This window comes from Drosophila montana, unplaced genomic scaffold (assembly GCF_035044405.1).
Source record: "Drosophila montana isolate Dmon_TW-CO22-7 unplaced genomic scaffold, ASM3504440v1 contig_1624_1, whole genome shotgun sequence".
Classification (NCBI taxonomy): Eukaryota; Metazoa; Arthropoda; class Insecta; order Diptera; family Drosophilidae; genus Drosophila; species Drosophila montana.
In genome coordinates this window covers 5,382,118-5,454,206 of record NW_026996559.1, presented here as the reverse complement: position 1 = coordinate 5,454,206, position 72,089 = coordinate 5,382,118, and the positions used below count along the sequence as shown (strand labels likewise).

Below are 72,089 nucleotides of genomic sequence, written 5' to 3'. Positions count from 1 at the left end.
GGGCAAAGGTCGTGGGGCATGGCGCATGGGTGTTGCAGCCGAGCAGCTGCATAGTTGAGGGCGGTGTTTTGTCTGCATATAAATACCGCCTGTGGCCATAAAAGTGGAGACCAACCGACCAACGTGTAACAAGCCCGAAAAAAGTTGCCCGACTGCATCAGTGGAGCGAATGGCCAATCTCCCTCCACCCTTCCCCCCGCCACCCGACAGCCACACCCCGTGCAAAGTCCGCACTAAAAAATGGCTAACCGAATGTGTGTGGGCGCGGCTGTGGATGCTAGCTCTGGGCGTGGGCGTGGGTGTGAGTGTGGCCAACGAATGTAACTGTGACTGGGTACTTGGGTACTTGAGAGGTTGTCACATCAGAAACTGCAGCCCACCAGCAGGACCCTTCTTTTTTTTTTGTTTATTTGGCAAAGTAGAGTTGGTCAACAGAAATACACTATCTGAATGGATCTTCCAAAAGAGGCCGTACAATCATGTCCACATAATGTGTGACTTATTTAAATCATTTAAAATATTAAATGAAATTTAACTTTATTAATGAATCAATCAATCAAAGAACATTTAGTGATACAATTGAAATACCAAGTATTTATACTTTAAACATACAAATCTATGAATTTACAATAATAAAGATCAAAGACTTACGAAATAAATAAATATCTTCCAAGCCGAAACTTATGTTAAGAAAAAGTGACATGTACGATTCGAATATTATATTCAATCCTTGGAATTCATATTCGTTAATCAATTTGAAAAATATGGAAAAATAAAATGTAAGAAATGCAAGGTTTATTACCTAAATCGATTCTTACCTATTTGATGGTGCTCGCCGTATTTATAGGGTATTGCAAGCTAGCTATGCGCCGAATGCAAATATCCTGTTGCCCGTTTGATCTTTTTTCGTTTGCTTTTCCAACTTGTTGTGTGCTCGTCCTTTCTGGTGCTGCCCTCATCGCAGCATCGCATCGGAGCGCATCGCATTGGAGCGCAGCACAGCGCATCGTTGGTGTCCAGTGTCCTATCCTGTTGTTTAGTTACTTTGGTAGTTTCGTTATATTTATTGGCCCACATTGGGTGAAAAATGTTCAACGCTTTGGCAATTTAGTTGAGTACCGCTATATGCTGGCGGGCTGACTCTCTCGCATTGCCGCACGCTCCACCTCCGATATGGTTGACCCTGCGGAGCTTGCCGCTTGGCGCTGCAGGCTCATAAAATGCGAAAAAGCTAAAGCAGAACAATGAATGCCACTACCAGAATCAGCTCTACCTAGTAGATAGACAACAATCCGTGGCACTCCTGACTGCGCGGGGTAGTCGGGTGTGGCGAGCGGGATGGGGAAGAGCAAGAGCAAGGGGGAGTGGTATGGAAGCGCTTGGCAATTTACGAGTTGCCATTTTGCTGCTCAACTGGGCCGTGAAGTGGAAAACGAAAAATGAAGGATCACCGCCCACACACCCACACACTGAAGCGACGCCGGGCTCATCCGGTATGGGCACACATGGGTCGGCCCCTGAGCCATCGCATTTGACCTCCAGCTCACATGGCTCCAGCAGCCAGCGCACATCGACTAGCGCTTTATTTCATATTACATAATTGGGCGAGTAATGAGTCTAATTGAGTTTTTATGTTTTGGCCAAACGCAACTGCAGCTTACTTTGCTTGTTTCTTATACTCTGCACGTTTCGAAAGAGGGTATATTGGCTTTGTGCAATGTTCGCTCTACGAAACCCGAAAATTGGAGCGTATACTAGTCCACATCCACGTCCATTTTACGCCACGTAGGGCGTGAGCATAAACAGCGTATTGCTCAGTCGGTTGCACCCGACTGCATTGCCTCCCCTTCCCCCACACCTCTCTTTTCTGTTGGATGCTTTGTTCCATCCTCGTTGTCGCACGGGCTGGCTAAATGAGTTGGCATTTGTAGCCGCTGGTCATTTGGGCGACACGCCCCCACATACATACATAGTCGCCCATGTCTGGCCCATTTTCGTGTGAGACACTAACTCAATTAACGTCGCTGGCACCATGTGTTAATATCCTCAGTGCTTCCGTTCGCCCCCGATTCGGGCTCAAGCCGAACTCAGCCTAACGCACTTGTGTGTAATTGTGTATATGATTCGGAAACAGTGAAAGGCTTCGAAATGGGTTTGATTCTCGAATCAGTCGCAATTTCTTCTAATTGGAACATCGCGAAATGGAACGGTTCGCTTAGTTCCGACTTGTTTAAGAAACTAGGCTTGGGGCTTTCTTCGGCTTCCTATATGGACTTCACTATGGCTTGAGTTCGCCTCGGCTCGGCTATATTCAATTGCCAAGCGCTCTTCGAATTGCTCGGATTTGACATGCTTGATATGCTTGACATGCTTCGCCGCTAGGTGGCGCCACAGTTTGCGGGGCACGCGTTTGCCATAGATGCATTTAGCGCTCACCCGTCGCAGCCGTTCTCCCGCTGTTATGCCACGGGATCCTCGTCCTGTCCTTGAGGCACGGCTTTAGTGCTAATGCAACTGTCGAATGCACTGGGACCAACTGCTGTGCCGTGTCCTCGACCGCTAACTGCCAAAAAGTCAGAGAGTTGGCCAGGAACCGTGCACCTTCCGCACCTTTTGCCGAGCTGCGCGTGCACGGAAGCTGCCTCACCTTTTCCGCACCTCTCTCTCTCTATCTCTCTCTTTCTCTTTCTCCGCCCATCTTGCTCTCGCTCGCCTGCCCAGCATGCAGACTGCCGCCCGCTGAGCTGCGCACGCGAATCGCAATGAACGCCTTGGTCCGAAAGATAGCGGGGCAGCGAGAGAAAGTGAGCGAGCTAGCTCGAGAGAGAGATCAAGAGGGAGAGGGGCATATAAAACCGCTCACAACTTTCTACGAACACCGCGTGCGCCTGCCTGCAGCTTTACGATGCTCGCTTCATTGGAATGCGCTCCGTTTTGGGTGAGCGCTCGGGATGTTGCAGCTAGCATGCGGAACTGGGTGCACGACTCGCAGCTCCCTGTGGGCAGCACTCGCTGTGCCTCCGCTGCGCCAGTCGCGTGCTGTGCCCGCGACCAGAACCAAGGGACGAGCCATGCAAAATAAGGTATGGTAGGAACAGTAGTAGGAGCAGGCGCATGATGAGGAGGAGGAGGAGAAGAAGGCGCTACCAGCACACGCTTTTGCCTCACTTTTACATATGCATTAAACATTCACAATGCCCAAATGCCATTCGATCTATTGTCATAAGCTCACATTTAACAAGACCTCACGCTGTGCAATTGATTTACCAAAGCGACAATTTCGGGTTCCGATTTTGGCATGGGCCAGCGAATCCGCTTATTGTCAAAACTTGTCAAAATTTAACGAAAATACGATTGGGACTATTATTTATTATTTTATTTTAGCAGAAAATAGCTCGATGAGCAGATTCGGGTATTCACACATTTACTTCCATGTTGGAGGCTGTCTGTGGATCGGTTGACGGTTCAAACCAAGTCCTCGTCCTGGGGCTCGGTGCGCGAACCTGGTTTGCCACATCTGAAAACACAGTTTTGGACTTTGAAAATTTTCTTTTTTGTTTATTCTGGCAGTAACCGCGGCTTAAGGTTCGGTTCGTGTATTAAAATGCCGTTTTCAAACCGGGCTGCCAACTAGCCTCAATGCTTACTGATTTTTTTCCAATAGCAGCTATATAATTTATAGCCAAGGGGACAAATATTTCATACCTTACAAAAGCTCGACAGCTTGTTAATATATATAAATGCTTTATATGAACGAAAGTATCTTCATTAATGGAATATTATCTCAGAGGTGTACCCTAATTGAATAGATAAAATAAACAAAATAAATATAAAATAAAGTTTATATATATTTTGATTAATATTAGATTAAATCAACTACACTTCGCTCTATATGAATATATCTGCTTGGGTTCAAGTTTTTGTCTCTTGTCTAGGCGCTTATCAATCTGGTAGCCTAATGAAAGGGGGCAAAGTGTAGTTAAGAACAACAGCAACAACAACAACTACAACAATAGCATTAGCAAGAACTAGGAGCGTGGAAATACACTGTCCATCGTCTGCTCGAGCTGCATTGCAGCCCACACCCCGCACATCCACAAAGCCCCCCTTCGCACATATATACTTTCCTTTGGAGCTGCCTTTGGCAAGTACTTTGTCAGCCGTTCAATTATTTTCTTGTACTTTTTTGCTTTTTGAAGCAAATTTTGTTTGGATTTTTTCGCAGCAGCTACGGCAGCAGCAGCAGCAGCTTCTGTTTTCTGCAACATGCTGCAATTGTCCAACTACCCGGCCTCCCAGCGGCGGCTCCGCCCATATCTCTGCGAGACCACCTCCCCCGTCACACCCTAGACTATAGACATTTTTTTGCGGGTATCCGATATAGTTGGGTCAGTGCTTGTGGCCAGAATGGTTCTGGTTGCGGGTTTCACAGGAGCGAGTGGGGCGAACGTGCCTGTGTGTGAGTTTGCGAGTGTGTGTGAGTGCGTGTGTGTGTGAGTGCGTTATTGAGTGCAAATAGCAATTTCGCAACAATTCTGCCTAGCAGCATCTGGAAATTTGCTCGTTTTTCCTTTCAGCACTTTAGGACGAAAATTGAGGGTTGAGAGAGCTTCAGGCGGATGCTGAGCCCCCGGGCCCGGGCTTGGGCCTGGGCCTAGGCCCAATACTCCCACATCCCCTTCCCGCTTCCCCTCTCCGCGTTCGGCCGTTGCAGTGCAATTGACTTGGGCTGCTGTTGGTGCTATCTATTCATTTTGGCGATGGGGCCTGCACGGGGTTTCCCGGGCGCATTGTAACGGATTTCTGGTAACTGTTTTTGGTTGCCATTGCGTCGATTTTTGCTGCTTCAACTGCGCGCACACCCAACCACCCACCCATACACACACACACACCCACACATACGGGATGAACTGTCAAATCTTTTTGTGTGTCCGTGTCTCGATAGAGTCCACTGGGGTATGTTCGAACGGACGGGGGCTATGGGAGCTTAGACGGCATTCCTGCAGTCGATTTTATTGGATTACGGTTTAGATTGCATTGGAAAAAACTGCAACTGTAGAAGCAGGCGGCAGGCAGCAGGCAGGAGGCAGCAAGCGGCAGGCAGCAGGCACTGGGCATTCATGTTGTTTATATTGCTACTATTGTTACTGTTATTGTTGTTGTTGTTATTATTGTTTTTGTTGTTGTTCTATGCGTTGTTTAGAAAACATGCTGCATGCAAAAGGAATAAAAATCTTTGTCGTCCTGTTGAACCCCCCACCCCCTCCCCCTTTCCTTGCACATTTTGTTGTACTTAATTTTTTGCCATTCGACTGGGACGCAACAACAACAACTACAACAATGCAACACGACGGCGTGAACCAATTGAAATTTGTTTGCTTGTTTATTTGTTGCTGTTTTTGTTGTTGTTGTTGGTCATGTTGTTGTTTGATGTTCGATGCCATGCGCTTCCGTTGCGTTGTACGTGCAACGAGACGCGACAATGTCCTGTCAATTGCAGCAGGGGCTAAATGTGGCAGCAAAGGGTGCAGCAGGGTTGCAGCTGGGGCGGTGGGGGCGGGGGACGGCAAACACTGACTGTTAAGCTGCGATTCCAGAACACTACGATTCACCATGACTGTGCGCAGCTCAAAAAGTTGCCTTAAGCTTATATATAATACATAAAGTTAGCCCCTTTTTAGACATTGGGGGTACAGGGTATTAAAATGTAGCTTTATAAATCATTTGTTAAGTCTTCACCTGATTACGTTTGCTTTTCTAATGGGCTCAGTGCACGCATGAATATGTTTGAGCATAAACCTCATATTAATCGTACAATAAAAAGGGCAGAAGAAGCAGAACAGAGGCTGTTCGAAATGCGGCGTGAGTGTGTGTTTCTTGTATATATAAAAACTGGTTTCAGTCCACCTACTAAGTGCAGGGTATATCCTGAGAGAGCACACTCGATTTCCGATTTCTAGCCCAACCGATTTAAGCATGGAGCTGACATTTTCTTATAACTTTGAACCCAACCTTATCCCAAATCAGTTGCCCAAAATAACAACCGCACCGAAGCTCGAACCTCACCATCTATTGATTTTTAACATGAAGATATATACAACATATGCAATATGTTCACTTGAAGCGTCAATTATGAATAAACAATTGGAATGGAATACTTAAAATTAATATCAAACCAAAATTTCAAGCCCCAAGTTAGAGAGCTGGCTCAAAACCGAACAACTGGTAATTTCTCTTAACTCGCAGCCCGGGTTGTTGTTAGCATAAGTATGGCTTTTGAATTTGAACCTCTCTTCTTAAATAGCATGGACAACAAGAACCTTTTTCTAAGGCACAATACTTACATGCTTCCACTGGCTGGGGATTCGGAGCCGTATCCGCTTTTCCCACCTCTTTATTATTATTTTGCATGAATGTAAATTGTCAGGACTGCTGTCAAAGTTGTTGTTGTTGTTGTTGTTGTTGCAGTTGTTGTTATTGCTTATGCAATGCATTTTGCATGGCTCGTGTGCGTCAACGTGTGTGTGTGTGTGAGATTTTGGGTGGGTGTGTGTAGCTATGCACTCTTGTCACATGATTCGTTGAAAGCCGATTTTCAATTATTGGATTTTGTTTTTAGCGCGTTGCAGCAATTGTCTGAGGCCCATCGAGACCCACCGAGACAGACAGACGGCCAACCACCGCACCACTACTGGGCCGTCAGCTCCTTTGGAAGTTTATTTGATTGCCACCGCACTGCGTGTACGCGAGCCAGCGTTCCCAGCAGGCATGAGAAAGTGGGTGAAGTTGGGCCGGAGCAAGGGTTATGCAGATTAGATCCTGTATGCGTGTGTGTGCGAGTGTGTGTTCGTGTGTGTGTCCGACCGATGTTAATAATGGCGCTACATGCAGCGTACATGTTTGGCCGTTGTCAAAGGATTTTTTGCCGGACTGTGGCCCAATCTAAGCTAATTAAAATTTGGCCACGGCTCATCGGGCTTCGAGCGAAGAGCGCATAAAGAAAGCAAGGCGAAAGCCAAAGGTCAAAGGCCAAAGGCCAAATGCCATGAGCTAAATGAGCTGCAGCAGAATTTTAATTAAAATTTGCTAACAGCAGCGCCCCACCCCCAAGACCCCCACAGACAAATCCTAAGCCCCAACAGGATCAAAGGATCAAGCGCTATCGCTGATGCGGCAACGGCGACCACAAGCTGCAGCAGCACAAGGCTAAGCAGCAGCATGAAGACGTGGCAAGCCCTTTGCCACACGCACACACACACACACACACACGCTCGCTCGCACACACACACACACTCACACCCACTTTGACACACTAAGATAATCCCAATTTTAGACTAATTAAATTGTCAAATATTTAGCAAGGGCGGACTGAGGCAAGCGGAAAGCGGCACATGGGCGGCTTGTTATCAGTGGGCGTGGCAAGCAACCAAAACTGTTGAACGCTGCGACTAATTTGCAGCTAATTAAATGCTCGCCAGCTGCGCGGCTTGTTTGCAGGCACAGGCATTGGACGCTGCCGGTGCAGGTAGCCAGCCAGGATTCCACTTGGTGCATTGTGCAGCGGTCGCGCTTGGGTTTGGTCAGCCAACAATATGCTAACCGGGTCAGAGGTTTATGGCCCACTGCCATAGCACTAAGATCAATGTCAATTGCAAAATTGCCGCGGCGGCAGCAGCAGCAGCAGAAAGAGTTAAAAGGAGTGAGCGGCATGTGCGGCACTCATAAAATATCCTTTCTGGCCGCTGCTCCTGTTGTTGTTTATTTATGCACTGCTCGCATTGTGTGGCCAAAGCAAACGGTGATTGCATTGCCCTCTCGCTCTGCCGGCTTTATGGTCGCCTGCCCGTTGCGGCTCCTAACCAACGGGTCGGCGGCAACCCTTATTTCATCGGAAATTTTCGGCGCTGCTACCCACTGCCTGTGCAACGTTCGCAGTACCGTTCCTGCCACTGGCACAGCCACTGCCACTGCCCCTGCCCCTGCCGCTGCCCATCAATCCGTTAGTGCGCTTTTACAACTTGTCAGTCATTTGAACAAAACTAATTTGCATGTCATTTCTTTAGCACACTTGAAATTTTGAACATTTTGCACGAAACACAGCAAACCTGCTGCCAAATCGGGGTTTGGGGGGCAAAGTGGGTTGGGTTTGTTGGCCTGTCTGCAGTGGGTGGGCTTGGCAGCCATTTCAGCGGGCACTGCGAGCAGTGGATGCATTAGTAAACAAGTCTGCAAGCCTCTAATTGAACCAGGGAACGCCAAGCTTCGTTCAAAGCATTCCTTTTCCTCTAACTATTTGCTGCACATAAATATATGTAGTTTCTTGGAATGTTCAACTCGTATCTAACTGAAGGCCGAAGCTGTTGTTGCTAGTTTAATTTCCCCTTATCCTACTTGATGTTAAGTACTTATAAATAAGTATACAATAAATATTTTTATTAGCTGGCTCGAGGTCCGGACCTCGAAAGGTCGCCAAAATCAGCACTATGTAGATTTAAAGATAGATAGGCTTATAAATACATTGTTATATGTAGATACATAAATGCGTATAGAGATACACAGGTATACAAATATTTAGATAAATGAACATATATTGATATATATGGATATGGCATATCTATACATCGAAAAATTCATTTATTAATATATCTATATAAAATTTCATATAATTGGATTACCTATGAAACAAGAACTTCAAGTAAAAGTTTTAAGTAAACAGCTTACTTTGAGGATTACTAGGAAAATCTCCCAATGAAACAATTTCTCAATTTATGTTTTCCTGGACTCATATATTATATATTCTATACTAAACAGCTTCGTTCGAAGGTCTGAAAATCGATCGAACAAAATCAAATGGTTGCCTAAAAAGAAATTAAAAATATTCCTAGCTAGCTAGCTTTAAGGGCTCAGTTAGCGGGCTACCCTTCAATCAGTCAATCAATTCAGCAATAATAGAGTAATTATATATTTATATAAGCATTAGTGATATATATTAAAAAACTAAAGGCGTTGGAAGTGTTAAAAAATGTATACCGCAATCTATAAAATTTAAAAATATTTAAAGAAATTTTTACTGATTGACGACAGTTTCCAAACGCTCAGTATAAACTGAAAGGGCTTTGTGAAAGAATATATATACTCTTTAGGGTAAGCTGAAGCGTCCATATACCCTCTACCATTGAAAGGGGTACAGGGTATAAGAACTATAAGCTGAAGTTGAATGGAGAGATTTACGAATGTAAGTAAAAGTCAGACGAGTTTCTTGGAGCGCATACATTTTACTTGCTTCAATTGTGCGTCCAACGATAACACGTGCACTCGAAGGCAATTTTGGATTGGAAAAGGAATTGTTGATTAAAATGTGCAAACAAAATGAAACACGCCAACAATTAGCGAATTTTGTGCGAATAAGGAAGCCGAGATCAGAGAACTGAGCGTCAGCAACGCAGCTCATCCAACTCTTGCAGATCCAGTGCCCATCTCCTCCAGCATCCCCAAGAGCGGCTGCACGGTATGCAAGCTCTATATGACATCGCCGTCGGGCTCCGGGGGCGACGGTGACTGGGCATTGTGCTGGGCCAGTTTTCTCTCGTAGGCATCGATCTGGGCGGCAATAGTCGCCAGCTGCTGCTGTATGAAGTCGCACAGGCGCAGTATTTGTTGCACGCTGCGCTCGCGACGCTGCTCCAGTGTCTCCCGTCTTGGCGGCTGGATCACTCGCTGCGGCTGCGGCTGGGCCGCCTCCCCCTGCACGCCATCGCCGGCGCCGCGATGCTGCGGCGCCAACGGCGCCTCAAATATGATCTCTGCATCGCCGCCGCCCATGTGGGCCATGTGGTTAGCGGGCGCGACGGTGGGTATGCCCACAACATGATTATTATCGCCAATATTACCAACATCTCCAGCCTGGCCCTCATTGCCCATCGCCCCCCAGCCGCCCAGCTGTCTTCTGGCCCGCAGCATCGGCTGTCGCGCATACCGCTCCATATGGCTGCGCATCGGGGTTATCATCGTCATTGGCATCGTCATTGGCATCGGCATCGGCATCGGTGTCGGCATCGTCAACGGCAACATCATCGGCATCTCCATGCGTTCCATATAGTCAATAATGTTCTGTCTATGGCGGCGGCGTCGGTTGATCAAAATATTGCTGTGGTTGTTGTTATTGTTGTTGCTGTTGTTGTGGCTGTTGTTGTTGATGTTGTTGTTGTTGCTGTTGTTGTTGCTGTTGTTGTTGTTGTAAATGTTGTTGTTAGTGTTGCTGTTCGTGTTGTTGTCAGTGGTTCTGGTGGTAGATGTGTTGCTGTTGTGATTATTGTTGGTGTTGTAGTTGTTGTTGTTGTTGGTGGTGGTGGAAGTCGTATTGGTGGTGGTGTTGTTGTTGCTGTTGCTATTGTTGCTATTCGACGCCATTGCTATTTTGTGGGCGTTTTGAATTTTAAAACCGAAACGGAAAAGTTTTGCGAGCGCCAAGCGAATTTCTAAAAGTTTGAAGCGTGCTTGTAACCCGATCTGTATGCCGATGAAATATAACTGAAAAAATCTGACAAACATTGACACAACTAAGTCTCCCGCTGAATGCTAAGACCAGGCCTACTAAAAACCATTTGCGTTTCACATTTTCGAAGCCCCGCCAAAGAATGGTGCAGCGAAATCCACGTAGGCGCGACTTTAATTCACTTTAAATATATCCAATCAATCGAAAACAAAGTGAAAAGCCATACAAAAGGGAAATAAATATTGAAATATTGGAAAACTAAAACTGTTTACAGAAAAAGACAAGTTTTCGGTTCCTGAAAAATATTCAAAGCAAAGCAACCTCTTCTAAACGACAAGAATAAATACCCACACATCCTCACAATGTTTCCAGTTAAATTCATTATTGGCAATCAACATTTATATAACTTTCTGTCTTGATGACTAATTGGTGATCAGCGCAAAAGCTGACCTTTTTGTGGAGTCTTTTTTATTACTTTGTTCCAGCAGTTTTTGCAAAATTAATTAAAATATTTGGGGTTTATGTTCAGATTTCTGTAAATTTTCAGTTCTAAAGTAAGCCACATAAAAGTTATAAAATGTACTTTGATACAAGGCCTTCCCGACTGGAACACTTTTTATTATTTTCAGATATACATATGAGGCAAAATGTATAGAATTTTAAGGGCTCGTCAAACTCCTTCAGTAACACAATGCAACAGTCATATACATATATAGTCACCCAGCCCCCAAAAATTAAAAAAGAAAACCTTGCCTTCTAGCAATGTTTAAAAATCCCAATCGTTATTAACAATGAAATTTAATTCTGTTAAAGAGTGTTACGTTTCAGGAATCCAAATAAATCCTAGGCCTTTTAAAGATATATTTAATTGAATTTAACAAATACTTGATAAAGCTATTTTCATTGTTATTATCATCATAATGGCCGATTGAGTAGCGTAGACTAAGCTTCGGCACTCTGAACACGGGGAGTCTAGGTATCGAAGCCTTGAGAAGTCGGATGATGGAAATATGCATTTCATTTTAATATTAATATGTGATATAGTTAAAAAAATATCAATCTAACTTTTCTTTAATGACTTTCTACCACGACAATACCACCTCCATATGCTCGCCTGAGATTCGAACTAAACTGTGTATGGTCCTGAACAATTGAAACTACAAAACAGCCCTCAGATGCGAAAGGACACACACACACACACATGGGGTAACTGTTATGTTAAGCTTTACAATATTATGCACGCTTTTTTGGCAGGACACGCTCATAAAAATGGCAGCACAGGTAGACAGGACAGTGGCAAGGATACTGGAGACCCAAAAGCGGCCAACACAAATCATATTACAAAACTTTACACGCTTAAGAGCGCATGTAATTGGCTTTTGAAATGTACGCGCGGCAAAAGGTTAACACGTTTTTGGTAACCAGGAGCCAGGAGCCAGAAGCCAGGCGCAGAGTAGATGGAAGCCAGTGGCCAGTGGCCAGTTGCCAGTGGCCAGTGGCCGGGACAATGGGCGAAAGTCCGAGCCGAGCAACGCTTAGCCCCGATGTGCTAATAACAATAAGTGTCGTTTGTGCCAGTAAAATGTCGTCGTTGTGAGTGTGTTCACTTTTGAAATATGAGTAGACCAGGAGCAGAGCAGACCGAACGACCGACCGAAGGACTCAGGCAAGGACAACGGCTGCCAGGCTGCCTGGCTGCCTGGCCTGGCAACCCCTTGATGCCACTAGCTAATTTTCGCCGCCGCCGCCAACAACTTAAAGTGTGCTGTTGTTGTTGCTTTTTTTGCTGTTGGCGTTGGTTATATCCTTGAAACTTTTGGCGCTAGACATGTGCTCGTTTTAGCCGTGACGTATATTTAACATGCCACACCGCAACTCCAACTCCAACTCCAGCAAAAACACTGAACAATAGCACACACACCGACACACACACACACACACACAAGCAAACAATCACACCCCTCCAGCCGCGCTGCCCCCCGTCTGTGTATATTACGATTTTTGAGTGTTGGCATGTTTGCTGTCAGAAAATTGTCAGAATTTTATGGCCCCATTGGAACTACGTTTTGCTTGATTCCCATTATTACCCCCCACCCCCCCACATTACCTTTAATACATTTTTTTTTATTTTTTATAGTTGTTGTTGCTGTTGTTGTTTGCGTTTTAATATTGTTGCGCTAGAATTTTCAGCAGACTCGATGATTGGAAAAATTGACAGGCATCTAGCAAAAGCGATCACTATATAGCAGCCATATACTATACTATATATGTGCCATCTTGTTTGGCAACACAATTATGCAAGATTTGTTTTTGTTGCTATTGTTGAAGGTAACTCAACACTGACTGCACATTATAACATACTCAGAGTCGGGGAAAGTCAATAGAATATTCGTTAATAATCGAATGAAAGGAAATAAGTATGCGTGTTTTATGCGACAGTTCCAGACTATTAGATACCCTCGACCCATCTGCGATTTGTCGTAATATTTGTACTTTTTAATGCAGCAAATATACTATATACACATCCACACACAACAAACCTTGCTGCTGCTTTGCTCTGTTTCACAATTTAGAAAAGTTTTTATGACAAATTTTGCACGTTAAATTATTGCTAAATATATGCGAAATTAAGGGTATACTCCTCCAGGATAATCCCCTCTCACTTTCGGGCAAAAGGAGACATCATCTGATATTAGAATATATATATAATAAACTATCTCAAGCTGTTGCAGTCTTCAAAATATGCTTACAAAAAACGAAGGCGTGAAATAATTATCGATTTAAAGAAATTGGAGATTAACTTACAGCATTTGTAGTATAGAAAAAAGGAGATATATTAAGATATCACAGGATAATTATCGATACTTTGATCAACTTTGTGAAAGTAGGGTAAGCGGGAACCTTGCTGTCGCTGCTCTAAGAAGATAGATTCGATGCAACAGGACGAAGCTCCAGAATCAGGAATATATATATAAGTATATACTTTCTATGATGGCAAATGCTTCTCCTTCCAGTTACTTAAATTTGCACAACTCTCATATACATAACAAGCTTATGAAGGACATCGAATAGTATTTCTCTGACTGTAACTAACTATTGCGCAAACTATGTAATTATTCATTCATTACATTTCAATGGACTAGCAAACATCATGGTTGTTAAGCTTATTATGCTACTCTAGACTCGGAGTTATGTATCAAGTTGGGACTAATCATGTTCAGCTGATATCATTTTAAGTAACTTATATAATTATATGTATATAGGAGCTGAGATAGGTCAGCACTCAAAGGCAAAACCTAATCCAAAGCCAAAGCCTTGACATACATTCGGGCAATGGCCGCCAGAGGCAGAACTCGCGAGTCGCGCTGCCTCTTCCCATAGACCTTCCGTGCATTTGATGTTGGCACTCAGAGCACTCACAACGGGTTCCCGTTCAACGTTTTCCCTTGCCACTGCCCCTTTTTGTCGGTTTGGCTTATATTCGGCAACTGTTTTTGCATCTCCAGACTCGCAACTGAATCTGTGTGCGTGCGTGTGCCGCCATTGTTTGGTTATCTAATGCCCGCCAGGGGGCCGATCCCCGGAAAAGTACATAAGTCCAACATTCTGAGTCCTTGTTCGGCTCGACTGTCTGCATATGCCTGATAATGTTATTCCGCGTTGTAGCTAACCCACCTCCATACATGATCTCGTAAACGTTACCCCTGCCCACACCACACCCCACCCCTCTCCTTCCAGCCATCTATGGCATTGCTGTTTGAAGTGGTTGTACGATTTGGATTTTGATTTCAATGCCACTCAACTGGCCGTTGCCGTCCTGGGAAAATCGCCTTAAACAGTCCATTGCGGAAATGCGAAAAACGCGACCGAGTGCAACCCCGGGTCCGACTAGCAGGCGCAGAGGCAGAGGCAGAGACAGGGGCAGGGGCAGGCGCAGTGCTCGAATCACAGGGGGATGGTTGCTGAGAAGCTGAGTCGCATCAGTCGACCCATTGGCTATGCACGGGGTGGTTTTTCATTATCATTTGCCCTGCACATAAATTATTTATTGATAGCGATTTTCCAAAAAAGATAACAGTAGCAGCAGCAGCAGCAGGCAGCGAGGCCAGCTTCTATATACTTTGGTCGCGAATTCGCCAGGACGAGAACGCGGATACCAGGACACTGTCTCACTTGGAATGTGCTTCGCATAAGCACAAGCGAGCACATGTACCAGTCAGAATGTGTGTGTGTCAGTGTATGTGTGTCAGTGGCCACTCAATGCTTACCACTCGATATAGTTGTTGATATTGTTGTAACTCTTGTTGTTATTTTATCTGTTTGTGTGTGTGTGCGTGCACCCTAAATCGACACCCCGACATTTCGCCCAGGTCCGGATGTACATAAATATTTATAAGTTTGTGCTTTTGCCGCATTATGCGATACACTATATAAAAACCATATTAATATGCATTTGAGTTTTCAAGTAAATAGCCAAGGGACATACACATAAATGTATGCGTGAGCACATGTATGTACTTGTGTTTGTCGACAAAGAAACACCAACAAAATATTACAAATAAATTAAATATACGCAAATAAATATCTCTGCCTATTTGCACTTCAATGTGTATTTGCTTTATGCGCCTGACTTGAATAAAATTCTAGAACTCTGACTGACTGACTGACTGACTGACTGACTGACTGACTGACTGACTGACTGACTGACTGACTGACTGACTGACTGACTGACTGACTGACTGACTGACTGACTGACTGACTGACTGACTGACTGACTGACTGACTGACTGACTGACTGACTGACTGACTGACTGACTGACTGACTGACTGACTGACTGACTGACTGACTGACTGACTGACTGACTGACTGACTGACTGACTGACTGACTGACTGACTGACTGACTGACTGACTGACTGACTGACTGACTGACTGACTGACTGACTGACTGACTGACTGACTGACTGACTGACTGACTGACGTGACTGACTGACTGACTGACTGACTGACTGACTGACTGACTGACTGACTGACTGACTGACTGACTGACTGACTGACTGACTGACTGACTGACTGACTGACTGACTGACTGACTGACTGACTGACTGACTGACTGACTGACTGACTGACTGACTGACTGACTGACTGACTGACTGACTGACTGACTGACTGACTGACTGACTGACTGACTGACTGACTGACTGACTGACTGACTGACTGACTGACTGACTGACTGACTGACTGACTGACTGACTGACTGACTGACTGACTGACTGACTGACTGACTGACTGACTGACTGACTGACTGACTGACTGACTGACTGACTGACTGACTGACTGACTGACTGACTGACTGACTGACTGACTGACTGACTGACTGACTGACTGACTGACTGACTGACTGACCTGATCTGAACTAACTGAACTAACTGTGTCATCAAGTTAACTTCTGTGTTTTAGTGCCCGCTAAGACATGCTTTTTTATATTTCACCTGCAAGCGTGAAATATTCGTGGCAATGGCGACATGCTATTTTTATATTTATCATCCATTCGATTTTAAACTTATTTTAAAAGATATTTGTGGGAATTCGTTTTATACACATTTTACACTTTTCACTGAGGATAGAACATTGAGTTCAAAGGTTGCGTTGGCTGAAAATCTACTTTGCAGGTTACAGATGAAAATACGAATGGATTCGAGCTTCAACGTTTCGATTTCAGCAAGTTCAAAAAACAACTTAGTCCGGGCAAAGCCGATAATAGCAGACAGTGTGTTCTATAACAATGAATGCTTGTCTTTAAACTAAGATTTATGCTTATGACATATCATGATTCAGTCCCCATTAATGGGCTGCGTACAAGTTACTTCTGCTTGGTCAGATATATATAAGCTTTTTATATATTTGCTATTTGCCCGCCATCTAGTTTTACTTAAATTACAACATATTGTAGTCACATTTTTTCAATGATAGCTGTCAGGCTCAGTACTCGAATGTTGTTGGAATGTTTATTTTGACACTCGCACTTGGTCGAGATATTTTTAAAAAGCATTATGAGTTCAATTGTGAGACTATCTCGTCAAAAACCCAAAAATCGTATACAATATGCAAAAATAATAATAATGAAAAAATGATCAAGCATATGCTTTGTATAATCAAGTCTAATAATCAAGTAATATATAATATTATAATACATTTTTTTAAAATAATAATTATGTTTAATTCCTGCAACTTACTTTTTCCCACTTTAAGTTCGACTTTTAAGTTAAAAGTTTTTGATTAGTTTATTTATTTTTTTATTGAGTGTTAAAAAATGAGAACAAAAATGGAACAGCAAACAAAATAATCTGCAACCGTCTACGCGAAACCGCCAAACAACACCACTACATTAGTAGCTGGCCAGAAAAAAAAATATAAATAAATAAACAAAAAAAGACAATTGGACAACCGCGCCCGGAATTGCAGGCTGCTGCCAAATAATTGGACTATACTCCGATGCAATGCCCAATACACAATGTCTCTCTCTCTCTCTGTCTCTCTGCCTCGCCTTCACCCGCTCTCTTCTGCTCCTGCAGCTGCCCGCAAGAGCGGAAGTTAACTTGCGTGGCAGGCCGGAGCAGCCACACCGCCTACAACCCCCTCCATCTACCCACCGCCCGCAGAATAAACGCAATATGCCCCTAGCCCCCCCCCCCCCCCTTCCACCTACTGCTGCTTCTGTTGCTGGCGGTTCAACGCGTTCGGCTGTGGCTCAAATTTAATATTCACTTGCGCAAATAATCCATGCAGTCGGACAGGAGACGACGGACACACAGAGACAGACAGACAGACAGGCCGACGGACAGACAGACACGCAGACAGACAGGCTGGCAAACACAATGGTAAAATGGCGCTGCTAAGCTGACGTGAGAAGAGGAGCCCCGCACAGCCACGCCCCCTTGGCCACAGCTGCCAGCTATGCAAACTGCAACTGCAAGTGAAGTTTGTCTGTGGCTAGCCCCCGCCTGACTGTGACTGTGACATTGTGGATGTAACAGTGTGAGCCAGTGTGTGTGTGTGCGAGTGTGTGTGTGTGTGTGGGAGTTAGTGCATTTGTCAATCTCATATGCATTAACCCCTTAATTAATATAAGTAAATTTAACAAAAACCAAATACCATTAGAAAACTATAATAGAAAAACGTGTATCTATTCCATGCCGAAGATCAAATGCCCTTGCAGACATAAAGCAGTTATATTCTAAAGATAATATGTATACTATATTAAATCGATCTGAAACACATAGCGGTGTTTTTTGGTCAAGTGTGCCCCCTGGAAGATACCCTGCAGCTAATCTGCGATTCAATGTATACCATATGAGAATATATGTGCGTATACGACATTTTTTGGTATATCTCTTATTACTATTATTTTATTATTCATTTTAATGTTATTTAATGTAATTACTAATATTGAATTAATCGGTATACATAGATACGTATATGTATTTTATTTTAATCGATAACTCAAGCTTTGTTTTAATTATATTTTATTAATTTATTACAATATTTATAAATATTATTTTCATATTAATATTATTTATTAATATTATTATATTATTTTTAATTATTACATTTTTTAAAATAAAGCAATCGTTACCGTTAGAAATAATATATAATATTATAATAAATTCTCAAAATTGGAGGTAGTCTTCACGCGTTCATACAGAGGGACAGACTGACAGGTGGGCAAACAGGCTGTCGGACAGACGGACAAACGGACATTCCAATCTGCTGCTCATGCTGACCAAGAATATGTAAACTTTTTAGGGTCGAAAACGCTTCCTGCTGGAAACAAAACAAGTCAAATTAAGCAGTTAAATCGATTTGGTTCGAAAACGGATTGAATATATAATGCTCTGGGTCGCATATATTTAAATAGGTCCATCTTTTGTTAACTATTTTATGGACCAAGCGTGGAATAAGCACACTTTGTAGCTCAATTCAAACACACGAAAAACTTACATGCCACTTCACTGACACATTGCGCATACGCCATGTGTTCCGGCCCGTTGAACTTATTTACCGCACTTGGCAGGCAAAACACACAAGGTTGTTTCGTGCAATGCAAATGACACTCAAACGGGGCAAAGAACTTTCTTCCTCCGCAGTCTGTGGCAAGTGGCTCATCATCGTGCCACCGGGCGTGTTTGGCTAGCAATTAGCCAAATGTTGGATGCTTTGTGTGTTTGACCATAATTTGACTTGATTTTCCAGCTGAGTGACCAGAGACTCAAAGGCAGTCGGCAAGCCCAGCCACTGAACCACTCTTCTTCCCGCCGCCCCTTCATCTAGCTGCAGCTACTGCATTTTTGTTAAGACTCAGACCCCAAACAGAAGAAATCAAGAGAGTGGCTGCGGAAAAAATGAAACAACAAAAACAACAAAAAACAAATACATTTGCTTGTCTACCAAATTGCAACTGCACGCTGACTGATCCCGCTGCCCGCTGCCCACTGCCCGCTGCCCATGGTCCACAGCCCCCGACACCCCCCAATGCCTATCGTTATGTCGCGTCTGCTGCCCCAGCTCCAACCCTTATTGTTGTTGCTGTGGCTGTTTGTTGTTAGTGTTGCTTCATTTCACTCGTTTGTTTTGTGCCTTTTTCCACGACGCGCTCCTCGTACAACTGTCCAAGTGACAGCTGCCGCCGTGCTTGACAGGCAGCCGCGCCACGCCCCCTCCGCCAACAGCGTTCAATTCAAGCACCCCCCTTCCCCCCCAGATACCCTTCCGACCCATCAGCCAATGCGCAATCAGTTGCAACGCAATTTGATTTTGTCGCTTCATGGCTCGTAGCAGTTGCCATACGCCATGCAACTACACCCGCTAACCCACCCCCCTCCCCACCCGCCAAACCCCTTGCACCGCATCGTACCACCACCACATAGCCCCTTACTTCATTCTGTGGCAATAGCGTCCATCGCTTGGCCGCCATAAAGTGCACATGTCGCATCGTGTTCGCAGTGACATTCATTCGCCGTTACAGTGCTTTCTTTTTGGCTTACTTTACGGATAGCGGGGGGAAAGAAAGGGGAGGGGGGGGCTACCTCTCACGCCTTCACTAACCCGCACATTGCGCATACGAAGTGTGGGCCATAAAAAGTTTGCCCTGCAATCTCTGGCCATTGCGATTGTATTTCACCTCTGATCCGCCAACGCCTCCACTTCCACCTCCAACCCCAACCCCAGCCCCCGCCCCCCTTACTTGCCGGCCAACATTGCATTTTTTTGACAATTTATTTGACGGCTTCAAGTTGCCGACGTTGCTGCGGTTGCAAAAGTGCATTAGCCGCTGCCTGTCAGTCAACAGCAACAACAACAGCAACAACATGAACAACAACATCAACAGAAGCATTGTGTGAGGGGGTGGGAGTGGGGGTGGGGAAGAGGCTCGTGGTTGCCTGCATGCCTACATTTTGTTATAGATAAAAGCACACCTGCCTATCAAATGAAGTGCAGCTAATATGCCCACTTCATATCCTACACTTCACATGCGCAAATTAAATATTTAAGGATTTAAATTCTGATTGAACTTTACAATTTTGTATTTTGATGGATATTCATATTTAATTATAATAATATCATATAAATACCTGTTATTATTATTTTCTTTAACATTATGAATATTATCATTTTTGTTATTGACAATATTATTAAAATCAATTATAATTGGCTATGATTATAATATTATAATGCACTTTAAAAGCATGCCTAACCCAAGTTTCAATTAAGGACTGACTGCCGAGGTTTTGTGGTTTTCGGTTTTGTGGAGTAGCATCATTTTTCTTTGAACTAGCACAATTTTAACTTGAGCAAAATTTAACTATAAATATATATAAATTTAGATAACAAAATAAACAAATATATAAATATGTAATCTTATGAATATATAAATATACAGACAATTCAAATGAATTCAACTTCTATCGAAATATAAATTAATTTATAGATTGTGTTATCTTATTTTGAAACCTTTGCATCAAATTCGCTACACTGTGCAGTGCATCTTAAACTGTTGGGGATCAATGTTATGGAACGATCTTTACGGAAGATTCTCGGCAGCATTCCAAGAGGCGTGACACAAGTGCAAGTGGATTGCGTGATTTATATTTTCATAAATCCTGCAGAGCTGAGAACATTAGGCATATTATTTGTTACAGCTGCAGACACAGGCTTTGCAGAGCTTTCTGTGAACAATTTATACGTTTCTCATGATTCACGCCCCCCAAAAAAAAAAACGGGAAGAATAAAACCAACAATTCCAAATTGCTTAAAGGATGCGCTAAAAAATGCTGGACAAGGACTGCAATTTTATTTTACTATCCGAGCGTTAACGACAATGGCACTTGTTGTTGTTATTATTGTTGTTGTTGCTGTTGCTGGTTTTAGCACTCAATTGATTTTTGGCTGGCCTTGTTTTTGCTGCTGTGTGTTGCTGTTGTTGTTGTTTTTGCGGCATTATGGCTGGAAGCGGTCGGGGCGGGCGCCCCATGGTGCCCACGCTTTTGTTTTGTCGCCTGTTCGCCTGGGCTGCCTTTTTTGCCAGGCATCGCTAGCAATGCCGAAGCATTGCGGTCGCCATATTGCGTTTGCATGTACGCCCACAGTCAAACACACGCACACAAACACATACACACACAGAGCTACATTGACGTGGCCATATTGATGGCCATGTTTCATGCGCCGTTGTCAGCCAAATTTAATGCGCGCCGCAAATATGCAACAAGCCCACCCCCTCAGCCCTCAAGCTACGCCCAGACTTTCAGAGCCCTTCTCTGGTGCTGGGCTCCATTGTGCTGTGCATCGCATGGCAGACAATAAGCGCGACTTTTCATTTGGCCATTTAATAAAATGCAGCAGCAGAAAGCTTGGGGCCGGCGGCCCAGCCCGGGTCTGGCCAGGGGCTCTGAAATTGTTGTTGGATTTATGGCGGCATTACATGACATGATTAATGGCCATGGAGCGGGCCGCGGGTCGATTGGGCCAAGCGCTGCCAGCTTAACTGCCCATCAAAGCAGCTGCCACGCTTTGGACAAGATGAGGCGCCACAATCGCAGCCCAAAAGCTGCCCGGCAATTGAGATGCCAGCCATAAGGTAAAAGTAAGAGTTGAAAATCTGGAATTGGCGGCAGTCTGAGATGTGCTATACTATATGAGAGCCGGTGGAATCAATTATTGGATAATCCCAAACTTATCGCTATGGTTATCTTGAGAAAATGAGAGTCAGGGAGGGGAGAGAGTGAAAGGGTGAGCGAGCGATATGAATATAATAATAGAGAGAGATAAAGGAAGCAAGAGAGAGAGAGAGAGAGAAAGGAAGATAGAAAAAAAGATTCAGAAGGAGCGCGAGAGATAGAGATGAATAGAGAGAGAGACAGAGAGAAAGAGAGAGAGCGAGGAATAGGGAAAGAGATATATATATAGAGATAGAGATAGAGATAGAGATAGAGATAGAGATAGAGAAGTAGATAAATTTACAGATGGAGATAGAGAGAGAAAGAGAGAGAGCGACAGAGAGAAAGACAGATAGAGAGAGAAGAGCGGTAAAATGAGGATAAGTAGTTTGGCGAAAAAGGGAAATAAGTGACATTAAGAAATGGAGCGTGACAAAAAAATACGATACGAAATCAAAAAATCTACACTATCTTGAACCCCCCAAAAGGGGGGGGGGTTATTTGGGCACGTTTCGAAATATATTTGAAAATCAATCAGCACTTTTATATTTATTTATTAATCATTATTTTTTCATCGAATTTCCAATCTTCGACGCTCATTTTCAACTTATGAATTTTCACAAAGGTTAAAATGATTTCAAATTGAGTTCAAATAATCAAATGAGCTATAAAACAATTCTTCTCCTACGTGAGGAAAATCCAGTTAACCGAAAAATGAGTCAAAAAGAATCAGTCAAGAAAGAACGATGCAGCCAGGTACAACCGACTGCGCAATACTCTGTTCACGGTGCAAAAACAGCTCAGAACAGTCGAAAATAGTTTGTTTACTGTAAGACTGTAAATCCAGGCTCTAGCCCTAAAACTGAGCTCGGCCTCTAGTAAAGCTATGTCCAGCCCGGATATAGACGAACCGCATTGAGCCCAATTTTTCAATATACTTTTCGTTTAATCAACCATTTAAGAAAATATTAATTGGTTCAAAATAATATCTTTTAAGGAATGAACAAAGAATGTTGGCCCCAATTATTGGCATAATCGCAACATGGGGGTAGATGCCAATTTTTGGGCAGAAATCTAATTTATCTACGACTTGCAATATTTTCGGTACAACGGGCAATTGTAAATTAAATAATGAACTGTTTGATTGGAATTATGAAAATATATGACAAAGGTTGGAGCCAAAAGCGCAACTTAAGCAAGTGAAACAGCTGCGAACCGGGAACCGTGAACCGGACCCAAAGACAAGGAGTTGGCTCGTTATAGCTTTAGTAGCGAACATAAAGACGAGCATATGCCCATTTTTACTTTGAGAACAGAGTATACAGATTGTTCGCTCAGATCCATAGAACGAATTACAAAAAACTAAAACCAAAGGCAAAGTTCTCAGTTGGGCAATGCCAGAATTTGCGCTGCATGAGAGTGTTGCCTGTAATTCGAAAAGCTGCCATCCTTCATTCGAAGCAAATCGTAGCATATCTCGTATGCATATCAGAAAGCCACAACATTCAACTCACCAGCATTGCCTGCCAAAAATCTCCGCAAATATGACACCCAGGCGCACACGCACACACACACACGCGCACACACACAGAGACGCAGTCATATATGAACTGTGACAATCAGCAGCAGGTTCCAGGTGCAGCCCACTGACAAAATTCAGAACTCTGGCAAGCCAAACAGAAAGGCAAACCGTAACCGACTCCCGAAAAACCCAAACCCAAGCCCAAACCAATTCCCAATTACCTTGGTGCTCGACGTTGCCTCGCTTACGATTCGTTTATTCTGTTGATCCATTAAATTAAAAATGTAATGCTTCAACATTTAAACTGCCAACTCCGCCCCCTAATCCTGCTGCAGCAACGGGCCAGGTGGCATGTCACTAATAAGTGCAATCAGTGAGGGCGAAAGCTGACTTCAGCCAACAGCAGCAGCAACAGCAGCAGCAGCTCCCTTGCAGTTGGCCCAATCTCTGGTGACTGTTGCCTGGACTCCGTTCTCCGAGAATTTCGTTGCCTTTTGTTTTTTTTTTTGCAGTCGTCTCCTAATGAACTGAGCGCGCAACAAGCAGCCAAGTGATGGGGTTTGGCAGGAGCAGGAGCAGGGGCAGGCGCTGGGTCAGGAGCCATCAAGTGCCATCAACGTTGTCATGATTTCTGCTTGTTAACATGGCTACGGTGGCATGCCCAATACCAATACGCAGCCCCTGCTCCTTAAACCGAGCATATTCCCCACAGCCCAACCTGGCGCCACCCACCACCCACCACGCACCCAACCATCTGGGCAGCCATAGTCAGGCTCCATATTGGTTTTGCCATCTTGCGAATTGTGAATTCACAAAATTTAACTCTTAACGTAAAATGTTAGCTCGCTTTTTGGTTGCTATTGACTTTGAACGAGGGTTGTGTAGACCAACGAGGCGACAAGGCGACGAGGAGAGGAGGGGAGGAGGGGAGGAGCGGTCGAGGTGCCGTGGAGATGGGTAGAGAATCGTTACCCTAGCTATTTGGCAGTAGCCAGCTTCTGCCATAATTCGCCGACGACATGTCAACAGTGCGCATTGCTCCACATCCGAAATGACTGCATGAATTGGATGTTCTGTGGCAGCAGAGCACAGCGCGATGGGGACTGGGGGCTGGGGGTGTGGTCGTGTGGGCGGCAATGGGGCGGGATGGTTGGGGTGGAAAGCACACAGAGCTACGGAGCAGCGTGTTAGTTCATTTTGATTGCTAATTGGTTTGTTACACAATGGCGCAATGGGTTTTAACGAATTGGCCAAAAATTTATCGGCGAGCGAACAACTCTGAACTCTGTCGGTCACAGTTGGGAGCACAGCATCTGTCCACACGGCATTCCCACTTCGGTTAGATGCTATTCCCTAGTTTCTCTTTAGTAAACGAGAGCAACGAGCTGAAGTTGACAGCCAGCTAAATTAATAACACCTTAGTGCGTTTTCATGTTCAGCAGACCTCGCCAAGTTTATGCAACAGTTTGCACTAAAAGAAAATCTGAAAATTTTATAAAATGACGAGCAAATCGCAAACTAAGCAATCAACTGCAAGTATTATAACCAAAGTACAGACTATCTCTAAAGAAAATCTTTGTAATTTTTTTTGAGAACAAAAACAAAAGATAATTTCCACTTAAAATTGCGGCAATTATGTGAATTGATGAATTACGTTTCCAATGTTTCAATTAGATATAAAAAAAATAATTGAAATAATTGAAAAAATGTAGAGTTTTGAAATGAAGTCTTAGCCTTTGGCATAACGAAAATAAAATGACAATCAAGAGTTTTTCAATTCAAATTTTACATTTTATTGATGCTGTAAGTATATAGAAAAGTCGTATTCTGAGAAACACAATTAAAGCTCATAATACATGAAGAATTCCTAAAATGTCTACATGCTGAAGGCTTTGACTGGACTGAAAGAGAACATCGCACAAGTTTTTTTTTAAATTTCACAAAGCAAAAAAAAAGACGTTCATACCCTGTATTTATTCAAAATGTTTATACTTAATGTAATTATTTTTATTAAGCATTGAGGCATTCAGCTAAATTTCCAGCAAGCCATATGGCTGGAATTGTTCTCATTTAATAAACTAACATAATTGACTGCCCCACGCGAAGCTTAGCTAGACGTAGGGTATTTCACACTCACACACACACACACACGCACACATTCCCAATGGAACAGCCTTTAGCCAGACGAGTTACGGACTGCCTCGACCTGAATGCCCAGCTCACAGGAGAATCGTAAATCTTGCTGCATTTATCGTCGAAGGTGGTGCCAAGTGCAACTAGCTAAGGGCCGCAGCCGTTGCGAACTGTTAACTGGGTTTCGGGACGCGCAATTAAGTCCAAGGACGCGTAGATTTTACAGCCTAATTGTCGGAGGACATGCGGCGCATGTAGTCACAGGTAGGCAGCGCTTCTCTGGGCTTGCTGCAACACTGTGGCAAATGAATCGCCGCAGTGGCTGGGCTGCAATCTGCAACAAGTGAGCCAACCGCATAATCCACAGCAACCACAAAGGTCACACTCACACACACACACACACACACACGCATACACACGCACAGTTTGGCATTAATAAATTTGCAGCAAAAAGCTGTTGGAAAATATTGAAAAAGCGATCTCTACACAAGGTCCATAAAGAGAGGAGCGTCGCGGAAGCGTTTTTTGCAACCACGAAAGGATTAAAGTGGACACTGCAGCACAAGCGGCAACACCAGACAGCAACAACAACAACAACAGCAACACAGATGTTTATTGTTGTGACAATGTGGCAAACAAAAGCAAGCAACGGCAGCGGCAACAACAATGCTGACTCGTTGATATTGACAACTTTTTAATCACTTAATAAATTCAATAAAAATTAAATGCGGTCGCGCGTCAACAAGGACAACAACAACAAGGACAACAATCTGAATGGGCAAGCTGGGGCAGCAGTCCGAGCAACAAAGACGCTCAGTCAATCAATCAGTCCGTCAGTCAGTCAGTTAGTCAGTAAATCAAAAGTTTGACAAAACTCAAAGCTGACAATGAACAAAGCGACAGCAGCCAAAGGGTTCGAGCTGAAAGTTTCGTTGTCCTCTTGCCACACTTGCCTCCAAATCGCGGTCAGCTGCGCGCTGCCAACTTTCTGACGAGGCATGCCGAGTGTGTAATTAAGTTGGCAGCTCAACAGTTCAGCTCGGCTAATAACAGCTCAATTCCAGTTTAATTAACAGTTTTTTAATCAAACCCAACTTCTGCGGCTTTGTTGCATGCCAGATTTCATTTTCATTTGTAAGTAAATATTTGCAAATAAAATAAATATTTACTTAGTCAATAAATGATGTCAGCAGATTTCAATATGTGACAAAACAAGGCATTTTGTGTTATAAAAAATAGTTGTTAACAATAAAAAACAAGTTTTAAAAATATTTTGATTTTAATAAAAAGACAAATCGAACTCTTCATATAGCTCCTCCATTAATTCCCTCGTATCTCTCGAATAGCAGTTTGCGTGCCTATATATTCGAAATTATTAGTACTGAATGACTGGCTGACTGACTGATTGATTGATTGATTAACCAAATCCGTAAGAGCTACAAAGCAGATTATTTTATATATAGGAGAGAATATCCAAAAAACTGCCGGAAAATGTTTGTTAAAATCTTTTCTTGTTCGATTACATTATTAATTTATATTTGCCTTTTCAGACATGATATATTTGCCTTTCAAAATGAACAAGCGGGACAACAGTTCAAATCCCAAGCTAAGAAATGGATGTTGCCATATCTTAAAGTTATTTTTATTCAAAAACCATCAAACTACAAATATTCTTCGATTTTCTTCGCATTTCTTAGAGCATTTCAAAGTCGGTCTTTGCTTAGCGCTTCGATTCCTTTGAAAATGTACTTTACGCCCGCCATTTGCTAAAATGGAATGTCATTTAATTACCGTGAAATATTTTGTGCAGCACTCTAATTTGCAAAATTAAGTGGAGCTTTAAGGCCAGTTCAGAGGGTTGATGTTGAGTTCTTCTGCGATGTGAGGAAATGGCAGTGGGTGGGAAAACCTTTGGGACGGGGGCTGGAGGCATGGTTTGGATTTTTGCGATTTAACCGCTAGTCGCATCGATATCGATATCCGCTCCGCAGCTAAGCTATGGAGGAGCAAATCTCAGCTATTGCGGATTACGGCGCCTCTACCATACGCACCCACACACACACACACACTCACCCACAAACACACACACACAACCGCACACACTCGCACTCACATTCGAGCGACTAATTTGCTGGTCTCTTGCGTTTTTAAACCAAACTAAGCGCATTAGAAATACAAGACACGCAGTTAATGATTAAGAATGACCAACCCCAAGGGGTAACCGCGAGCCCATAGGCAGCCCAATAGAGCCACCCACATATCGTGCTCTTCCATACCCCCAACACCCCCTCCCCCTCCCCCAACCCCTTTGTTCCTGTTCCCCTCCTTAAGAGACATTGTGTGTCGCCTGGTGACAAGTAACAAATCGCCAACATTGGCATTTAAATTGTAAACCGGACAGCTTTAATGTTGCCCACACAATTGACTTCGCTTGCGTGACATGCGGCCAAAATACACTTCATTCTGCTGCGTAGGTGAGGATGTGCCGGGGTCGGCGGTTGCGGGTGTGGGTGTGGGCGCGGGGGCGGGTGCAAACGGAGTGGGGGGCAGGACTAGGCCACATGCAATCAGCGTCGCCAGTCGCATTTCATTAGCGCTAAATAAGGAAAAATTCAAACCAAAAATGCAAAAAATTAAACAAAATTGCAAATGCCCTTTTATGGTGCAACCAGCCGAATACTTGATACTCTGGCAAATGATTTTATATACTTATTTTTGTTACTAATGACAGATATGCGATATAAAGCCTGTTTTGATGAAGTTTATATGCAGACATATTATTCAGCAGAAAAGCTGGAAAGCTTCTGAACATGTTACGCAGCTTATGAACTACAAATCAATTATTTGGGTAGCTCTTGAGAGGCTCTAAAGCACACCTAAGCCTTAAGCAAATATAACGTATTTACATTCCGATCAGGCAGTTTCTGTGTAGTTGATATTCGATTATTTATGCCTATATAAAGTTCCAGATGTGAAAAATTTCTGACTGTTAAATCGTTACTGGAAAAGGGAAACTTAAAAAAATAACATATATATAGACACATATAGTCTATATATCTAAGATGAAAGTTGCGCTTCAAATGTTTTAATTAACCTAAACAAACTATATATTATGAAGATCCGTCCTTTTATTTTTGAAAGATACACAAATATGAGGCCAAAAGCTTGTTCATTCGATTTAAAGATCTCAAATTCTTAAGCCAAGTCCGGCACGCATTTCGAGTCCAGCCAAAAGCCCAAACATTGTCTTAAATAAGCGCATAGGTTAAAGCTTATCTAATGGCTAATGGAACCTCTTGATAGAGTGCGCTTGCAATTCATTTTCCAATGCCCGACGCCCGAAAACTCTCTCATTTCGTTTGTAATTTGTATAGCTGATGTGTTGTGGAAGGGGGCTGCAGGGGCGGGGCAGGGGGGAGAAGGAGGGGGATGGGTCTTCTGCTTCGTTCGCGCATTTCACCTCCGACCATACTTTCGCCAATTTCCACTGATGCGCTCTTTGTAATTTCTGGCCAACCATTTTCCATTGCAATGCTTGGCCATTTTTATATACATTCAGTTGATTTTCTTTATTTTTCGTTTCGTTCGTTTTGTTGCACGTCGCGCTGCGTCGCGCGGTTTTGTGTATCTCAATACGAAAATATTTGTATCTGTTAATGTATCTCCACATGCATCTGTCGCTCAATGTGCGTCTGTGTGTCTGTGTGTCTGTGTGTGTGCGTGTGTGTATGGTTGTGTGGAGGGTGTTCGGGCGCGTAGGCTTTTTTGACTTTCGCAGCTTTTCGCTTACCGCCGCCAACAATCACACAGTCAACCTCAGTTGCGGCGGCGACCGAACAACAACAACAACAACAACAAGATCAACAACAACAACAACAAGAACAAGAACAAGAACAACGACAGCAGCAACAGCGACAACCAATGCTAAATAGTCAAATAGTTTTCCACGCGGCGCATTTTACAACAAAAGAAAGAAAAACAAGAACAAGCACAGCTAACTGCGCCACACCGAAGATTAAATACACTTAAAGATATTTTCTTTCTTATACAAAAATTAATTACCCAGCGTTTCTTCGTATAAAACTATATGATATAGTAGTTCGATGCTTACAGGACTTAACTTATTTATAAGAAGCATGCTAGAACTCGTATATGCTAAGCTTAGGTTAAAATATCTTGAAAACAGTTTTCCTAAGAAACCTAATTCCGATATAATCAGGATTTTACTCCTATGTGGGGAGCAAAGTTCAACCTGTCAATGCAGATAGTTAAGATATCTGGGAAAACAAAAAAGTTTGGCAGATATATGTATGTTATAGGATTCATATGTCAATCATATTTTGCTCATGTGTAATTCTCTTAGAGAATCCTTTAAAGGCCAAGTTTAGTCAAGATATCTTAAAATACTTAGTGTATTTCGAACAATCATTTGTAGTGGTCCGATCCTGCCGATCTTGATATATGTACTGAAGAAGGACGAACCTTTGCAAAGCATCATGATAATGTCTGCATAGAACCAGACAGACAGTCGCACATACACCTACATCGACTCGGCTATTAATGCTGATCAAGAATATATATACTTAATGAAGTCGGATATGCTTCCTTTGATGCTTTGTAAACCGCGTGACAAAATTGTAATACCCTCTGCAAGGGCATAAAAACACAACAGCAAAATTTTAACGCACAACCAAATTGCCGCGAAATACAAAAAACAAAATTGGAGAACAAGCGGAGGCTATGTATCGAAAACCGAATCGGAACCTCAAACTCTGCCCGATCCAGAGCCGAAAACCCTGTTAGTTGGACAGCTGGAAAAAATCACGCAGAAAAGTTAAAAACGCATTGTGAATATGCAAATTTCCCATTGATTAAATGCGAAATATGCGCGGTAGACACATTTTCAAATTTCGTTTCGAAATGGACTCCCGTTCAGATCAGAGATCAGAGGCCCCCGTTCGAGTCCTGGAGAGGATTTGCTGGCGCGGACGGAGCGGGCAATTCATGGGATGTGAAATAGCCCAGTTATATATAAATTAATTTTCATGTACATATACATTCTCTTTGTTCAGCTAGATATTTAAAAGATATTCATTATTTACGTGAACAATAATTTTATATATAATATTGTTGAGGCCGAAGCTTGATTGAGTTTTGGCTTATGCAAATATCTGAATGCGAAATTTGTACCCTGGAATTTCGTATATTTTAGCTATAGAACTAAACTATAAATATATATAAGTATGGGCATCTCAAGGCCTCTCAAGCCCAGGAACAACTCATCTTTGAGTTGGAGTCCTGATATTCTACTTTAAGCACATATATGACAGCCATATTAATACCCTGGAATATATTTAATATTAAGCTTGTTCAGCTCTGACCTATACCAAGTCGGGCATTCGAAGAGACGGACCCAGCATACCCGTTTTACCCTTGGGAACAGAGTAAAAGTAAATGAAACAGAGTTAAATGTGGAAAACTGTCGCATAACCAATTTTACGCAAGGTTATGTGCCTGTCAACGGGCAATAACTATGGCTAATTGAACTATGTGCCCAGCTGAAATATCTCTTGGTTCTTTAAAGATCCTTTTTTGACACTCTCGGTGCGGTTAATGGCCGCGTCTGGACCGAGTGCACAGCTGCGTTGTCCTTGAACAACGCCGCAGTGCCAAAATTGAGGTTGTTATGCTAATTAATGCTACAAATGCATTAAATGGCCACATGCCGAACTGACACCGGGCGAAGAACAGGACCAGCAGGACCACCAGCACTCGGGTCCTCAGCCATTGCTGCACGGGAACCAGGACCAGGACCAGGTCCAGGTCCAGGCCTCATAATCTCTAATTATGCGTTTTAATTGCCATTATCGATTCGTATTGTACGCGCTGCGGTTGCCAAGTGTCCTTCGCCGGACCTAAAAAGGTTGTCAGCATGCGTGAGAAGAAGAAGAGTAGCAACACTTGTACATGTCTTAAGAAATGTGGACACAATTAGCAGGCGGATGAAGGCGACTGTGCAATACCCTGCACACAATGTAGTCAGCGGTTAGATGAGAGCGTATTCTTAATGTTTCGATTAGTGCATTTAAAACTAGAACCCGGCTTGTGACTGTCAAACTGTGAGCTTGGACCATGTCAGCGTCAAGGCTACAAAGCAAATTAGGAACCAATGCCAAAAACATAAAGCTCGAACTCCATTTATTTGCTTTAAATTGAAAACTTTGGAGACTCAACTCACGAACCGGGACTCAAGCACGTGCAGGAAGCTGGTTCGAAGCGTAAACCAAAACAACAATTTTTTTTCTCGGTTTGCAAGCCTGCTGCTCAAGTTTGAGTACTTCAGCTGTAAGCCTAAGTCTTATAGAATTTGTTTGTCTTGAATACATACGAATAGCGACGGCAAAAGCTGCGTATAATTAATATGCTCTCTTGCACACTCTAAACAGAGTATACAAGGAAGTGCAGAGGAACTAGTTAAAGTTTCTTATATCTGTTCGATCTAAAATGTAAAATTAAATATAAGTATTAGGCGCTAAACCTATAACTATAATTTATAGAGCACAAGCTATTTATATAAATAAATAAATTCAATATAATATAGATTCGAATTCCTTGTTGTTCTGCTGTCCGGGAACTGACTGTGATTGAGAAAGATAGATTTATGTCTATCATCGAATCTCTAAAGTTAACTCAAATATTGTTGGGTCTTACTTCATTAATGTTAAATACTATCTAATCGCGGTCTGTTGGGGGCAGCTACCGATTACGCAATAATTGTCTAATTTTATTGGGGTGCCTTAGACCAGACCACAAAAGCAATCGGGTGCTTGAGAGTCAAATGGAACTTAATATGGCGACTGACTATCTAGGGTTTTCGGCATAGTATAAGAGATACGTATGCCGATAGCTGGCACTAGAAACTTGGGGAATTCGCAAAAATAATTTGTTTGGTTTGCCCCGATATCGGAACATCAGTCTGGTAATTCTCGATAGTTATATTTGAAAAGACAACACAAGTTAAGTTCGTTATTGGTTTTGTTCATTTGTTTTCTTTTTATTTGGTTTCTGAAATTCGTTTGTGTTCATTTTTTCACGCTAAAACTTAAAGCTATACAAAAAAAATTGTTTTGCTCTTTCCTTACATGGCTAAAAACTTAAACATTATCAATAGCTAAATTCGCATGTTAAAAAAAAAAAAAAAAAAAATCTCGATATATATATATATATATATATATGTGTGTGTGTGTGATATTTAAAGCACGCTATTTACAAGAAAATGAAAATTTGTTGATTTAGTAAACTACGAGATTTTGTGGGAACTTCTTTTGCGTTTACCCTACGAAGACAAAGTTTTGATTGGAGAGAAATAAAAATTAAAAAAAAAAAAAATTGTTATATATATATATATATATGTGTGTGTGTTTGTGAAAAAAAGGGAAAATCATAAAATTGAACTAAAGTTTTTTTGGTTTTGTGTTTTCGTTGGGGGTGGGTGTTTGGGGGGGCGTTTAGGTCTTAATAGTTTCCTTGACGTTCGCCGCGTGGCGATCGAGCGAAATTCCAGGAGGGCTTTTTGGCATATACTTCTCTTCCAGGGGAGGTTGGTGCAATTTGTGCTCTTAAGTGTGTGTGTGTGTGTGTACGTAACGAACTCGACGCACGATTTTATGAATCGAGCATAAAACTTCGAGTGAGCTCGCCGCACGGCCCTTGCCTTGCCCCAAAACCAAGCATGCGTATATCCTCTAGCCCAGCTCCTGCCAGTCCTCCTCCGCCTCCTGTCCCGCCGCCTCCTCCAACTTCTACTCCTGCTCCGCTCCGTTTGCCGGCCGGAGTCGTGTGTGTTCTTCTAAATGTTTGTGCTGTGCTCTGCTGTGGACGTGTCTAACTTATATGACTATATCACAATGTTGCTGCCGCTCTGCGCCTGCTTTCTGCCTGCTGCTCCATATCACTCTGTGTGTGTGTGTGCTGTGTGTGTGCTGTGTGTGTGCGTGTGTGTGCGTGTGCTGCTCAGTAGGGCCGCCACACAGTCTTCTGCTGGACGACGGCGTTCTTCAGCTTTGTTGCCGCCGGCAGCGTTGTCTCCGGCGAGGCCTGGCGAGGCGCAGCCACTGCCGCGGCTGCTGCCGCTGCCGCCGCCGCGGACGCCGTCTCGTGGTAGAGCGGCTTCAGGGCAGAGGGGGCTTTGAGATCGCAGCGCATGCGGAGCGGCACAGAGATCTGCTGGGTGGGTGAGCTGCGCGTGGAGTCGATGGACTTGTCCAGCTCGTACTCGGACTTGACCACATCGATCTGCTCGTCGTCGGAGTCCGCATCCGAGGCGGATTGTTCGTGTATGGAGCTCGTCTCGATCGAGGTGTTCAGCTTGAGCAGCACATGGGGCATGGACGTGGGCGTCGGCGTTGGCGAGGAGCTCGATGGGCGCGACGAGGCGGGACTCATGTGCGCCGCTTCCGCGGCGCTCAGGCTGCCATGATGCAGTGCAGCGGCGGCCGCATTGCGCGCCCGCAAACCCGCCGCGGCCGCAAAGTTATACGGATGAAATGCGTGCGGCGTGGACTTTTGATTCTGATGCGCGGCGGCCGCAGCAGCGGCGGCCACATGGTTGAACGGGAACTGCGGCATGGCATAAGCAGATGGTGGAGGGCCACCCGGCGGCGAGGGCATCATGGAGGCGGGCGCCACGGCGCCCACACCCACAGACGGCGGCGGCGGATAGTCAGCGGCAGCGGCGGCGGGCACAGCGGCTCCAGCAGCCGCAGTTCCGGGCGAGACGACGCCGCTGGCGCTGCCATTGGGCGAGGTGGCTGCCTTGGACAGCGCCGGATGATGCACTGCAGCGGCGGCCGCCTGCTGATGGCGGAAATAGTCCGCATAGCCGTAGGTCATATAGGCGGCGTCCAGCCACGCCGGATTCAGCATGAACGGATTGAAGGCGCCGGGATGTGGATAGCCATAGCCTAAAAAGCAACAACAAGCAAAAGCAAAGCGCAAAAAATTAGTTAAATTAATAAAAAGTAAATAAATAAATGCAAAAATGCTTTAAAAACTTGGCTTAACTGGGAAATTGTTTTCCCCGGGCAGGATTGGATGGGATGGGTTAGGTGCGGGAGATTCAAACTGAAAAGCGTAATGGAAACTAAAAAACTCACTTTGCTTACTTCTTGGCTCCCGCGGCCCGTCGACCGTTACTTTGATGGCCTTGCTGTAGCTGGCTATCTGGACCGGATAGGTGGCAATGGTGATGGTCAGCGTGAAGGACTTGCCGCGACCGGAGCGGCCCACGAAGCGCAGATCATTGAACTTGGCCACCTGATTCTTCATCGTGGTGGTGCAGTTGCGCAGCTCGCCGCAGTAGTTCTCGTCGTTGCCGCACTTGATCGAGACGAGGGTGCCATCGGGCACATCGTCCAGGGCGATCACCTTGAAGGCGCCCGGCAGCGATTTGTTGGAGCGCCAGTGATTGGGCAGCGCGCTGCACAGGATCGACGGCGAGCCGGTTTGCGCCAATTCGCCGTGGTATTCCTGCAGCATCTCGTGCAGGCTGGCGAACATGTCTGTCATGGAGCTTGGCATTTTCGCCAAATTCGCCGCGTTCGAGTTAGAGTTGTTGTTGCTGCTGCTGCTATTGTTGTTGTTGTTGTTGTTGCTGCTGCTGTTGTTGTTGCTGTTGTTGTCCGGCGTGGAGCTGCCCGTGCTGCTGGCCGAGTGTGTGCTTATGTTGCCTTGGCTAACATTCGTGGCAGCCGCCGCCGCCGCCGCCGCTGCTGCCGCTGCGGCCAGGACCTGCGTGTGGGCGGCCGTATTGGCCACCAGTGTGGGTCCAGCGGGCAAATGCATTTTCCAAATGTGTGTGTGTGTTTATATTTTACGTGCTCAAAAAAAATTGTCGTCGTTGCTGCTGCTGCTGCTGTTCGTAATCCGAGTTGGGTGTTTTGTAATCCTTGTTGCACTTCACCAAAGCAAAAAAAAAAAAAAACAACGTTCGATTTGTGGTAAACGCTAGCTAGCTGGCGGTGCCGCTGCTTTTCACGCTTTTCTTTCTTTCGCACTCAAGATACACGCAAAAAAATTGTTGTTGCAAGTCTTTTCGTTTTGAATAAATGTTATTAAGATTATTTCTATTTTTGTTCAATTTCGCTGCGAGTTTACAGTTACAGTTACGCTGCTCGTTTCGCTTCACTTTTGAACACGCGGCGAAATTGTGCTCTGCTCTCGCTCGCTTCTTTTCTGGCTGCGTTCTCGACACGTTAAAGTCGCTGTGTGAACTGTTTCTCAACTGCGATCGTTGCCAGTATTTAAAGTAGAATGCGTTGCCGTCGCTGTCGCAGCCGACGTCGCTGCGGCGCCGCTGCAAGACGGCAGTGGCGCGCTCGCTCTCGGACTCGCTCGCACTGCTCAGGGGCGATATTGCGCGCTCGCTCGCACTGGCTGCAATAATTCAGGACGTCGCTGCGTGGTTTGGTTGGCTCGTTCGCTTACCTATTGTGCATGTGTCTGTGTGTCTGTCTCGGTGTGTGTGCGTGTATGGGCTAAGGGTGCAACGGCTGCCGGCGGCGGTGGCGGTGGTGACCGGGGCAGGTATCAACCACCATTGCCACAACAACAACCACAGTAAAAATTTCCCATTTTTCCATTGCGGTATACACTCGCGCACACAGAAAACACGGCCAGCAACAACAACAACAGCAACAAGAAATAAGGGAAGTCGACAACTGAGGCAGCGGCAGCGACAGCGTCAGCAGCAGCAGCAGCGACTGAGGAAGAGGCGTGCGTTGTTGCTGCTGCTGTTGTTGTTGTCGTCGTTGTTGTTGTTGCCATGCTACTTGTGGCCAGGGACGCGCGGTCAAACCGACAAACGAAAAAAAAGTAAAATTAAAAAGACCAAAGGCGAAGAGGGCAAAAAATCATTGGAAGCGAAATAAAAATGTGCCATGAGAGCGCATCGCGAGAGCGGGGCGGCTCTCTGAGCATATTGGAAAGGCGCAGGCGGGCGCAGAAAAAAATGACGAACAGTAAAAGAACTGAAAAAAAAACACTCAGTGGGGTTTTATGAAAACTCATGCGGAAAACGGCAACAAACCGAGAAAAAAAGAAGAGCTAAAAAACGCAAAGGAATAACTCATCTTGCTCTTATTCTTGCGCTCTTTCTCTGTCACGCTCGCCCTCTCTCTCTCTCTTTCTCTCTCTAACACGCTCTGTGTGTCGCCAGCTCAGTCACACATTCGCCTTGCGCTCTGCTCTGCTCTGTTCTGTCTTTGGCCCCGACGGGCGGTCGCTGGCTGGAAAATTTGTTTCTTTACGCACGCAACTTAACATCGGCATGCAACAGTTCCAACTGCGCGCGTGTAGGCACCCCATGGATGTCGGCCCAGTCCCCGTCCGCGTCCCAGGCCAGGACCTGGCCAAGATACGCACCGTGTGCTAGAGCCACAGGTAGCGAGTAACGGTATATATCTGAAAGTTGCCATCAGTGGCGTCCACTGGGGATGCACCAAGTGGTCGACCTAGCCCCGAATGGAGCTGATCACGACAGACCACTATCAAACATAATATGGAAGCTGTTGGATCCGTCGTTCCCACGCCTTAAATCTGAAGGATCATCGCCAGATTAGTGTGTGCTTGTGCGCCTGGCCTGCTGATCCCGCAAAACTTAACTGATTCGTCCGCTAATCCTTGACAGTTCGGAAGTGATTTATTTACGGCGCGAGCTTAGCCTTATCCTGATCTTTGTCAAGCGAAGCGTAGGAAGGAATATCTTAAGTAAACATAAAATGTGATCATTTTGTAAGGTAATAAATTGTTTTATTATGTAACTCAAAAAATAATTTGGAATTATAAAATCTGATTTATTATAATAATATTATACATTTATTACTGAATGAAATTAAGACAGAGTTATGGGAAACTTCACATAATATGGTAAAGATATGGAAAAGAAAATGTGCAAAAACACATTTTGATATCTTTAGGGATATTATTGTCGAATCGGGACAAAAAATCCAAATTAAGATATTAATCTAATGATATTTTATGTTTTTCAAATATTTTTTTTTTATATTAAATATTTATTTAAAATAAATAGATTTTAAAACAATTCTGGGAAAATACAATCTATATATATTTTTTTAAATTTATAGACAAGTCTGTTATCACCTTTTTTTTATTATATTACCAAGTATATACATATATATATATAGATATATAAACCTTACTGATCACGATGAAAGGATTAAATAAATATTCCATTTTATTGTTATGTATAAATAAAATACCAAAACTTTGTGATCAAGCTTAAATAAAAACATATCATTCAGTTCGAGTAAAAATTAAATGAAAGTAAATATATCCTAGCTAAAGGACCTGGCAGCCATTCACTTAGTTCTTAACTCTATAACTGTATAATAAATAAATAAAGCAATTGCTAATCAAGTGACAAATCCTTGTAATCAAGCTAAAAGGATTAAGCAAATATCATTAAGAAAGACTTTTTATATGAAATCAAATCAAAACCGTCGTAACCCCCCGAGAAAAGCGAATGCGGGCGCCTCTGGTGGCAGGACAACAAATCAAACTCGCGGCAGCCCAAAAAATTGCGGAGCACCAAGCAAGTTAAAACGAGGCCACAAATGCTGCACACAAACAGACGACAAGGGGGACGGACGGAGGGACGGACGGAGGGACGGAGAGACTGTGCTGGCTGGGAACAGGTGGGTGGAGGAGGAGGGAAGGGGGCGGGCAAGGAAAGCAGCTGAACGCAGCGAATGGATGGCAGGGCAACCACAATGAGGGGCAACTGGCGAGCCACTAGTTAGGGCAGAGGGGCCAGGGGCGGGGAGGCGGGAAGAACTTAAGTGCGAGCCATGACTGAGTCGTGATGTTGCTCGAGCCAACCAAAATGTCGCGAGAACGCGCCTCGCCGCGGGCGAGGACGAGGGTGAGGGTAAGGGTAAGGGTGAGAAGCGTCGGGAAAGTACACGCACACTTCCAATCAACTGAGACTTTAACGTCGCTGTCGACGCGCGGCTCGGCTCGGCGCGGCGCGGCGCAGCGCGAATGCTGCTGCGTATGCGTGTGCGCCCGCTTGCTGTGACAACAACGACAACAACAAAAACAACAAGAAGAAGACCAATCAAGCGCTGGAAGGGAACGAGGCATCTTGGCAAGGACGCGCAGTGGCAGCCAGCGTAGGTGCCACAGGTTAGCAAGTAGCGTGCGACAAGGACGCATCCGGCCAACCGGTCAGCCAAGGGGCAAGGCTTTGATTTTGATTGTTTTCGATGCCATTTGCGAGCCCTTCCATGAAATTAGCAAGGCTCCTGTCTGTGTCTGTCATTCTCCCAGCGTTCTCCTGTCGTTTTCCCTGGCAATTTGCGCGGCTCATTCAGCACCCGCTGATCTCCAAGATCGCACAGAAGCTGCACGTTGCACGCGCGCATCGCGCACGCGCGGCAGGACGCAAGCGGCTCGCTGAAGGATCAGTTGGCCGAATCGACAGCGAAAAAATGTAATCTCCGCTTTACCTGGCCTGCTGACGTTCTGGCCACACAGCTGCCGGCTGGGCCACCCTTTTTTTATGATCGTTTTTTCACAGCAATCCCCCTGGTAAAAATCAGTTTGCGCCCAGGTAACCACCCACTGCTGCGCGGTGTCGCATGCAAATGAAAACAGGTAGCAAACCGCATGCAGATCGCAGGTCGCAGATCGAGAGCGCCGCATTCCCTTGGCCTAATCCTTTACTTATGAAAGTCAATCGCCCGGATTATCCAGCACGCCCAACAAATATTTTGGGCGATTAGCCGCCCCACAAGAGACCATCAGATCCGCGAGTTGCCCGGCCCGAGCAGCAACGCCTTCCCAGGTCAGCTTCAGCCAGTACCGAGTAATCGAGTCCTGCAGTTAACGCCGATTACACTCGCCTACATAAACAATTTAGTTTGCGAATCAGCTGATCAATGAATGATAAATATATGTACACATATATAATACACACATAACATTTTAAGAGCTAGAGGATTTTGATTTAAAAAAAAGTGCGTCAATTTTAAGTTGTGATGTATAAATAATTTGATATATAGTTTTATTAAATAAGCTCATGGACGATTTTTTTGTAAATAAATGTTTAGATTTTACAACACTTTTCGAATAAATTCCGTTTTTTGTCTCTTTTCATAATTTTTTTATTGCGATCTATGTATCGAAGACCAATATCAGGGAATTATACGAATAGATAAATTTCCATTATCCTTCCAACAAAGCAAATCAATCCATTTATGAATAGATCTATTTCCATTGGCCTTCAAAAGGCTCTCGCCTTTAAATGAATTCCAATGCATTTGGTTGCAGCTAAATCAACACATTTCCAGCTAAATGATCTATTTATGAATAGATCAATTTCCATTATCCTTCCAGCAAAATAAAGCTTTCGCACTGAAAGCATTTCAATGCAGCTAAATCAGCACATTTCCAGCTTAATGATCTATTTACGAAAAGGTCAGTTTCCATTATCGTTCCAGCAAAATAAAGTTGTCGCATTTGAAGGCATTCCCATGCACTTGGCTGCAGCTAAGTCAGCACATTTCCAGCTAAATGAACACATTAAAGCTTCCACCCGCACACCACAGGGCTTTAAATCCCGTTGCCACTGAACAAAAATTAACCGTATTCATTTCTCGCAAATGATCGCCGGCAGCGCAGCAAGCAACCAGCCGAGTGGAGGCCCGTGGACGCAGTGCAGGCAACTGTAACGAAATTGAGCACCAGCTGATCTGACCCAACCCTCACGCGCACACGCACACACACACAGAGAGAGAGAGAGAGAATATCGAATAGAAATTGGGGTAGGGGGCGCTGCCACATTTGAAGCCAGCCAACCACTGTCAAGCGTCAGCGCTCGCCCCTTGAGCCACAACCACTGAGAGCACGCGATCGCAACGGCACGATCAGCGGGCTGGCTGAGGGGTTGTTTATAAATAGACGCACGCCGTCCATTGAGTGAGAGCCGGCCAAGCGTTTAGTGGAAGGCAGCGCCCCGTTCCAGTGATCGATGAGCGCGAGCGAGATGCCCAAACTGTTAAATGGCTACTGACTCCGCCCCATGGGCGATCGGCGGTTGCAGCAGCTGCATGAAATCCGTGCGCCCCGCTAGCTGCACACGCCGCCACTAACTAGGCAACACTAAAAGCTCGGTACGAGAAGGTCGAGCGAATTTCCAGCTGCGCAGTGAAAAAGTTACAGTGCTGACAACAACACCAAGATGGAGCGCGCAATTGAGAGCCATTTTTAAAAATGCTGCGACGCCAACGACGACTGCGGCCGACGCGTTGGCAGCGACCGCGAACGTTGCTTGTAAGTGAATTGTGGTTTGTTGTTTTGGTTGGCGCGCGCTGCCACTGTCGCAGTCAGCGTTGGCGTTAACGTCACTGCCGCTGCAGTCGCTGGCGCTGCCAGGATCAACCACCGTATTGCAAACGAAAAAAAGAAAACAAACAACAAAACAAAAAAAATATACACATATATATTGAGGCAGCCTTTGAATGTGTGCGCTCTTCATGAATGAGCTCTCCCGTGCGTGACTGAGCGAGCGAGCAAGTAAGTAAGTGAGTGAGTGAGTGAGTGAGTAAGTGAGTGAGTGCCCTTTGCTATGCGAGTGAGCGCATCACCACACTTCCACTGGCCGGCCACCGTTCCATTGAAAAATTGTATTTTGAGTGTTTTTTATATTTTTATTTTTGGGGTGGCTACTTGGAGAGTCTGAGCGCACAGCTGAGGAGCTGTGGTGAGTTTGAGGATGAGCATTATTTTACGGTTCGCGGTTCGCAGGCGGCAGCGACGGAGGCGGCAGCAGCTGCCGTTGACACTCCCACTACACACACCAGCACACGTAGGGACCGCAACATCGACAACTGTGCCCACAAGTTTGTGTAATATGCCTGCCGTGCTGTTTGTGTTGGTGTTGGTGTTGCGCTGCTTGCGCCAGCCGCCCAAGCATTGGCTGGCTCAGCCAACGGTGTGCGTGCCCCTCTAGCCGCGCTGCTTCCAGCATCCAATGCTGCCGTGTGCGCTGCCACGCTGCGAGAGGCTCTCAAAGACGTCGGCACATGTCGCTGCTGCATGCTCTTCCTCTGCCTCTCAATTTGTATTATGTTTTGTATTTACAAATTCCAATAATAATAAACATATAAATGCATTTTGTAGCCAATTCATGGACTGTAATGCGCACACACATGCATGTGTGTGTGCGCGTGCGTGTGTGTGTGTGTAGCATTCTCTATAGCTTTTTGCTCGTGCCTCTTTTTCATAGGAGACTCGCGACAATTAACAGCTGCAGATCGTTACAAATACAAATGTTTGTTGTTGTTGCACTGTCATTTGGGGCATGAGCTATGGATAAATAAATAAAAAAAACAATGGAGGGCGAAGCGCTTGTGATCTTGCATTTAAAGGACACAGAGAAACAGAAGATATTGTTATAATAAATGGATCTTATGAGCTGTAAGAGAAATAAAAATAGATCTGACGAACTGTGGGGAAGAATATAAAAATATGATAAATGCATTTAGTTGAGTTTTGATTTGAATTTGAAATTTATGGCTAGGAATTACATAGATAAAAGTATTTTCTATTTTAGCTTTAAAGGGGGGATAAAAGTCACACACAAGTTCTTCTTCTTCTTCTAAACATGGTTAAGATTTTGTTTAACAGAAATGCACAAAGCAGGAGAATAAAAACTAGATCTTGAAACTTATATTTTTTAAAATTTATTAAGAGTTAAGTATTATTAAGAGATTAAGAATTCAAGAGCCAGGAAATATAAATCTTTGCAAATTAAATTTAACTTTTTGATTGTAATTTTAATTAAAATCGAAATTACATCTATTTGATGCGTTCTTTTTATACAATATAATAATATAATAATAAAATTAAGTGAGTTAACGAGCTTCCGATTCGAGGCATGAAAAATGTTTAAAATTGCGATTCTCATTTCATTTATGCAAACATATTGACAAATTAAATGTCAAATACATATTTTTGCCAATCATACGCATTTCTGATTCAAAAATTTGAGCTCGAGCTCCCGAGTGATCAGTTGTTTAATATACTTATTAAACTAAGAGATCAAAAGATATTCGCTTAAACCCTCATTAAGTTTATATTTTCTAATAAAATAACTATAAAAACTATTGCCAAAGTTTGTCTCACCACCAGACATATAGATAAATAACGATATATATCTATATTGCAAGTTCTTCTCACCTCGAGATATACATAAATTGCATATATATTATTAGAAACACACACACATACATTTATTTGTATATTTGTGTGCATATCTTCGTTTAGCTTGCCGCCAGCGACCCTCTCTTGACTTGCCCTTCGTTTAGCCGGAGGCTAAGTTCATTGCAACTTTCGGCTTTTGTCATGTGATACATATTGTTAGCAATAATGATGCTAATATTAGAGCACACTCCACACTCCACACTCCTCGAGGGCACGCTACCCTCCCTGCCTGCTGATGGCACTCAAAATATGCGCTTAGACAATATAAAGATTAAAGCCGAAATCCGTTGAGCCCAGCCCATGGGCCCTTAATGCGATTGCGCCCTATGTAAGAGTATCAGCAGCAGCAACAACAACAACTACAAGAACAACAACAACAAAGGGACCAACAACAACATCCGCAACATCTACGATAACTGACAGGAACAGGAACCAGTTTTATTTGTAAATTTCACATGCACAACGAAATGAGTTTCAGTAAATATCAAATTTCATATAATTGGCGGCCATTTTGAAGTTTTCAGTTTTGCATTCAAAATGGAAAAACGCGTCCGCCGTTTGCCAGCGTGAAATTCTATTTGTTACGAATCGCTGACCAAATGCAAAATGCCGCGCCTCTTGCAGGGCACATTAACAGTGCTGCTCGAGCTGGGAATTGGGGTGGGGTGCGGTGGGTGGTGGGGGTTTGGGCAGGGGCTGCCACTGCATGTGGAATGTGTGTTTGATGGAGCGCCACTTGCAGTCGAACACGACCTTTTTTTATCTTACGCTAACAGCCAGAGGCGGCGCTTGGCAAAGGGGCTTAAAAACGCTTGAGAAGTGAGAAAAACTCCGATATATTCAAATAATATTTACTAAACTAATCAAAAATATTGTTCCCCATGACCAAAAATCTATTTTAGGTTTTATAATAACTGCGGTATTCAAAACCAAAGCAGAAATAAAATAAATTGAAATAGAAAAAATGATATAACATATATACTATATGCTCCTTATTTTTGAATTCAAAATAGAATTTGTCGCGCACTAAACAATACTCTAATTTCTTTCAAAGTCTACGAAAGACACTAATTAATAAATGTTAACTTAGCTTGATTATAACTCAACTTAACTTAAATCAACTAGAATCTAAATTAATTGAAATCTAATAATGTGTAGTCGAAAAGGTATAAGTGGAATATAGAATAAAATAATATATATATATAATGCTGGTTTTGGCGACCTTTCCATTTTATTAATCTTAGTATATGAAGCTGGCTCGATTTTTGATTAATTTGTATTTTTCGATATATTTTCAGTCAAGCAAAAAGAAAGCGTGGTTTTTTATTCTTATTTTATCCATAGTATTATTTAATATACTTACTTTTTTTTATTTTAATATTTATATAAGCCTTAATTATAGTTCCAACTCTTATTTTTAAGTATAATAAATAATAATTGCATAAAAAATAAGTTTATAATCTTTAATCACATTTCATTTTATTTATTTTGTATATATTTTATTAAAAGCACGAAGCTCACCTAATATTTCAAATTAAATACTTCTCGAACTGTTATATTGTTTATAAATAATAAAACTATCAAAATATATTTTTGGTAGAAACATTAAAAGAAAGCTTCAACTTCAAAACAAAATACATAATTTTAAATACAAAAAAAAATCTACTCAAAATCTACATTCAAGTAATATAATCAAATAAAAAATATAAGAGAAAAGTTATTGATACATAAAACTATTTATTAATATACAATAAAAATAATATAAAGTAATATTATATTTCTATTTAATATAATATTATATATATTTAAGCGAGCGTTAGAAGCTGAAAAATATTTTAGAAGCGACCCCTCTCCGTGACGCCACTGCTCGAAAGCCCCGTTCCAGAAATTGGCTCCATGACAACTCTTTTTTTTGTTGTTGCAATTTTTTTGCTTCTTTTCTTTGCTTGATTTTTTATACGCAACCTGCACTGAGAGCGCCAGCCTGGAAAGGCCCAAAAGAGCGGAGAGCGCGTCGCGGCGTCGTCGTCTTGGAAATGTGCAGCCGCGTCGCTTCGACGTTTTTATATACATAGTACTTGTTGTTGTTGCTTTTATTTTTTGTTTTTTTTTTTTTTGCAAGGGCCGAACCCGCGTGCACGAGGGGTTGTCGCTGCCGTAACCCCACCCCTGCAAGCTGCTCGTTGCTGTTGTTGTCGAGTTGGGCTGCCGCAAAACTAGTTTGGCTTTGGCTTTGGCTTTGACAGCGGCAGCGGCAGCGGCTGCCCGAAACCGACTTTCCACCCACTTTTTGGTTTTTCTCTGGTTATTCCGGTGGCTGTCTTAGAGCTTTTTAAGGGTTGCAAATCAAAACGCGGTTTGTTGGTTTGTATTTTTGGCCAAAGTCGTCGTAACTTTATCGGCCGCATGCGGGCAAGAGAGAGCGAGACAGAGAGCGAGAGAGTGAGTGAGAGAGTTAGCGGGAGAGAGAGAGAGAGAGTGTGAGCGCGAAGTGGAATGCGCGAGTAGCTGCTTTGCCGGAGAGAGGGGCTGAGTCGGGCGGCCTGGTTGGGTGGCCGCATAAAAAAGGCAGCGTTAAAGAGTCATTATTGACACTTACCAAGTGTTGGGCGCCCCTGCCCCCTGCCCCTACGCCCAACAAACTCAAAGCCCCATCAATTGGGGTTAAACAATCAGCTAGGTAAGCGCTTCTACCCCTACCCCGCCCCACCCCCATTACAGTTTGTGCCACATGGCAGCCTCCTGTGCTGGAAGTTGTCAACTCATATGCATAATTGCCTTGTATTTATATTTGTGGGGCGCCATCGCTGCGCAGTTTCTGCTCTCCAACCCAGTTGGGGCACGCTCTCTCTCCCTCTCCCTCTCACTCTCGCGCTCGCAGTCGCTGGCTAGGCATTGGCTATCTCACTCTTGGCCACACTATATCTCCAGCTGCCTGTATATCGCTTTCTCCCTCGCTCTCGCACCTTTCGCTCTCTCTCTCTCTCTCTCTCTCTGTCGCTCAGACTAGCTGCCCGGCTAAGTGTGGGGTGTTGTTGTTTGTGTGCATTTTAGTTTGGGATTTTCGTGGCATTTTTGTGGCCTTTTGTCTGGTTAACCGTGGTTGGTTATTGGTCAACACGCACACAGCGACACAGCATACACACACACACATAACCACATATAACCATACATGAAACCGCTAAAAAAAATATTGGCTTAACCAAAAATGCTTGATTAACTTTTATCGTTTAAAATAGGAGCCATTTAATAAGTCCAATAAAAACGGCAACTTTATGTTCAACAACAAACACAGCCGTCCGCAGGGGACAACCATAAGGCACGCTGCGAAAAGTTGTTGGCCATAAATTGGGCCAAAATCGCATTTTCGGACATAACAATCAAATTTATATCAAATGATGGACAATTTGATATTTAAAATTGTTTTTATTTTTTTTTATTTAAAATCTGTTCAACAGAGTTACACTTTTGATAATAATTTGATTATTTGGCTACAAAAACAAGCTAAGATTTGAGTTTGTCAACCGCTTCTGGAAAGGCGTTTCTATGGCCTCAGAACGAGGCCTGCAAGTCACTTATGATCCGGATCGGATCCGGCTCGGCTCCGGGGCTCGAATTTATGTTGTACTTTGTAAGGAACGATGAAGCTAACCTTAAGCCCAATCGAACTATTTATTTCTTAAGAAATAAATAATGTGGTGCCCAAGCATTGGATTTGTCTTACCAAATAGGGGTAGATGCCAATTTCGGGCAGAGATCTAATTTATCCCCCAATTCCCATATGAAAATATCTACGGCTTGCAATATTTTCTGTAGGGAAGATAGATTTTATATAAAAATTTAATTGTTTTATTGAAAATTAACAAATAAAAACGACAAGGGAAAGTTTAAACCCAAACCTGGAATCGAATCCGCAACAAAATATATTTTTGCGTGCAAAATCATCTATTGAAGCTTAATGTTAAATATAATTTTCTATATTTATTATTATGGTATAAACAAATCAATTTGCCATCGATCTATGCAGGCTATGTTGAATATAAAGTCCTTTTAGTGAGCAGATACGAACTGGCTAGATGCGGATGCTGCTGGAGTCGGATGAAGCTGGCAAACAGGGTCTGTCCAGCGGAGGACCGGGTGAGGGTGAGGCGCTGGAGCTGCCCGGCCTTCGATTCCTGCGAGTCGAGACGACTTCAGGGACGACTTGATGGATGGGCCAAAGGCGACGCTCAGCCAGTAGCATTGGGCGAAAAGCACAGAACAAATATGATGTCCTTGTGCTCCTGGCTGTACAGGTTGTGGCCGTCATTCAGATCACACAAGAGAGTTAATTAAGAGAGATAATTAAATTAGAAGGTATTCTTAGCTTAGATATTGTTAACAGCATTCCAAGACTCTTTTTGAAAGCAAAGAAGGAGTCAGGTTTGGATATTGAATAACAGATAGTATTATTATAAACAAAGATATTTTAACAAAAGTTTTAAGCAAAGAAAGAGGCAGATATTGATATTAAATAGTATATATTAGTATTAACTAGGATATTCCTAACAATATTTCGAAACTCTGCTCTTTTAACCTGAGAAGAGGCAGATGTTGATTTAAAATAATAGTAGATATTATTATTAACTAAGATAATTTAACATTTTTAAACCTTTTTAAGCAAAGCAAGAGGCAGAGGAAAGTATAGAGACATTGATATTGAATAACAGATTTTATTTAATTTTTATTTTTCTATTCTTTCAACATTTCTAAGCTCTTTTTAATTGATATTGAATGGATGTTGAATTTTTATATAATTATATTTTGTTTTCTTCAATAATAATAATAATTCTTAAAATATTAATAATAATTATTGTTAATTTATGTAATTGATGAGCATTAAAATATGAAGTAAAAAACATTCTTTAACCTGACTATTAACACTCAGAACTGCTTCGCCAACTTCTTAAGACAGAAAAGCTTAAATTATTTAATATAATGTCTTTTTTTATATCAAGAATAGTCTTTAGAATAGTAAGGATTTGAATTATAATCTAATCAAATGTGTCCATATTATTTTTAATGGTAAAGGCAATTAGGACAACCTTATCAAAATCTCAGAGACCAAAAAACGTTTCCCGTTGCTTCCGACTGTTTTCCCCATAAACATTTTTTTGTGTGCGCTGACCGCAAGATTAAAAAATAAAAACAAAAACAAAGCAAAAAAATGGAAAATGCAATGCGTGTCGGAAAATAAGCAAATATCGAGAACAAATCCCAATGACAAACAGTAGAGCCGGGCCACAATGTCGGCCCGAGGGCCGCATAAAAATTCTACTCCAGTTTTTTGACCAATTTTTAGTGCTGTTTTTTGTGCAGTTGCGTTAGTTTCTATTTTTTTCGTGGCCCAACAAAAGACAGACAAACAGCGAGTCGATCGATTCTGAGTAGCTGCTCGAGAGTTCCCGACTTAATTATGCCGAAAAGTGAACTTGGCAAAAAGACACGGACCGTGTTTTATGAGCTTGTTAAAAAAAATCATAAAAATTATGTATATTTATTTCTAAATCTAGATCAGGTCAGGCCGGGTCGGGGCCCAGGACCCGGCTCATTTGAGGCTCATAAATCTCTCACAAGACAGATCTGCAAACTGACCTACAAATTGTGCGAAAATTGCGAAAAATGCGTAAAATAGCAAGCACCAAAAAACAAAGCAGAAAAAAAACCAACAAAAACATTGCTCGAGTTTCCTGGAAGCGGCGACAGCCAGAACTTGCGTAATAATTTGCATTTTCTTTTTCATTTTTCATTTTTCTTTTTTTTTTTTGTTGGTTCGCTTCATTCATTGCATGTGGACAGACAAAAGTAGGCGCGATCCTGGCCAGAGGCCGCGGGGCGTGCACAAAAAATTGGCCTAAAAATTACCTAAGCCGTGTAAAACGAGAGCAGGGCAGCATCGTAAAACGACATCCTTGCAGGATGCTTACGTAACACTCAGCACCTCGCAGGGCATCACACACACACACACACACACACACACACTCGCACGCACAATTGTAGGCCGCCCGCTCGACCCGCTGTGCGGTGTTCTACTTTTTTGCATGTGCCATAATAAAAATCCACAGAATTTTTTCTCGACCAACATTTTTATTCTTCAGTTTGTTTTTTTTTTTCAGCAGTTTCTGCTTCTTGTTTAGCTCTCATAAAATTCCTGCGCTGGATTATGTAAACGGCCAGCGAGGATATGATTATCGTCCGCATTTCAAACTAATTTAGGCGGGTGGTGGCCACGTTTATGACTCTCCGCTCGCTGCCCGCTGCCTGACTAATCCTCCGGATCTAGTTTCGGTTTTTTGCATAACACCATAAAAATGACTCAAAAAAGAACAAATTTATTTGGAAAAAAAAAAAAATAAAGAACAAAAAACATATAAAAAAAATAGAACTAAAGACGCACTAAAAACTGGTCAGAAAACTGGAGCAGTGTTTTATGGAACTCGGTTAGCCATATCTGCTATTGTTTTTTATGTCCGCCAGGATCGGCAGAGAGAGAGAGAGAGAGAGAGGGAGGGAGAGAGAGTGCTGCATAGCGAGTGGTTTTCTCTTTTTGCAATTCATTTGCAATGTCAGCGCCACCTGCTGTTTATTGGCAATATGTCGCGATTTTTACCCTATTCACATGTTCCCATTGGGCTCCGGTTGCATGTAATTGGGCGTGGGGTTAGCTGAGGGGGGGTTGGGCGATTGTTTGCCAACTTACCCCAACATGCTGCTTGCGGGGTTACCGGATCGGAACGGAACGGCAAGCCACAGCAAGCAAACAGAACAACAGCAAAAAGCAGCGAAAATCAAGCTACAAGCACAACAATGTTGTGTTAATAATTTGACATTTTATTTGTCAAACACGGCGCAAGCAATCAAAAAAGTTAACAGTTTGTACGCTTGGAATTGGGGGCCGAAAGCATCAAGGCGACCAGGTTCAATCAGCAAAGGCAAAGCTTTTGTTAAAGAGTTGAACCCGCGCCTGCAGGCCGCACCGGTTCAAACCCGCAATTCCGATTTACTTGTTACTATGAAACGCTACTTGAACCCAACCCAGAGAACAGCCGAACCAAAAACTAAGCCGAAGCATATGTTTCTTAAAAGTGTTTCGGTTCAAAGTGAAAAACTTTTCAGAAACTGAGCATAAAAAGCTCCATTGAATTCATTAAAACATATTGAAACCTTGAACCCAACGAGATTCACACAATCGAACAAAAACACAAGCCGAACCATACTTTCTCGAAAGTGGTTCGGTTCGAAATGAAAAATCTTTGAGGGAGCTTAGCACATAAGCATAAAACTCAAATCATTGAATTCATTTGAAAATATTAAAACCTTAAACCATACGAGATGCACACAATCGAACCAAAGCTGAAGCCGAGCTATACTTTTTGAAAAGTGGTTCGGTTCAAAATGAAAAACTAAAAGAAGAACACAGCACATAAGCATAAAGCCCCTTGAAGCCCTAAACACAACGAGGTGCTCAAAACCGAACCAGTCCCCAAGCTAAACCATTTTTCTTTCAAAAGTGGTTCGGCTCCAAATGCAAAACTTTGGAAAGAGACTCAGACATAAGCATGAAACTCAAATCATTGAATTCCTTTGAAAATATTAAAACCTTTAACCATACGAGATGCACACAATCGAACCAAAACTCAATCTGAACCGTTCGATTCAAAATGAACAAAATTTGAGGGAGACTCATCACAAAAGCATAAGGTGGCAGCCATTGGATTCATTCAAATAATTTATAAAATATTTTGTAGATATCAAATTGTTTCTTTAATATATGTTTATGATATACATTTGTATATATGAATATACATATGTACATATGTATATGACAAAGCAGAACTTCAGCCAAAGCCTGGGTTCATGAATGTGGCAAGCCAGGTTCACGAACCGAAACTCAAGACAGCGAATCGTTAGCCGAACTATCATAAAGTTGAATTTTATATCATATTTTAAATGCTAGGAAAATATTTGAAATTGTATGTATTTTAGATGTACATATACATGTAGGTATTTATATTTACAATATCATACGTATAGACATATTTTTATTAACATTCGAAAGAATACTTACCAATTTCTTTAAGATTAATTAATAAGAACAACATTTTTCTATTTTAAATTTTAATAAATTGAACCCCGTTCCTCAAATATTTCTATTTAAAAAACATTCAATCAGGTATAAGTTTAGAATAACTAAATTCAATATGTAAAGTTGCCAAAAATTAAAAGAAGCAAAGTCTGGGGCTCCATTTCAACTTATTTCCTGAATGTCTTAAGTAGATGAATATCGAGAATAAAACTCTGTATTGTCATAAATAAGTTTTTATAAACTTTACTCAAATGTTTTTCAAGGCGTTACGCCGCAGCTCAAGATCGTTTCACATTCACAATATTGATTTGATTATTCGTATAATTTTAATACTGTTTTTATCTTCAAACTTGATTCTTATTCATTCACATTCGTATTAAATGAGACCAATCCATTTGAACTGTACATCTGTAAACACGAGTCGAATTTTTATGATCATCTATTTAAATCTTTTGTTTATGTACTTTGCATGATGGAATTGCGAGTTGAGTTTTACAAGTCGAAAATATTTCGTGAGCTCATATATTGGTGCATTTTTAGTCCCCTTTTAGGTGCAGCTATAATATTCGATTCGATTCTAGAGTATACACACTTCGACTTGCTCGGAATATCGAGTCGTTCTTGCTGATTTATTTACTTCGCCCGCCTTTTGCAAAATAATCCTTTCCGGCTGCAAGTCCTGGCCCGCTCTAGAAAATAAATAAATATACAAAATGAAAAGTGAAGAAAAAACACACACAGCCAACACCCTCTCTTGAATTGCCCGCTGACATTTTCGCGTTTGGCTTTGTCAGCAACGTCCTTGCTGCTGTCATTTGTTTGCATTCCAGCAACAACAGCCAACAACAACAACGAACAACAACAACGAACAACAACAACGAACGACACTCAAACAACACAAAAGGTGATTGCGATTGCGAATTCCGTTGACGTTTTTATGGCGCATTCAGCAAGCCCAACAATTGCAAAACCGACAACGAGCAAGACAAGGAATCCAACTCCTTCGCCTGAATGCAGCCAACCAACCAGCCAACACCAAGGCACACACTAACACACACACCCGAACACACACTTCGCGAATATGAACACTTGCCTTTTTAATGTTGACGCCGACTTCAAAACTCCAAAGGCGGTTGTGAAGTATTTTTTCGCTATAAGCGAACACGCGGCCGGGCATAAAGGACATTCGGGCAAAGGAAGGAAGGATTCGCTCATGCATGACGCGACACCCACGCCGTGGAGGGCTGCACTAGAGAGAGACGGAGAGAGAGAGGGTGAGAGGGAGGGTGGGAGAGAGGGAGGAAGGGAGGTAGCGACTCCTACAACCTTTCTAGCCTATTGTTTTAAACGCCTTTGGGCTGTTTGTTGTTCTTTGTTTTGTTGTGCTTTTTGCAAATTTTTATGGCTTGCTTAACAAAACACAATGCTACATATAATTACTTATACATATATATACATATACCCACCTATATAGCGTAGTCTGACATATGCACAGCTACCCGAATGACTGGCTGCTTCAAATTAACAATTTCTTATGCCAAATAAATGTTAAAGGTTGTGAGACAGACAGACGGACGGATAGACAGACGGACATGGCTAGATCGACTCGGCTATTGATGTTGATCAATAATATATATAATTCATGGAGTCGGAGCTTCCTTTTGCCTATTACATACATGTGCACGAAAACAATTTTCAATGGGTTCAGGTGATGAAAATGCCAGAAATATAAATTTGAATGATAGGATCGAGTAACTTGTAAAGGTCTGTTGGCTAAATTCTTAATATGATTATTAAATAATAACCTTAAGATTGATTAAAGTTAAATAAAATCTTAAATATGGTGGTCAAGGAAATTCTGCTCGCGAAAACAAAAACATCTTAAGCTATCCGGCTCGGAAATCATTGAAGTCTCCGAGTTTCTGTCAAGATCCATTGATTGTTCATTGAATCGAAGATTCGTGTCGTCTTGACATTGCTCAAAATCATTTTTGAGTGCACAAATTGTTGGCCCACATTTGGCAACATTTCGCCGTCGACTGCTCAACCTCAGCTGGTATCACAAAAGGACCTCCTGTAGCTGTTGTTGCTGTTGGCCGCTGTTGGCTGCCGTCCTCAAGTGGCCACTTGGCATTTGGCACTCATGTAAATCGACATAAATCGCTCGACAAATTTGCGATAAATCCGAATCATTTGCCCAGATTCTCATTTCACAAATGTCAAATGCACATTAACGGCAACCCTCAAAACTATTGACGGGGGTTACGGCCTGTATAACGTATGAGATTACGAGCGGGCAGCGGGTAGACCGGGCAAGCCGGGCAGGCCAGGCAGGACGGGTAGTTAACAAAACACACACCAGCAGCAGCCCGTGCGAATATCGAAATTGAAAATATGACAACGGAATGGGACTTATCTGGGTGGACATGAGACAGCGAGAGGGAGAGGGAGTATCTCGGACAGAGGTCGTCCGGCTGCTTAGGGCGGGGGCTCTTCCTGTGTCCCGTCCGCCTAGCTGTGTGCCTGGAAATGCCAATATTGTCAATGCAGTTTGACAGTTAGCCCAAAAGTCGTGGCCAGGCGTGGAGGCAACTGTCATCCATCTCCCAACAGCGGGCAACAAACAACAATTGAACATATTTTGCTGACATTTTAATTAATTTGACACTCGTCGCACGGCTTTCGGTATTTTCGGTTTAGGCATCGGCTTCTGGTTTCTAGGGGTATTACGCGGCATTTCCACGGCAATCGCAACATTTAATAACAATAATAATATATGAAAAAGAAAAAAGACCGATTGCATTTCGAATAACGCATATAAATGTGTGCAGAGAAGAGTCGCAAATGCTCGACCAGCAGATATCCTGCACTCAAGCAAAAATGCACATACATATACTCAATTATATTTATCGATTCTCGAAACCCCACTAGTTGTCCCTTATAGTAAGTATCCCATAACTGTTTGAGCTGGTTTATTAAGCTAATTATGTATGTATGTATGTAAATATGTATCATTTTATTATAATTATATATATAACACAGGTAAATCGAGTCTTCAAATCGCACCTGTTTTCCCTTATATCTGTTTAGTTTTATCCGATAACTATTTGAGCTGGAAAAATAAATTTATCGATTTTGAAAGGACGAGCAAAGGCTTTAGAAATCAGAATTAAATGTTGTCTGCGTAGTTGATAACTTTAATATATAAAATTTGAAGTCTCTAGCTCGTAAATTAGCGAGAACTTCATTGAGCAGCGACTGAAAATCGATATTTATCGATTTGGGAACTGTTCTCGAAAATGTAAGAAGCGTTTAGCAAGCATATGCTGACATACTTCTGGAAGCTGGCCTTAATTACTTCTGAGACCGACGCAATTTAATAAGAATAGATATTGCCAATATGGTCGGCGATGTCCCGTTCCGCCTTTATCTTTATTTTTTTAGGTTGCCACATGCAACATGCACGGCCATACACATAGAGAATAGCCAAGGTGAGAGCGGATCAGTGGCTCAACTGGAGGGCGCGAGGCGCGTCTAAAGTCAGTTAATTATAACTAAACCCCTTCCCTGGACGCGTCCCGTCTAGCCCGATGTTGCCTGATGAGCGAATCGATCGCTCGCCCGGGGCTTCGAGGGAAACAACAAACGCCCCTCGCACGTCCGTATTTGTAGGGCGTGGCCGGCAGGCAGCTTAACGGGCGATGCGCGCAAATGTTAATTAACAACTTTGGATAGCGGAACCAAAGTAAGCCACACTTTCCGGAAAAGGCCAAGAGACCAGCCAGCCAGCCAGCCAGTTAGCCAGCATTGGCAGCAAACGATTCGCACTAAGCCAAGTGTCGGGCTGAGCCGAAAGTCAAAGGATTAAAGCGCGGATCAGTGACCCTCGCCTCAGGGGAAAGGGGTGTCGCTTGTTTTCAAAATAAACAAATTGCAAACGCACATGCGTGCCCGATACGAGAGCGAGTGACCTGGTCTCGATGCTGCTGCTGCTGGAATTGTAACTATAAGTGGGCAGTGGCCAGACGCCCACCAGGACACAGTGTACGCAGATCCTTAGCCTTGTGAGCGACCGCGAGAGTCTCTTAATTGCCTGCAACTAATTATGAATAGAATGTGCCCAAAGGGCCAAAAAGGATTGGAAAAGGAGTGAACCAGGCACCCGTACAGCCAGGCCCAGCCCAGGCCAGGCAACCAGGCAACCAGGCAGCCAGGCCGATCGTCCTGGCCAGTATAATGGCGGCAACACTACTGTTTGTCCTTGCCGCGATTGTCGTCATTGTTGTTTGCAATTGTCATTTTATAGATGATGCCATTGTTCGCCGTTGGCAGCTCGTTTCAATCCGCCCGCCGCCGCACCCGCACCCGTAAAACTCGGCCGGATTAGTGGGCATGAAAATCAAGCTGCCTGCAAAGGATTTAAACGAAATTAGTTGAGTAGAGCGTACAGCGAACAGCAGTAGCTCAACCCGCTCGGAATGTCAACCAATGCATATGTATATATATATGAATATGTATATATATATTTATAAGTTACTTGTCATATTCATATTTATTTTTTTTGTATATTCACTAATCTATGTGTATTCTATATCCAACAGAAATTTGCGATGCTTCAGTTTCAAGTTCGAAGCATTGCATCGTCCAAACATTCGCTTTGCGAATCTGGTTTTCTATTTTTTTTCTTCTTATTTTTTACAATTTTCAATGGAACAATATCAATTTTAAAAAATAAATTATATAAATATTGATCTTTTTTTATGGTTATAAACTTATAAATTATTTAATATATATTCAATTTATTATATTGATCATTGTTTTATGATATTTGATGAATAAACATAAAAAATAAATGTTAACAGACTTTATGGAACTCGATACCAGGCCTCAAATGCCAAAAGTAAAATTTTATTTTATATTTACGAAACTTCTTTGCGTTAATGAAACTACATAGATTATTTCTCAACCATTTTTATAGAATTATTTAATATGCAAAGTCCGTTTGTCTAATTTCTTCAAAACCTAAAGTTCAATTCATATCGAACATGAATATAATTGCAGCTGTTAAGTATGAAGGCATATAACTTTTTTTATGCTACAACAATTTTCTAAATGATAACAGATCTTATAGAAAGTATATAAATAAAATAAAATTGTGTTTGCTAGAAAATGGGAAACCCAATTGTGTCCATATTATCATCTGATGCAAGAGTACTCAAATATTTATATGCTTAGTAGACGCTCATTACGCTCCTGCGCCATTGAATCAACAAACCTCCAGTTCGACGTTCACAGCTGCCTGCTTGTGTGTGTGTGTATCCTTTCAGGTCCTTTGCAACACCTTCAGCTAACACTTGCTTAGCATTTAAAATTGATTATGTGGGGACTTTGGGTTGGAGCACTTGCAACTTGTTCAATTATGCGTGGAAACCGGATGGGGGCGTGTACTTATCCTGTCGCGTCCTCGTGCTGTCATCATTAATGCAAGCCCAAGAAATTAAAGTGATTTCTGGTGTCGCTCGAAAAAGTTGCTGGCCGTCGCTGCGGCGGCTTTTGGTGGTTGCTCAAAGGATTTCAAGGACAACGAGCAACCACATCAAGAACCTTAATATGCGCATCCATTCCTGCCAAGGAATAAAAATCAACTCACATAAAACGCCGCTTAATGCGCTTTTGTCAATAATCAATTTTCGCTGAGCCCTGCGAGCGCGCGTTTAATAATGCCAATTTATTTGCTCTCCGAAAGGGTTGACTGAAAAAACCAGACCAGAACAGAACAGACCGCCCGCCCCCTCTCCACATGTGACTCCTGCACGTGTCTCCGTCTGGTGCACCCAAATACCCGCAATTTATCTATTTGATTTTTGGGTATGTGACATTGCGTCGTGTCTGAGCCCTGACAAAACTTTCGCTTTGGCTCGTTTCGCAAAGTTTCATTCGCAGCTCGAGTCCCTTGGCTGAGGAAACGTGAAACGTGTCAAATGCTCGATCAGTTAAGCTGCGCTACGGATTAGCCCCATGTATGTATGGCACAGATTTGCCTAATGCACGACTATAAGCAGACTTAAGTGAGCCCAGCTAAGAGTTGAGCTGGCTAGAAAGGGAGCTGAGCACAATTTTTACAAGTAAGGACCTTGGAATCTGTCGACCTCCGCTTGCTAAAGCAGCTGGCGAGGAGCCTTCTAGAATAAAACTGTCTTTAATCCAAGAATCAAATTCGCTCTATCTACAACACTAATTCCGAAACTCCTGGGTTAAGCGGAGGACTCCTAACCCAAAACTGGCCGCAATGAGATAAACGAGTTAACTGACATTGAACCCACTTCCTCGTTTTATTTAGAGGTGCGCATGGGCCAAGCCGCAGAAGCTGGCAGCTAAAACTTTTACTGAAGCTTTCTTTTGCACGTTTTTAGCCTCGAAGTGGGGAACAACGATGGCCGGACCAATAGCCGGTTCAAGTCCTAGAAGCGCAAATGTTGTTAAATTTTCTATTATAATTAAGAAGAAGAAGAAGAATAAGAAGAAGAAGAAGAAGAAGAAGAAGAAGAAGAAGAAGAAGAAGATAATTAAGAAGATGAAAAATAAAACTTAAATTAATTTTATGGAAAAATGTTAGCATTAAAAATCAAATGCTTTTTGAGCCGGGCGACGTCGGGTAATTTCTCCTAGTAAATATATATATGTATATATATGTATCTAGAGTATGTTTGCATTGTCTCTGCATATGTCTTAACATTGCATCTATTCAATCTATTCAGAGATTCTTGAGCATCTGGAATATTGATGTCTCAATAAATGGAATTGCTGTGTAGAGATGTAGAGATCACATACATCGTTGGCCAAGTGTGGCAAGCATTGTTGCTGCCACCGTTTGTTGCATGCCACCCAGTTTGCCTGCCTGCGATCCTCAAGTGGCCCGTGGTCCATTGATAATGGCTGTGTGGACACGATTCCAGCATCATTTGCAGGTGACAAAGCAACTTTGTCGACTCCAGGTCTTCATTTGCCAGCTGACCACACGCACTGCCCCGGGGCAAACCTAATGAGAACAATTAGTGCAAATTTTTGGCTGCATTTGCCGTGTTTTCTTTTACAAATTTTTTCTCTTTTTTTTTGCATTTTATTCATCCTCTGGTTTTTGTGTGGACTGTGTTTTTGTGAATGGTGCCGGAGCGAGCTAAGGCAACCCAAGGAGCGTTTCTCATTTACGGGGTCGAACGACGGGAGACTTTGCCCGTGCGGCAAGTGCAGCGCGCACTCGACTCGGCTCAACGGCGACAACATAATCAGCAGCAGCAGCAGCGGCCGTTTCAGCGGGCACTACGGGGCAGCAGGGTGCAGTGCGTCCGCTGTGCAAGATGCTGGAGGCCATTTGCCACAAGGCCGCGGGGCAGCAGCGTGCGGAGAAGCGTGAAAAGGCAGGAGCGGCAGCAAGTCTCAAATTCTGCAAAGCCAGAGCGAGACCAAGACAGAGAGAGAGGGAGGCAGGACTAGCGGGGTAGCGGAGCATGCACAAATGGCTGAAAAATTGCACGCCAGGATGCTAAAGGATGTGGCACGTCACTCGGCACAGACACTTCAATTATGAGAAAGGTAAATATTTTGTAAAAACAACGCAACAGGATATCAATTGAGAATTATGTACCAAAGCGCATTATCAAAATGTGCCCATGTGCGTGTAGCTTTGTGTGTGTGTGTGCGAATGTGTGCGAGTCCTGACATTTGAATAACTCAATTTGACACAAAGTCAATAGATGAGCAGCAGCAGCAGCCTGCGGCTGAGGCTGAGGCTGAGGCCACCCCGGAAGCCAAAAACTGGAGTGCCAATTGTAACCCGTGTGTGCGAGTACATGTACGTACACGTATGTGCTTGTGTGTGTGTGTGTGCATTACGCTTTATATATGTGTGCGTGTCCAGTTGTTTAGTTGTCCAGGACATTGTCCAGGACATTGTGCAGCATCAATGCGCTTTTCTTGCCACAGCTGTTGCGGCTGCTCCGCTCTTGTCTGGCCACGGGCTGGCTCGATAATAGTTACAGCGAAGCCCGGCGTTCCTCGCCGGGATCGCAATATTACGTAAGCCATAAAAGCCGTGCGGTGTTCTTTCCGCGAATCCGCAACCGCCGCGTGTCAACCTAAAAAACTGAACAACATCAAAAAGAAGAAAACTGCACGCAACTAGAAGTTCCACTGGCTCATAAAACTGGACGCAACAAAATTAAGGAACCGCTAACAAAGGGCTGCCACAAATGGAGGTGCGCGCTGCGCGGCCGTGTCATAAAAAACACAAAACGCAGCAAAGTTGCATCAAACGCGAGCGTAAAAAATGTCCAAGAAATATGCGAGAAAGAAAAAACAGCAGAAGAGAATCCGCGTAGTCCTGAGTATTACGTAAAACTGCGAAGACCATTTGCATCATTTTTTACTGTTTTTTTTTATATTTTATTTTATTATGTTTTAGCTCGAGTTGCATTGTTTTAAGTTTCCTTTTTTCCGTTGTGTTTTCCTTAAAAAGCAAGCCAACAATTTTATGACGCGTGCAGGCGAATTTACGATAGGGATCGCAACGGAGATTATGTAACCTGGAAATTGGTGAAAAGCAGAAATTTCGGCCTTTCGGTTGAGCCGAACAAAATATCGGTATCTGTTCACTTTACTATGACGAGAAAATGTCCAATGAAATAATTATATTTTGCTTTTTACTACTGTGTGGCAAAGATTTGGGTAATTTACGAAATTGTATTTTAGTATGCAACTAAACCAAGATTTGGGTTCGAGCTCCAGGCTAGAGTTTGGTTGTAATAATATCTTAGAGTAGAGCCATAGACGCCAGTGCTATTAAAAAGATCTTAAAATTGTTCTAAACTACATAATAAAGTATAGCTAAAACTATAGTTATATTAATAATAAAAGCATTATTAATAAGAATAATACAAATAAGAATAAAAGTAATTATAAGAAGTAGAGTAATAAGAATATTCACATAATAATGCTAAGAATAATTTTAATAATAATTACAATAGTAAAAACAACAATAATAAAAATAATTATAATAATAATGAAAAAAAATAATATAAATATTTATAATAATAATCAAATTAAAAATAATAAATAATTGCATTCTAGATTAACTAAAAACTCTTTTATGCCCTGATGCATATATTTTTATAACCTGAACCCATTGAAAATGGGTAAAAGGGGTATTATATATTTGTGCAAATGTGTGTAACAGGCAGAAGGAAGCATCTCCGACCCCTTAAAGTATATATATTCTTGATCAGCATCAATAGTCGGGTCAATCTAGCCATGTCCGTCTGTCCATATGTATGAACGCAAGGATCTCAGAACCTACAAGAACTAGAGACTTGAAATTTTAGCTGTAGGTCCTAGTACTAGTTTGTTTCCGATAGTCGATAACTTGACCCGTTTCCAAGTAATCGATAAAAACCGATATCGAAATCCTGTGTTTTGAGCAATTTCGGCAAATAATATGAGCTAGAGTCACCAAACTTGCCATGTAGCTTGTAGAAAAGTATTTATATATCAAGTATTTTTCATTTTATACCTATCGCCTGTTGAAAGAAGAGGGTTCAGGGCATCCCCTAGTCGGGAGCTCTCGACTAGAACCTCGTACTGGTTTTATTATAAGTATCCCAACAAAATATATATATGTATATGAATTACCCCAAGACAAATATGTATGGCGGTATTTTAATTGTTTGAATACCTCCCATATAGTCGAAACATACATGTCATGAATTCCCGAACTACTTAAATAGGAGATTATGTCGAGATTTTATCTATGTAGGTTTAAAACAAGAAAAACCAAAGTTTAATTAAAAAATTATTTATTTATTTATATATTTATATATACATATATTATTATATATATATAATATATTTATATTTATTTATTATATATGTATATATAAATACGCTTCGCGTATAACGAAAATGCATAATATTGTTTCTGGACCATGTTTATCTAATAATTTAAGTCTTAGAATAAATGTGGTATATTAAATATTTATTTTAAATATTCATGCTCATTTATGTTTTGCAAAATTGTTAAAGATTTGAACTGCTCAGCAAAATGTTAGTTATATTCTTGTAAAGGAAAATCCGATTAGACAAAAAAAAAAGAAAAGAAAACTCGTACCAAATAGAGTTGTGCCAATGTATTCCCCCGAGTAAACGACTTGTATTCTTTGTGCATTCCATGGCTTGTGCTTGTCAGGATGCGCTGGGCAAAATATTATCATTAGGCGTTAATTATGTGTGTGCCGCACAGTAGCCAAAATATTTTCAGCAAGTGAGCGGCAGGGGCAATCAAAGGATGCGCCGCCAAGATTCCATGTAAACGCGCAGCCAGGCGACAAAAGGAGCAATAAACAAGCGGCCAGGATGATAAGCCAAAAGGCTGGTGGTCTTCGCTGGAATGTGGCAACATTTTGTTGACTGACTAATGAGTCGCTTCTCCTCTATTTTGCCAAATCATGCGAGAGTGTGTGTGTGTGTGTGTATGGCACAATTAGCCGAGACTTGAGGCGGAAGTGGCAGCCACTGCAATTTATAACGGATCTTGACAGCCTGCGCCCAACAATGCAACACAACTGCGAAAATTTCTGTATTTCTCGCCCTGAACTCAAAATTAAAACGAAAAATTGCAATCCACCCTGTCATTAGATGCTGCCTGCCTGTCGATGTCCGACTCAATTGTTTGCCAGTTGGCCGATGCCAAAAAGGGTCCAACACACACACACACACACACACACACGCACACAGAGAGAGAGAGAGAGACATACACACACACCCATTGATTGGGCATAGAGTTTCCTTTTGTTGCAAGCAGCCTTGTGGATTCATTGCCTCATTGCCTCGTTGACAGGGGGATATAAATGTTGTGATTTCTTAATTTTTGTTTGCATTTTTCTCGAATTTAGTAGGCTGTTGAGGTAATTACACTAATTATATGGCCCCGATATCTGTGTGTGTGTGTCTGTGTGTGCGTGTGTGTGCGAGATTGAGCTATTAGCTCTTGCCGTTTGCCTCTGAATGCTGCCGAGTTCATGTGTGTGTTAAGGGTTGCTGCTTTCCTTTGCCGTTGGCGCAACGAGGTCATCTGGCGCGTTAGATTAGTTGACATGTCAAACGGCAAAAGACTTTCTCAACAGTAGAAAGAACACACAATGCTCGCTTCCAAGCGGGCGTGTTGCCGCTGACATTGATACTCACGTAGTAGGGGGTGCGGCTCCGTAACAGAATTCGATTCCCAACAACCATTTGAACACGAATTAGTTTTGCACTTGCAAAAAGTTATCATTAAATATCTATGTATGTAGTTATAGATTTGGAAAAGATAAAGGTATTCGATTGTGCAAATGTGAGTCACAATCAGAGGGGCGCATGAATAATCCTTTTAAGGCATATCCTAGCTCATTCTTAATATACATTTAACATGATCAGCATCAGCTAGAAATATCCGAGTCGGGCATGTAAATACATATGTATGTATGTATATACTTTAGTCAATTGAAACGAATTTCTTGTTTCTCTGAAAATCGATTAGAATAATCGCTGTGGTCGAAGCAAGTGCTGCAAAACGATTGACAGCCCATTCAAGAATTTCGATAAGCGATTAGAAATTATTTCATTTAGTGTTGCAAAACGTAAAACAGCCCAGTCGAGGATTGCGATAAGCGACTAAAAATATCTTTTATATAGCCTAAAGAGCGGGAGGCTTTCTTCAGCAAACCGAAAAAACAATACCCTTGTAGACATTATTTATATGCAACACCAATTTTCCGGCAAAATACATTCTTTAGAGCTTTTCGATATGGTAATCTTAGTGGATCTATCTCAAATATAAAGAGCAAGATCAATCAAATGCCATAATTGGTTAAGATATTCGGAAAAATAAAATGATTTTCTTACATGAACTCAACTTTCGGCCAATCCTTTTCATGTATAATACATTGGTCCAATTCGACCGATTATTATGGGAATAATTATTTTTCTTTCTCTTGAGCTACAGGATATATTAATTTAATGTTAATAAGACTTTGAAATTGACCAGTTTTGTCAAGAATAAGTTAGTTTATGACAGATGGCAGCTATATGCTATATAGACAGACAGACATATATTTTATTATAGGAGACTGAAAATTTCCCCCGATATTACGAGCTGTTAGCCATTTTAATAGTTTGGAATTACACGAGTATTTTCTTGGAATGTAGTTTGTGTGTTTACGTAGTATCTTATAACATAAAAGCGTGTTAACAGAATGGTTCAAAGACATAGACGAGACATATAAAATCTGAGGGACTTTTGATTACCTTTACGCCAAATATTTCCAAGTTAAGTGCAGCTTACCGCTAGTCGGGGGTAGAGTGCCATTAATACTTGGTACTCTTATTTCTGACCTCCAAGAGTCCTTTACATAATTTATACATGGCAGACTCCCTGTTCGTTTCTCTAACAGCCGAGTTTAGCTCTTGATGGACATCTCTATTCCGACGTACGTCGACCACAGATTTGCTGTAATTCTTGGCAATCATATCCCCATTGTCGGAGTCCGCGTGCGCTGGGGTATATGGCTCAAAATCGGATAGTGTATGCTTGAAGCGCGCACAATATACGGGATGTGTATAGCTGGCTGTGCTCATCGGGCGCAGCTCATCGATGTACTGCGAACCTATTCGATCATTCCTAGTGTGAGCAAACTGATAGTTTCTAGGCTTATGCGGAGTATAGGGGATGGGCTCCATTTCTTCGAGCTGCTGTTGTAACTGCATTAGCTTGTGTATCCGCTTTTGTATTTTCACATTGTCCATATGCATCTTGATTCTTTTGTCGTTCTCCTGGATTCTCTGCATGTTTTCGTGCTGAATTTTAAATACCCTCTCGAAATACGTTTCCTCTGGCCGTCGTTGACGTAGTTCTTTCTCTACATAATGTTGATGAGGCTCCTGCTCCTGCGCCTTCAGCTGCTGCTGCTGCTGTTGCTGCCCGTGGTCGCGCTCATCCTCATCCTCTTCATCCTGCTGCTGCTGCTGCTGTTGTTGTTGTTGTTGGTGCAGCTGCCTCGGTTGATGCTGCTGTTGCTGCAATTTATATTGTTGCTGTTGCTGCTGTTGCAGCTGATACTGCTGCCGCAGCAGATGATTCTGCTGGTGCTGCTGCAATTGATGCAATTGCTGCTGCTGCAATTGATGCAATTGCTGCTGCTGCTCCTGATCCCACCTAACTGGATTCTTGGTTGAGCTGTTACTGTTACTGTTGCTGCTGCTACTGCTACCGCTGCTACCGCTGCTGCTGCTGATGTTGCTGCTGCTCTTGCCGATGTTGCTGCTGCTCTTGCTGCTACTGCCAACGTTGCTAATGTTGCTGCTGCTCTTGCTGCTGTTGTTGCTGCTGCTGCTCTTGCTGCTGTTGTTGCTGCTACTGCTGATGTTGTTGGTGCTGCTGCTCTTGCTGCTACTGCTGATGTTGTTGCTGCTGCTGCTGTTGTTGTTGCTGCTGCTGTTGTTGTTGCTGCTGCTCTTGCTGCTACTGCTGCTGTTGTTGTTGTTGTTGTTGTTGTTGTTGTTTTTGTTGCTGTTGATGCTGCTGCTGCCTCCGAGGCATATTGTGCTGCTAGCTGCTTTAATTTCTGGCCTGCACTTGGCGCTGGAGCTTGCTGCGGGAATCTCTGAAATTGTCATCGAGGGCTTGGCTGCTTCTTTAATATCCGGGATCAGCTTCGACACCTGTTTCAAGACCGCTGGATTTTTAGTCTTTATCCACTTTACGATTGCCTCGTCCTCGTCATCCATATCGTCATCACGTAAAAATTCAACATATACTTTGGGCGTTGGCAACGGCTTTGTTGATAGGGGCTTTACAATTTTACTGGTCACAATGTTCGCCAGAGTATCCGGATAAATTGGCGGAGGTCGAGGCTTCACTAATTGATGCCGGGGTATTGATTCAGCATTTGGATATGGAAATTTTGGTAATATTTGGCGGAATGACTTATTACGATACCAAAACATGTTAAGAGTGCCTAAACGGAAAATATCATATTATGTCATCAGGCCTTGGAGTATAATAAAACATATATACATATATATACATATATATATATATATATTTGGTATACTCACATGTCCTAATCGAAATAAATTGGTTTATCAAAGATGGCTTATTTCTTAAAAAAGCCATTTTCTCAAATTTGTCGTTAATAATATTTAGAAGAACTTATTAATTTGGTTTTATGAAATTGGTACAGGTTAATATTCAGCCGAAAGAAAGAAAGAAAACTAAAGTATGCTGGTAATATAAAAACTACGTGTGTCCGAACACCTGAAAGTTTAGAAATGAACTGAATTTCTGCTGCTTTAACACAGCTCAAGGCCCGAAATCGAAAGACAAAATTGTCAAGGCCTACTTGCAATCGAAAAAATAACCCAAACTATTTGCTTAACTAGAGTCTTACCCGGTTTTGCACGGACCAGGCTTAACCTTTTCTACATCGAACTCCAAGTTCCACGGAATGGAGGCGTTTTTGTGCAATGGGGTGAGGCCACGTTTTAATTGCCTTCACATAGATATTTGTAAAAATGTTTCAAATCTATGGGAATTTGGAGAAAAGTATGAAAACAACAATTTGATTGATTGACAATTTGATGTCAAGCTTTGCAAATTAGAGTGAAGCACATCGAGGTCTTGAGCTTGAACATTCGCACATACAACATCTGACATCGAAAGTGTGTCAATGAATTTGTACAGGTGTTTAAAGCTAATCAGATGATCACCTTTTCCGCGCATTCTCCTATCATAAAGGTGGATTTGCATAATTGCAGATACTTTTAAAGTAGCTTGCGCAAATTTATTCACACAAAGTACTCTAAAATACTTTAAAAACAAACAAGGAGAAAGCTTTAAATAAAAATAAATAAAAAGAAAGGAATTCTTTGAATAAAGTCCTCCAAGAAAATTATGAACATCAAAAATGCTGTCCCTCAATTCAGAACATTTCATGTGTTAGCAGAAGCTCGGGACTCGAAAAAACCCAAAATATATGACCAAAGGGTTGGGGGGCATTACATAACTAAGATGCTGTGGGCAACAACACGGATCACAACTGATAATTATATCACATACTCAACCATGCTCTGATTCGAATGGAAACTTCTGAAACTAGCATCACATTATACTTATATATATATAGACGCGGGGTGGGTTTTCCATGTAGTTGCTGTTCGGGGCACACTAAGAGGCATCTGTATAGGTAAGGCACTGAGAAGCATGCAGCTCGCCTGTGCGTCAGGGGGTTGCAAGTCAGCGTAAATGACCCAAAACAGACATTATCATTATGGGATAAATGGGCAACCATGAAAATTGTGGAAAATCGGCGCACGAAACGGTAAAAATGAAATGCATACAAAGCGAAATTGAAAAGCTGTTCGCTACCTTTCAGATCTCCTCTCTCCCTCACCGACCTTTTCTCCCTCTGGCTTCTGGCTGCAAGTGTGAGTCTTGTCAAAACAAATATGTATATATTTGGTTGGACATATTTTATGCATTTGACAATTGCCACTTCAGAATCCGGGAGCGAAATCAAAGCGAATTTATGACTACAAGAAAAAATGAAAATCAACTTTTGCATAATTTATGCATTTAATGCAAACAGACAATTTAAAGCCCCCCCTCTGACTGTTAGAGGCGGGTGAAGTGGGGGGAAGGTTGTGATACAATGAGACAAGCCAGCAATCATGCGAGGTTAACTCGGCCAGTTTAAGCATTTGTTAGTATTACAATAACTACAACAACTAAATAGATAAAGGTTAAAAAATAGAATGACTAGAAAACGCCTTTGGCAAAAATGTTAATTTAATGGATTAACTGCAGGAAAATATTGAAATGAAATGTCAAAGAAACGAAACTTAGATGCTTGTGAATAGTTTGTTGTTTGCTTTAGCTTGATTTTGCACAGCTTTGATTCAGAGAAGTATCCGACAAATACCTCTAGAAGAAATGGCTCCACTTGTTCAAAGCCGGAACATCATCTGAAATACAATGTACAATATATTGGACTGTTTTTTATGTATCTTAGCCTCTAAAGTACCCAGCGAATGTCCTCCATTTCGTTTTGGCAAATTCTCACTGAGGTCCAGGTCTGCGTTTTCTGGCAAAGTCCATGTAAGGTCCTATGTCTTGTTCATGAAACAAGTAATGATAGAAAATGGCGGACTCTACATCAATGCGTCCTCTCAGAAACTCGGGCATGACCAGCATCACATCGGGCACATTGCCATCATCAAACGGTTCGGGTACATAATTTTCCGCAGCATATAAAATTGGCGGCGGATAAGTACCATCAATGTGCTCAAACACAAATTCCTCTTGGTCGGCGCTCATTTTGTAATTTTTAAATTTGAAGAGAGCTCTCAAAAAAAATTTCTTGCCTTTACCGCAGTTGTCTGGCTAATAAAAAGCTGGCACGTGTTCAAATCGCATGACCTAACAGACAAGTGTTGTAAAACGCAAGAAAAAACGACAATAGCTGCGTACTTGGCGCAAGCTAAACGCTAGTCAAGGCCCTGTCACTTAACGATAAATAGAAAGCTGAAAGGATATATTAAATAAGCTAGAAAGACTTGGAATTGGAGGGGTCCGAGTGCGGAGGAGATTGCGAAGGTCTCATCCAGTCGATCTCTCAGATCGGCTTGTGTAGCCACCTTCTTTTTGCTAATCCTCTCTTGGAAGACTTATCTGCAGAATAAGTTGTATTAATATTTATTTCATATAAGTTTCATTTGAACTGTTAATAAGAGTAAAATAAAATAAAATAAAATATGGAGATATATTTAATTATAAATATATTTTCTTTTCTTTAGACACAAATCGGTAATATTTGCAAAAAGATAAATAATGGTGTTTGAAGGTCTCTGCTTAAGGAGAATTTAACTATTGTTCGCTTAACGATGAATAAAGTAAACAGTTAAACAAAAGCAAGTAAAAGCGAAAAACTTTACTAAAGGAAGTACCTTCGGGAGGGGTTTGTTAAAAGGACTGTTTGTTTGGTAGCTACCCTCGCAACACTGGCTATCAAAAAATAATTTCGGTTGACAGGCAGCAGTCAGCGCCACGTCACAAATCTCAACAACAACAACAACGACAACAAAAAATAGAAGTGACAAGAAGCAGATCAGCAGCAACCTAGGGTGGACCAAATGCAAAGTAGCATTGCAGGCGGCAGAAGCAACAACAACAACAACTACAACAATAAGAATAAGAGCAGCAACCGGCATGAGAAACTACTTGAAACGGTGCCAAGGGGGAGGCAGAGGCCACAGCAGGACACTTCACGGACGAATCAGGGCCACGGTTCATTTACGTATCAAATTGGAACTTCCTTTGGGAGCAACTTCGTCTCAGCCTGCGCTGATGAAGATGCCGTGGATGATGCTAATGCCGATGCTGATGATGATGATGTAACTCCCAAAACGCAGCTAATACGTTTTTTGTGTCACAACGAGGCAGGTAGGCAGCGGGGCTGGCACTGTGGAAGCGGAAGTGCAGCGAGAGTATCTCACAGATACGCATATTAATGGCACTGATTGTGCCGCACTGATAGCTGGCGACCGGCTACTTGAATTACATTTACATGGCACTCGTCCCGTCTTTGACCCCGCCACCGTCACCGTCTCGGGCCTAGTCTAAATTTTATATCTACATAGATATATCTGTATCTGTCACAATTGCACCGCCCGCACCCAAGCCGGCAATAGTCTGTCAACCCGTCCTAAGCGCATTACGACAATGAATGCGAATGCGACTGCGACTGAGAAAGAGAATAAGAATGAGACGATTTAGTATTCGGCATTCAGTTTTCAGATTCATTCATGAAAATCTGAGGAGATCTTTGTGCAGTTTTTATTATGTCAGGCGGATGAGTTTGTTTACCTCTCCGATATACGAGGCGAGCTGCAAACACTGATGCAGATAAGATACAAATACAAGCCTCGAGATACAAATACCGATACATATAATGTGCGAATCGCAGCAAGAAATGGCAGCGCCTTCGTCCCACAGTCTCATCCTCAGCCCCAGCTCCGATGCAGCGGCTCGTAAAACTCATCTGGCCACTTTTGCATCGCCGTAAATCTTTGACGGCATCGCGTAGTCAGAGCCACTGGCTGCACATCAAAGTGGCGCCCTCAATGCGACCACATGAATCGCAACAGGCGAACATTGTTGCCACAGTCTGCACAGAGCTGCCTATTGAGGAGCAAATAACACAGAAATAAAAAACATATACTCATTACTTTATTATTAAATAATAGTATATATGAGCTATTTGCAGCTATTTGCTTTCAGGCATATATCATTTAAATGCCAAAGGTTTTCTTTATAATTATATTCACTTTCTGTCGTTCCATAGTGTATATATTGGCCCTCTTCTGCTTCCACCCGAGCAAGTTTCTTAGTTTCAGAGATTTACTTGGATTAAAATGGTATCCGCAGATGTTCTTCAAAAATATATTCCCGCCTAGACTTATTTTATTATATGCACGAAGATTATATATACAAGGAATATAGCAGAAAATATATTCATAATTTTTCTGAAGACAAATAATTGATATTCATTCCACACGCAACTTTGGAGAATTGATGGAAAAACCATTGCATTAAATTATTTCATTTCTCAAAGGATCAGGTTGAAACTCATTTTCACAAATATTTTTGAAAATACATTTGTGACGTGTAACACGCTTTTCCATTATTTTGCAGTCAGTCGAAGCATGTCTGAGCGAAAGTTTTATTTTTGGTGCATGGTGGACCCCACAAAAATGGGGCTATAATCAAATATCTCTAGACGTGGGGCTCAAAACGGGACTTTTATACACATTTTCTACAGCCCGGATATATGTAGATGGAAAAACAAAGTAGTGAATATATATTAAGCTCTTCGTAGTCCCATTGGTCTAAAACATAAACTTATGTACAGATGTAACTTTCAACTGACCTTGCAATTATATACTATGTGCATATATACTTGAGTTAAATTTAAAATTGTATTAACTAAAACAAAGCTATTACTTGACATTTTCAAACAAATACGAAACATAACCTAACAAATTGTGCAGCTATAATCAAAGCAACGCAGGGTTGCATATGGCATGTGGCAAAACTACCTGCTGCTAAGTATTGAAAGCACATCTGTTACTATCATTATTGAGTGGAATGGCCCATTAATAACTACATGTAGTTGAGAAATGTATAATTTAATTGAGTCGTTTACTAAAATTTGACAACCTTCATTAGTTTGTTACGGCTTATGGATAGCAGCCAGATAAAATGAAGAGAGCCAACTGCTAAACTAGCTGGTAACTGGTAAATGGTAACTGGTAAATGTTTACTGGTAACTGGTGAGAGGGATAAGGGGCAACATCCGCTTACCCATTCCACTTTGCATGTGCATGTGCATATGGTGACCATTGACGATTGGGCGATTGAACTTGTGCTGAGCTGCTCAACGGCAATTTGGTGATCATTAAAATGGTTCCGCTGCGGAGGAGTCAAAACGTTTACACGGTCTCAGACACTAACCGAAAGTGTCATTGGGCCCATAGCCAGGGCCCGGGGCGAGGGCCCAGGGGAGCTCGAGTCCGAAAACGAAAACGAAACCATGTGGGAAATGAGCAATAAAAACGCAGCCAGGAAATCGAAAGACAATAGAATTGCGGCAACCCGGCATCGTAATTGTTGGCGTTGGTCATGGTGAACCGTAACAACAGCAACTGTCAGGCATGGCATCAGTGTGATGCCCCTCTCTGGCGGCGGGGTTGCAGGGCATTCACACTGCACAGAGCCAGGCGACCCCTGGCACAACAAGTGTAGCTAACACGTGCGTGGGAGCTGCGAGCCCGGCCAGGGGTCTAATTAAGGCTTAATACACACACACACACACACACACCCGCACACGCACGCACACCTGCAACATGCAAGCGGCAACAGCTGTTGCCGACAGGAGCACTGGCCACCTCGCTGCACGCTGTACGCCAGCCCTCGTTCTAACTAGCTGCTCAGATGTTGGCATCTAAGTGTGTTTACGTAGATTTATGTAAATTAGCTGGCCAACAGCGTCCTTTTCAAAGGCGCAAATGATTCCCAGAAGGCAGCCAACGGCTTGGCCCTGCCGCAGCGGCATCAGCAGCAGCAGCAACTCTTTCGCTTTCGCCTTTGGGCCGTGTTTCATTCACGTGAAAAGTGAATTTTATTTAATTTACATAGGCACACAACACACTGAACAGCAACAACAAGAAACAAAATGTAACAGGAATGTGCATTGCTTTATGACATTGTTGTAAACCCTTTTAGCACACACACACCCATGCACAGACATGCACACACATACGGCATGCGCAGTTCCTTTCCCTGCACCAGGACAGACAGCCTGACCACCCTGGCCACTGTTGATTTTTCGCGGTCTAATAAAACAGACCGTTGGAAAAAAAGGTTTGGGCAGCCAAAGAGTTGAGGCTTGGACCCGTCAACCGAACCGCCGACCGCCGCCGCCGCCGCCTTTGCCGCATCGTGCTAAATGCTAAGAAAAATCAGTGCATATTTCCACGGAAATCACAAAAACCTTTTGGTTTTTCACCGCCATCCCGCAAAACGGCGGCCGCGGCCCTTTTATGCCCGGGGTGTGAGTATTTGCATAACTAACTGTAACTGGCCCACGGTTTACCATAAATCAGCCTCGGCCGAGTCCCTCACATAGCCCCAAACGAGGCTGATTTAGCCAAGTTTAAATCTCGTATACACAAATATTTATAGTTATTTATTTTATTTTTTCGTTTCTTGAAAAAATCTTTGAATTTATAGCTAATACATGATATGATATATGATTATAAACAATTTGCTCAGTTTGTCGAGAAAGTGTTCTGTTTAAATATAGCAAATATTTTCATAGATATACATTTTATTGAAAATAATTAATTTAATAATGTTTCGCTTGCATTTCTAAAAACTAATTGGACTAGTTTCGAGCTCATCTGTTTGAGTCCCAAATGCCAAGTTTTATACATATGATCCTCAATATTTAAGTGTGAAACAGCCTTAAGATCATCTTCAACATTTCATATTTCTATTTATTAAATAATACTTTAAGTAAAACTATAAAAACTATAAAAAAATTCAATAAATTGAAATGTAATTGTAACAAAAATTGTAAAAAGTATTTCAAGTAAAAAAACATTCGAAATATATACATTTACTATACTGTATACATTAATGTATTTAGATTAATTGAAATTTCAGTGTAAACAT

The 72,089-nt window shown here is 42.4% G+C and overlaps 3 protein-coding genes across 4 annotated transcripts; all 3 read right to left on the bottom strand.

Annotated features, from left to right (window-relative positions):
- Nucleotides 1-9,519: 9,519 nt before the first annotated feature.
- LOC135440579 (putative uncharacterized protein DDB_G0286901) lies at nt 9,520-10,410 on the bottom strand. The gene has a single exon (XM_064699827.1). It carries the CDS (start codon nt 10,408-10,410, stop codon nt 9,520-9,522), a length of 891 nt encoding a protein of 296 aa, XP_064555897.1.
- A 22,965-nt stretch (nt 10,411-33,375) lies between these two features.
- run (runt) lies at nt 33,376-35,205 on the bottom strand. Of its 2 annotated transcripts, none has more exons than XM_064699797.1 (2): nt 34,518-35,205; nt 33,376-34,325 (listed from the first exon to the last, which is right to left on the bottom strand). In XM_064699797.1, the coding sequence occupies exons 1-2, from the start codon at nt 35,203-35,205 to the stop codon at nt 33,376-33,378; spliced, it is 1,638 nt and encodes a 545-aa protein (XP_064555867.1). The 2 variants fall into 2 exon arrangements, with proteins under 2 accessions (XP_064555867.1, XP_064555868.1); XM_064699798.1 differs by having other exon boundaries at nt 34,527-35,205.
- A 27,742-nt stretch (nt 35,206-62,947) lies between these two features.
- On the bottom strand, nt 62,948-65,125 carry LOC135440577 (bromodomain-containing protein DDB_G0280777-like). Its single transcript, XM_064699825.1, has 3 exons — nt 64,916-65,125; nt 63,144-64,815; nt 62,948-63,087 (listed from the first exon to the last, which is right to left on the bottom strand). Exons 1-2 carry the CDS (start codon nt 64,971-64,973, stop codon nt 63,167-63,169), a joined length of 1,707 nt encoding a protein of 568 aa, XP_064555895.1. The 5' UTR covers nt 64,974-65,125; the 3' UTR covers nt 62,948-63,087; nt 63,144-63,166.
- Nucleotides 65,126-72,089: the final 6,964 nt, after the last annotated feature.

Excerpts from the sequence above, each read along its gene's own strand:
- LOC135440579 (XM_064699827.1), bottom strand. The coding sequence starts at position 10,410 with ATGGCGTCGAATAGCAACAATAGCAACAGCAACAACAACACCACCACC.
- run (XM_064699797.1), bottom strand. The coding sequence starts at position 35,205 with ATGCATTTGCCCGCTGGACCCACACTGGTGGCCAATACGGCCGCCCAC. Across the intron at positions 34,326-34,517 it reads GGAGCCAAGAAGTAAGCAAA|GCTATGGCTATCCACATCCC; the intron begins GTGAGTTTTTTA and ends GTTGCTTTTTAG.
- LOC135440577 (XM_064699825.1), bottom strand. The coding sequence starts at position 64,973 with ATGGCTTTTTTAAGAAATAAGCCATCTTTGATAAACCAATTTATTTCG. Across the intron at positions 64,816-64,915 it reads ATTTATTTCGATTAGGACAT|GCACTCTTAACATGTTTTGG; the intron begins GTGAGTATACCA and ends TTTTCCGTTTAG.